At 40.7% G+C, this 54,473-nt stretch overlaps 1 protein-coding gene and 1 pseudogene across 3 annotated transcripts; both read left to right on the top strand.

Moving 5' to 3' along the window:
• Positions 1-589: 589 nt before the first annotated feature.
• On the top strand, positions 590-1,536 carry LOC145528945 (serine/threonine-protein phosphatase PP1-gamma catalytic subunit B-like; annotated as a pseudogene).
• A 12,797-nt stretch (positions 1,537-14,333) lies between these two features.
• On the top strand, positions 14,334-41,652 carry GOLGA5 (golgin A5). 3 transcript variants are annotated; one of them, XM_081548156.1, is made up of 14 exons: positions 14,595-14,820; positions 15,665-15,700; positions 16,677-17,253; positions 22,120-22,347; positions 23,279-23,498; positions 23,938-24,061; positions 25,508-25,711; positions 29,462-29,632; positions 32,045-32,173; positions 34,602-34,700; positions 35,447-35,672; positions 37,660-37,765; positions 39,810-39,873; positions 41,180-41,652. In XM_081548156.1, the coding sequence occupies exons 1-14, from the start codon at positions 14,728-14,730 to the stop codon at positions 41,258-41,260; spliced, it is 2,358 nt and encodes a 785-aa protein (XP_081404282.1). In that variant the 5' UTR covers positions 14,595-14,727; the 3' UTR covers positions 41,261-41,652. The 3 variants fall into 3 exon arrangements, with proteins under 3 accessions (XP_081404284.1, XP_081404283.1, XP_081404282.1); XM_081548158.1 differs by lacking the exons at positions 14,595-14,820; positions 15,665-15,700 and adding an exon at positions 14,334-14,581 and having other exon boundaries at positions 22,123-22,347; XM_081548157.1 differs by lacking the exons at positions 14,595-14,820; positions 15,665-15,700 and adding an exon at positions 14,334-14,581.
• The last annotated feature ends 12,821 nt before the right edge of the window (positions 41,653-54,473 follow it).

Here is a 54,473-nt window from a genome sequence, read left to right as displayed (position 1 = left end):
TGAGCCTTATTTCCTTCTCCAGACTACAAGCCCTGACTATAAAATTTCTCACTAACCCCTCCAGGGCAGGCACAGTACTGGAACCACTAGCCTGCTGTGTTGCCTCTTTGCCTGGCAAAGAAATAAAGCTATGCCTTCTCTTTCCTCCAAACCTCTGTCTCCATATTTCTAATTGGCATGGGTGCATAGAGAGCCGAGATTTTCAGCAACACCTTGTGGGCCAGAGTAGGGAGGCTGGATTTCATTATACACACTGTTATTTGATGTGTTGATTTTAAAAGTACATAGATTATTGAATCACACGATTTAAAAATATTTTGACAGCTGTGTTTCAATTATTTCCAATCTAGTTTCTTTTCTCATCCTGTGCATATTATTTTATGCATCGAAAAACACAATTCTGCCTCAGGATTCCAGTGGGAAAAGAAAGAGGATGCAGGGAATGAGGCCACAGGAGGGGACCCACTATGGCCTCTGTTATCACCTCCACCACCACAACCACCACCTCTGTGCTCCTGGCCTTGGGAAAGGAGGTGTAAATCCCCAGGTGTGAGCCCACGCCTACTGGAGGGTCAACTGTGAGTAGGTGATGGCAGATACAGATAAACTCAACATCAACAGCCTCAACCAATGACTGCTGCAAATGAGAGGGTCCAAGCCGCGCAAGGATGTCTGGCTATAGGAGAAAGAAAAAAGGGAACTGTGCTTAAAGTTCCGCCAAATCTTTCTCAGTCAGCCCATCCTACTAGAACTTGAAGCATTTCTCAAAATAGTGATGATACCCACAGGCAATACTTGGATTTGCTTCAACTTTTGGAGTATGGTGGTTTCCCACTAGAAAGCAAATTATAGTGGGGAACATGGACTTTGGAGACTATCTGCCTTTTATTGGCTAAAGAAAAAAGTCGATTATCCAGAGACTTTTTTTCTTCTCAGAAGCAACCACAAATGTGCCAGTATCAATAGAATGTATGGATTTTGTGATGAATGTAAAAGATACAATGTTACACTATGGAAAACGTGTTTCACAGACTGCTTTAACTGTTTACCAGTAGCAGCCTTCGTGGACAAGAAAATACTCTGCAGTTCTGGAGGTTTGTCACCATATCTTCAATCTATGGAGCAGATTTGGAAAACTATGTGACCCTCTGATGTACCAGACAAAGTCTTCTTTGTGACCTTTTGTGGTGTGACCTGGGTAAAGTTGTCTTAGGCTGGGATAAAAATGACAGAGGAGTGTCCTTCACACTTGGTGCAGAAGTGGTTGTCAAATTTCTCCGTAAGTATGATTTGGATCTTATATGTAGAGCGTATAATAAGGTGGTAGAAGATGGGTATGAATTTTTTGCCAAGAAGCATTTGATCACTTTGTTGTCTGCACCCGATTATTGTGGAGAGTTTGACAATGGAGATACCATGCTAAGTGCAGACAAAGTCTTTTTCAGATTTCAAAACTTGCAGAGAAAAAGAAGCTGAATGCCAGGAGATCCATTAACATCTCCAAGGGGTGTGATCACAAGGCAAGCAAGGAAATAGGTGTCATTTTGACACTGCTTAATTGGTACTTGTGATATAGAGTATATGACCTTCATTTTGTAAATTATATGGATTGTTGCTTGCTCAAATAGTGTTGGTGAGCCTGCTCCTTCCATTTTTGACTTAATGAATGATATTTGCTTGTTATAACAGCAAATAAAAAACTCTCCACACCCATGAAAAAAATGTTGTTTTTTTTTAAGTTTTGTTTTGCTTTTTACTTCTCTGTTCCTTTTGCAAACAACTTTAATGATGGTATTAAAGCTAAAAGCCTCGGGACAGTTTATCCTGTCTAGGAGGTAAGTGTACAACTGATCTGTTTTAAATTCACTACAACCCATGAATAATATGAATGTTCGTTTTCTTTAGGATATAAAGAGAGCCCTAGAGTGCTCAATCTGTACAAGTTATCATCATAAAATGCATACTGTTGATACAAACTGCTGTGCACAAAATATTTTTAAAACTTTGTTTCAAAAGGATTGCTTTTTTATCTTACTGTCTTGTCATGTACACACATTTTTATAGCTGTCCAAGTTGGGAGTAACTTTCAACCTTGCCAGCATCACTGGTATGATATGTATGTAATTAAAGCACACTTAAAGTGTCTGCCTACAATGTGGGAGACCTGGGTTCGATCCCTGGGTTGGGAAGATCCTCTGGAGAAGGAAATGGCAACCCACTCCAGTACTCTTGCCTAGAAAATCCCGTGGACAGAGGAGCCTGGTAGGCTACAGTCCATGGGGTCACAAAGAGTCGGACACGACTGAGCGACTAAACTTTCTTTTCAAACTTTTCCCTTTGTTGTTGTTGATTAGTTGCTAAGTCACATCCAGCTCTTTTGCAACCCCATGAACTGGAGCTCACCAGGTTCCTCTGTCCATGGGATTTGCCAGGCAAGAATACTGAAGTGGGTTGCCATTTCCTTCTCCAGGGAATCTTCCCAACCCAGGGATCAAACCCGCATATCCTACATTAGCAGGTGGATTCTTTACCACTGAGCTACCAGGGAAGCCCTATCATATACTTAAAATGACGATTAAAGTCATTATTTTAAATGTTTCTGTCTTCCCTAAAGCCAAAGTTTTTGTTGAACGTTGAGTGTCTACATATTGACACTCCTCTGAGTATAAGGTGGCTTAATTGTGTACACATGCTGCTTCCTAAGGATTCAAAAACAGGTTTTTGAATTTGAATAGCAGTTAGTAACATAGTGCTCCTTAAGCTATTAATGATTAAAGTTAATAACCTTTTGTACAATTTCGATATAACCTATTCATTAAGTAATCCTGTAGAGTTACATCAGGTCTGAACCTGTCCATTTAGAAATCTTCAAATTACAGAAATAATCCTGTTCTAAACAAGTGACCAGTTATGCTTTCTTTGCTTTACTTTCTTTATTCTATAGTGAAGTTGAGGCTTATAAATCAAAATAAAGGAACCAACTTACTATCCACTAGTTTATACAGAACTTAAAATATCTATGACTTTTTAAAACTGTGATCTGTTAAAGAGAATTGTTTCAGCAGATGACTGTCTATAATATCATGTGATGAAAATGAATTCAGACTTATTAAATGATAAACTTGTTAAAAATAAAACAATGATGACTTCCCTTGTGGTCCAGTGGTTGAGAATCCTCCTGCCAATGCAGGGGACACAGGTTCAATCCCTGGTCTGGGAAGATTCCACATGCCGCAGGGCAACTAAACCCGTGTGCCACAACTTCTGAATCCCACGGGCCCCAGATTCTGTGCCCCGCAACAAGAGATGCCACCACAAGAAGCCTGCGCATTGCAACTAGGGAGTAGCCCCACTCGCCACTAGAGAAAGCCCTCTTGTGTGCAGCAACAAAGACTCAGCACAGCCATTGCTGTTGTCCAGTCGCTAAGTCGTGTATGACTCTTTGCAACCCCATGGACTGCAGCTCACCAGGCTTCCCTGTCCTTCACCATCTCCCAGAGTTTCCTCAAACTCACGTCCATTGAGTCAGTGAGGCTATCCAACCATCTCATCCTCTGTCGCCCTCTTCTCCTCCTGCCCTCAATTATAAATAATAAAAATTTTAAAATAGAAAAAATTATTAAAAAAAAAAAGATAGCCACATAATTCTGTGAAAGGGTTCATGACACAAAGAAGATAAGATGTAGGTCTCTTCCCTGCACCCAAGCAGGACTGGTCTTCCCCAGAACCCCAGAACCTCAAAGTGAGGCTCTTAAAGAACACCCAGGGAACCCCTTAGTGGTCCACTGGAGACTGGACACTCTCACTGCCAGGTCGGGTTCAATCCCTGGTCAGGGAACTAAGATCCCACAAGCCTTACAGCATGGTCAAAAAAAAAAACCCCAAACAAAAAACACCCACTACAGGTGCAAAGACATTTTGAACTACCTAGGAGCTACATCAGGAGCTTCTTGGTGGGGCATGGGGAAACACTGGAAGGGGATCTGCATACCCTCTTCCCCATCTTTACCCTCTTCATCTGAAGTCTTTAATCAGGAGTGCTTCATTTGTATGTACTTTATGTATCAGGCATAGACATAAGATTTTCTTTAAAGAAAGAACACCATGGTATAAAAATCACTCACATACACCTTCAAAACCACTAATCTCCCATTTTACAGATGAGGAAATTGAGGCCCTTAGAAAGAGAGTTGTTGTGACACCAAAGCAAGACACAGCATGCTGTTTGTTGACTCTCAGGCATGTGTTATTTCCAGGAAAATTCAAAGCCTCTTCTCCACCCAGCCCTGCTGCCCACATGGGGTCAAATGGGGGTGGGAGGCCTCTGAGCAGAAGCAATGACACGCAGAGAGTGCGGAGTAAATAGGGGCCTAGGAGGTTTCATCAGGGGTGTCATGGCAGAGGGATGCATCTCCAGGAGCATCTTAGCATTCCAGATGACATGGAAATCACCAGAAATGGCCTGTAAAGCTGGAGAACCTCCCAAACAGGTACAGGAATTCGAAATTCCTGGGTGTAATCTAGGGCAGATTCATGGAAATATCACATTCTCTGCTTTTTAAACAAAACAGTCCAGCAATCCTCATTTTACCTGTTAATCCAAATATAATACGCATGTACATATTTGTAAGTATAAAGTGCCTCCTGCTGCTGGAAGATAGAAATGCAGAAAGAGGTTCACAATTTCATCCTTCAGGGCTGCTTAACAAGGAGTAGAATCATAAAAACCCAGAGTTGAAGGAATATAGGAACCTTCTAATGAGGGTCACAATATCTCTAGAGAAAGCCTGCAGGGCTGGGCAGCAGACATAAACGAAGGGTGTCCGGTGGTACTGAGAGGCAGGGTTAGGAAGACATGGGGAGTGCATTAGGCCCCCAAGGATGCTCAAAGTTAAGAATTCTTTTAATATTAAAAACTTAAAAAAATAGATTCTTATGGCACAGCGTTCAAAGGGTGCATGACAAAGAGGATTCACTGAAGAAAAAAACACCCTCTCCCGTGTGTTGCCCAGCCAAGTTTTCCAAGGAGGCAAAGAAATAGACAGATTTTCTCATAAAAGATATTTGTACACAAATGATGGCATATAAACACCATTTTTTTAACTTCTGTTTATTTTTTTAAACATCATGTGTTGTTAAGATCCTGGAGCTCTTTCTATATCCTTCAGTTCAGTTCAGTTCAGTGGCTCAGTCATGTCCAACTCTTTGTGACCCCTGCAGCATGCCAGGCCTCCCTGTCCATCACCAACTCCCGGAGTTTACTCAAACTCATGTCCATTCAGTCAGTGATGCCATCCAACTATCTCATCCTTTGTTGATCCCTTCTCCTCCTGCCTTCAATCTTTCCCAGCATCAGGGTCTTTTCCAATGAGTCAGTTCTTCGCATCAGGTGGCCAAAGTATTGGAGTTTCAGCTTCAGCATTAGTCCTTCCAATGAATGTTCAGGACTGATTTCCTTTAAGATGGACTGGTTGGATCTCCTTGCAGTCCAAGGGACTCTCAACAGTCTTCTCCAACACCACAGTTCAAAAGCATCAATTCTTCGGTGCTCAGCTTTATAGTCCAACTCTCACATCCATACATGACCACAGGAAAAACCATAGCTTTGACTAGACGGACCTCTGTTGGCAAAGTAATGTCTCTGCTTTTTAATGTGCTGTTTAGGTTGGTCATAACTTTCCTTCCAAGGAGCAAGCGTCTTTTAATTTCATGGCTGCAGTCACCATCGGCAGTGATTTTGGAGCCCAAATAAATAAAGTCTGTCACTGTTTCCACGGTTACCCCATCTATTTGCCATGAAGTGATGGGACCAGATGCCATGATCTTAGTTTTCTGAACGTTGAGTTTTAAGCCAACTTTTTCACTCTCCTCTTTCACTTTCATTAAGAGACTGTTTAGTTCTTCATTTTCTGCCATAAGGGTGGTGTCTTCTGCATATCTGAGGTTATTGATATTTCTCCTGGCAATCTTGACTCCAGCTTGTGCTTCATCCAGCCCAGTGTTTCTCATGCATGATGTTTCTGCATATAAGTTAAATAAGCAGGGTGATAATATACAGCCTTAACATACTGCTTTCCCTATTTGGAACCAGTCTGTTGTTCCATGTCCAGTTCTAACTGTTGCTTCCTGACCTGCATACAGGTTTCTCAAGAGGCAGGTCAGGTGGTCTGGCATTCCCATCTCTTTCAGAATTTTCCACAGTTTGTTGTGATCCACACAGTCAAAGGGTTTGGCATAGTCAATAAAGCAGAAGTGGATGTTTTGCTAAAACTCTCTTGCTTTTTCGATGATCCAATGGATGTTGGCAATTTGATCTCTGGTTCCTCTGCCTTTTCTAAAACCAGCTTGAACATCTGGAAGTTCACGGTTCACGTACTGTTAAAGCCTGGCTTGGAGAATTTTGAGCATTACTCTACTAGCATGTGAGATGAGTACAATTGTACGGTAGTTTGAGCATTCTTTGGCATTGCCTCTCTTTGGGATTGGAATGAAAACTGACCTTTTCCAGTCCTGTGGCCACTGCTGAGTTTTCCAAATTTGCTGGCATATTGAGTACAGCACTTCACAGCATCATCTTTTAGGATTTGAAATAGCTCAACTGGAATTCCATCACCTCCACTAGCTTTGTTCGTAGTGATGCTTCCTAAGGCCCACCTGACTTTATATTCCAGGATGTCTGGCTCTAGGTGAGTGATCACACCATCTTGGTTATCTGGGTCGTGAAGATCTTTTTTGTATAGTTCTTCTGTGTATTCTTGCCACCTCTTCTTAATATCTTCTGCTTCTGTTAGGTCCATACCATTTCTGTCCTTTATTGAGCCCATCTTTGTATGAAATGTCCCCTTTGGTAGCTCTAATTTTCTTGAAGAGATCTCTAGTCTTTCCCATTCTATTGTTTTCCTCTATTTCTTTGCATTGATCACTGAAGAAGGCTTTCTTATCTCTCCTTGCTAGTCTTTGGAACTCTGCCTTCAGATGGGAATATCTTTCCTTTTCTCCTTTGTTTTTTGCTTCTCTTCTTTTCACAGCTATTTGTAAGGCCTCCTCAGACAGCATTTTGCTTTTGAATTTCTTTTTCTTGGGGACGGTCTTGATTCCTGTCTCCTGTACAATGTCACAAACCTCCGTCCATAGTTCTTCAGGCACTCTGTCTATCAGATCTAGTCCCTTGAATATATTTTCACTTCTACTGTATAATCGTAAGGGATTTGATTTAGGTCATGCCTGAATGAATGGTCTAGCAGTTTTCCCTACTTTCTTCAATTTAAGTCTGAATTTGGCAATAAGGAGTTCATGATCTGAGCCACAGTCATCCCCTGGTCTTGTTTTTGCTGACTGTATAGAGCTTCTCCATCTTTGGCTGCAAAGAATATAATCAATCTGATTTTGGTATTGACCGTCTGGTGATGACCATGTGTAGAGTCTTCTCTTGTGTTTGTTGGAAAAGGGTGTTTGCTATGACCAGTGCATTCTCTTGGCAAATGTCTGTTAGCCTTTTCCCCGCTTCATTCTGTACTCCAAGGCCAAATCTGCCTGTTACGCCTGGTGTTTCTTGATTTCCTACTTTTGCATTCCAGTCCCCTATGATGAAAAGGACATCTTTTTGGGGTGTTAGTTCTAGAAGGTCTTGTAGGTCTTCATAGAACCATTCAACTTCAGCTTCTTCAGCATTATTGGTCAGAGCATAGACTCTATATCCTTACATAAGAACTTTTGTTTTTCTTTTCTTAAAAAAATACCTGCGTAGTATTCCAGCACATGAATATACCAAGTTTTTTCTTTTTCAAATAAAAAATTTTTTATTTATTTGGCTGCACCAGGCCTTAGATGCGGCACACAGGATCTTAGTTGCAGCATGTGGAATCTAATTCCTTGGGCAGAGATCAAACCTGGGCCCCCTGCATTGGGAGTACAGACTCTTAGCCACTGGACCACCAGGGAAGTCTCCCAAAGATTTTAAATCAATGTACATTTAACTTGTTCCCAATACTGGCTATTATAAGCAATGCTAAAGTTAATAATTTTGCATACGTGTATATACTCACACATATACACAATTATTAAGTAGGATAATTTCCTAAAAGTTGAAATTGAGAAATCACTTTCTCAAAGATTATGTGTATTTTTTAAATTGTTTTAATTGAGGGATAATGTACATGCAATAAAGTTAACAGTTGTTAAGTACAGAGTGTAATAAATTCTTACATACAATGTACATTGTCAGCATCCTAGAAGTCTCCATCTTGACCCCTTTCAGTCAATATCTGGCCCCTCAAAGGTAACTACTATATAACTTCTATAATCATAGATTAACTTCACCTGTTCTTGACCTTCATATTAATAAAATTATACAGTATGTGGTCTTTTGTGACTGTCTTCTTTTAACTTAACACTATTTAACTCAAGTATGTCTGATTCATCCATGTTGTGGTGTGTATAGTTTCTTGTTTTTCATTGTACATGTCTTTTGATGGAACTTGCTCCCATTTGTCTTGAGTGGAACTTCTGATTCATAGGGTGGCTCTATGCCTGGTCAAAGAGAAGGCCTATATTTAAGTTCAACGGATACAGTCCTAGTTTTCCAAAGTGGTTCTATCACTTAGAGATCTGTTGAAAATGCATGAGTGTTTTAGCAGCTCCATAAACTCACCACTACTTGGTAATTTCCATCTTTTTACATTTTAGCACTTATGGTGGATGTGTGAAAGTATTTCTTTATTGCATTGCTCTAATATCATTTACATCTGTTCCCATCCAGGGAAAAAGGAATATAAAGAATCTAGGGAACCAAACACCTGCATGAATGAATCGGTGATTAAATAAATGTTTATTTAATTTACATCTCCAAAAACCTTATTGATTAAATTCAAACACACAGACAGAATTTGGATTTTTGAAGGGATAGTGCTAAACCTTTTTGTTATTAAGACATTATACATCTTTCATAATATTTTGATGTCGAATGTATTATTTTTAAATCTTGTGGAAAGATGGTGGGTATTTTCGATGATTATAAGGATTCCATTTTGGTGAAAAAATATAAGAAAAGTTTATCAGCTATTTTTGTATGTACCTCTGTGTTTGAAGCTTAGTTATTTAAAACATATGTCTGTGAAGTCTATGCTCAGCTAAAAAAACCAGTATTTCTCTCTGATTTTAATTTTGCATTTCTCTGATGACTCATAAATAGTGTTGACCACTTTTTCCTGTGCTTTGACCAATTGGATATTTTCTCTGAAGTACTTATTTAAGATATTGGTCCATTTCAGTTGGGTTGTTTGGTCTTTCTTATTGATTTGTCAGAGAGCTTTATATATTCTGAATACAAATCCTTTGTCAGATATGTGTATTGTAAACATGTTCTACCAATCTTTTACTTGCCTTTCATTCTCTTAAAGTTTTCTTGGTTTTTCTTGTTGTTGCTTTTGCTTTTTTTTGAGGGAAAGAAATTATTAATTTTAACAAAGTCCAAATTTCAGTCTTTTCTTCTGTGGTTAAGTGTTTTTCGCATGTGTCTTGTACAAGGCAAAGTTGTAACCTCTTTCTGTTGGTTGTGCTGTTTCTCTAGCAAACGTAGCCCAGTCCCAGTGACTTCTGGGTGGTAGGTCTGTATATGCTGACTCTTAGGAAGTATGGGTGGGAATTCTTGAAACAGTGGGGTAGCTTGCCCACTGACAATTTTTTCATATAGGAGATCTGACTTGAATTTCATTTGAATCATCCTTATCCCTTCAATGATTAACAATATTGTTTCTGGAGTCACACTGATACAGGTTTGAATCTCAGATGTACTACCAACTCCCTGTGTGACTTCAGGAAAATTACTAAACCTTTCTGAATCTCAGGGTCACCGTCTGTTAAATGGGGTATGTATTCATCAGATTTCATTAGGTAAGGCTGTGTAAAAAACCATTTCAAATCTTTAAAACCAAAGTTTTCTTTTTTTGCCCATGTAACTCATTGAGCTTCACATGTCTTTCCTTCTAGAACCCAGGCTGAGGGAGCAGCTCCATCTGGACAGGGCATACTCATGAGAGAAGAAAAAGATCAAGAGTGCTAGTAGAAATACATGATGGCTCCTAATCCAACTGCTCAGATGTGGTGAAAGATACTTCTAGTCACATTCTACTGGCCAAAGCAAGTCACATGATCACGCCTGACATTAATAAGACTGGAAAGGACATTCTTCCTACAGGATGCATTGCAGCCACATAGCAACAGGTGATGATGTATAATCCTTGTTGATCTGAAACTAGACTACCAGGCATTTCTCCAGCAAAGATGGGTTTATTTGGGATCCATAGAGAATTACAATGTGGGGTCTACAACCATGGTGAGCCACTTGCAAGTCCCCAAGGGAAGGAGAATACTTTTATAGAAAAGGAAAGAAAAGTTGGAGGGCTATAGTAAACAAACACCTTTTCATTGACTGAGTTGTTGTCAGGACAGAAAAGGGCTCTTTCTATTTGCTGCTGGGCTATGCTAGGTCAAGGGTTGGGAGAGCTCCCCCTCTGGTCTCCCAACTCTATTTAATTCAGGTTTCTGTTTCTCTTAATTTTTTACATCTTTAACAGGCTTTTGTTTCTTAATTTTTTACATCCTTAACACTCACTTAAAAGCTGAGAACAACAATGCCACCTCAGTTCAGTCACTCAGTAGTGTTCGACTCTTTGCAACCCCATGGACTGCAGCACTCCAGGTTTCCCTGTCCATCACCAATTCCTGGAGCTTGCTCAAACTCACGTCCATCGAGTCGGTGATGCCATCCAACCATCTCATCCTCTGTCATCCCCTTCTCCTCATTCCTTCAATCTTTTCAGCATCAGGGTCTTCTCCAATGTGCTGGCTCTTTGCATCAGGTAGCTTTGACTAGACGGACCTTTGTCAGTAAAGTAATGTCTCTGTTTTTTAATATGCTAAGTTTGTCATAGCTTTACTTCCAAGGAGCAAGCTTCTTTTAATTTCATGGCTGAAGTCACCTACCACAGAATAATAACAATTCCTTTCTTATGGCAGTTGGGAAATTAAATGAGGTGAAGCATGTCCAATGCTTAACAGCGTATACTGTGTTATAAGGGCACAGTAACTTAATAAGGGCATGCTCAGTCACTCAGTCATGTCCGACTCTTTGCAACCCTATGGACTGTATGTAGCCTGTTAGGTTACTGTGTCCATGGGGCTTTCCCAGCAAGAATACTGGAGCGGGTAAAAATACATTTTTGTTTAGTCACTATGTTTTGTCCAACTCTTTGAGATCCCATGAACTGTAGCCTGCCAGGCTCCTCTTTCCATGGGATTTCCCAGATAAGTATACTGGAGTGGGTTGCCATTTCCTTCTCCAGGGGATCTTGACAACCCAGGGATTGAACCCAAGTACTTTGCCAACAGCCATATAGTCAAACTATGGTTTTGTCAGTCCTCGTGTACAGATGTGAGAGTTGGAGCATAAAGAAGACTGAGCACTGAAAACTGATGCTTTCAAATTGTGGTGCTGGAGAAGACTCTTGAGAGTCCCTTGGACTGCAAGGAGATCAAACCAGTTGGCCCTAAAGGAAATAAACCCTGAATATTCACTGGAAAGACTGATGCTGAAGCTCCACTACTTTGGCCACTTGATGCAAAGTGTGAACTCACTGGAAAAGACCCTGATGCTGGGAAAGACTGAAGGCAAATGGAGAAGGCAGCAGCAGAGTGAGATGGGTAGACAGCATCAACTCAATAGATATGAATCTGAGCAAACTCCAGGAGACAGAGAGGGACAGAGGAGCCAGGGATGCTGCAGTCCATGGGGTTGCAAAGAGTCAGACACAACTTAGTGAATGAACAACAACAAGCTTAATAAGGGCACATTACTATTACAGGCTATTATTATTTCTTGATGCCAAAAATTTTCTGTTTACTGGACTGGGCTAATCCTGACTTGACAAGAAGAAAAGAAGGAGCTATAATTACTCCCAGTATTTAATTTGGAGACAATAAAACATTGAGTCTAAGGGCACAGGCTTTGTAGTAATGTGGGCTCCTTAATATGGGGCACATGATCTTAGACAAGTTATTTAACCTCTAGGGTCCTTTGGACTATGTTATAGACTTGTAATTAGAGCCAAATTAGCCAAATCCTATGTACAAAGTGACTTCCCTGGTGGTTCAGATGGTAAAGCGTCTGCCTACAATGCGGGAGACCAAGGTTCGATCCCTGGGTCGGAAGATCCCCTGGAGAAGGAAATGGCAACCCACTCCTGTATTCTTGCCTGGAAAATCCCATGGACGGAGGAGCCCGATAGGCTACAGTCCACGGGGTGGCAAAGAGTTGGACATGACTGAGTGACTTCACTTTCACTTTCTTTATGTACAAAGTAAGTGCTGAGTATTTGTTGAATTACTAAATGTGGATTTTAGACTTAATTCAAATATTCAGTGAACAGCTTGCATAGTTCAGTTCAGTTCAGTCGTTCAGTCGTGTCCGACTCTTTGCGACCCCATGAACTGCAGCACGCCAGGCCTCTCTGTCCATCACCAACTCCCGGAGTCTACCCAAACCCATGTCCATCGAGTCGGTGATGCCATCCAACCATCTCATCCTCTGTCGTCCCCTTCTCCTCCCGCCCCCAATCCTACCCAGCATTAGGGTCTTTTCCAATGAGTCAACGCTTCGCATGAGGTGGCCAAAGTATTGGAGTTTCAGCTTCAACATGAGTCCTTCCAATGAACACCCAGGACTGATCTCTTTTAGGATGGATTGATTGGATCTCCTTGCAGTCCAAGGGACTCTCAAGAGTCTTCTCCAACACCACAGTTCAAAAGCATCAATTCTGCGGCGCTCAGCTTTCTTCACCGTCCAACTCTCACATCCATACATGACCACTGGAAAAACCATAGTCTTGACTAGACAGACTTTTGTTGGCAAAGTAATGTCTCTGCTTTTAAATATGCTATCTAGGTTGGCCATAACCTTCCTTCCAAGGAGTAAGCGTCTTTTAATTTCATGGCTGCAGTCACCATCAGCAGTGATTCTGGAGCCCAAAAAAATAAAGTCTGACACTGTTTCCACTGTTTCCCCATCTATTTCCCATGGAGTGATGGGACCAGATGCCATGATCTTAGTTTTCTGAATGTTGAGCCCTAAGCCAACTTTTTCAGTCTCCTCCTTCACCTTCATCAAGAGGCTCTTTAGTTCTTCTTCACTCTCTGCCATAAGGGTGGTGTCATCCGCATATCTGAGGTTATTGATATTTCTTCCAGCAATCTTGATTCCAGCTTGTGTTTCTTCCAGCCCAGCGTTTCTCATGATGTACTCTGCATATAAGTTAAATAAGCAGGGTGACAATATACAGCCTTGACAGACTCCTTTTCCTATTTGGAACCAGTCTGTTGTTCCATGTCCAGTTCTAACTGTTGCTTCCTGACCTGCATACAGGTTTCTCAAGAGACAGGTCAGATGGTCTGGTATTCCCATCTCTTTCAGAATTTTCAGAAAGGCAATGCCAAAGAATGCTCAAACTACCGCACAATTGCACTCATCTCACATGCTAGTAAAGTAATGCTCAAAATTCTCCAAGCCAGGCTTCAGCAATACGTGAACCGTGAACTTCCAGATGTTCAAGCTGGTTTTAGAAAAGGCAGAGGAACCAGAGATCAAATTGCCAATATCCGCTGGATCATCGAAAAAGCAAGAGAGTTCCAGAAAAACATCTATTTCTGCTTTATTGACTATGCCAAAGCCTTTGACTGTGTGGATCACAGCTTGCATAAGATAAGTACAATACACCTGTATGAAAAGTCCTTTACTGGCTATTTCTACCTTTTGAGTCTCAGCTCAAATGTTTCCTCCTCAGAGAAAGACCGTCCCTGACCACATCATTTGAAGTGATTCTCCCACCTCCAGTCACTTCTCATCATCTTGTCTTTATAGCTCTGGTAAAGCTCTGAAACTGTCTTATCCATTGGCTGGTTTACTTAATAAGTCTCTGCCACTAGAAAGTAAGCCGCATAAAAACAGAGATCTTATTTTCTTTACTCCCACCTCCTGCTGCGGGTCTCAACACTCTCTTTTTCGTAAATCTAGGCGGGCGGAGGAAGAACCGGTAAAGTAAACGGCAACAGAGACACCAGCGTTTCAATTCTCTTTAACTCCTTCCAGACGGAGGACCGCCCCTGCCATCAAAGAGGCCCGCAGAGGGGGCCGCCCCTTTGTGGGCGTGGCCTCCAATGTTGTGTCGGCCGCGTGCGGGCCGTGGTCCCAGGGAGGCGAGCAACGTCACACGCACGCAGGCCCTGCCCCTTTCCTTTCTCGCCACAGGCGGAAAAAGGGCGTGGCCAGGCGCGAGGACCCCGCAGCCGGCGGCGCTGCCGCCTGAGTCGCCTCCAGGTGGCTGCTCTAGGTTCCTGGCCGCTCAGGCAGCTCGGAAGGCACTCTGTTTTGGGGTCCTCGCTGCTCTTCCACGTCTCCCGGAAGAGTAGCTGGGCCGTGGCAGGTCGGGGACCGGGTCTACTCAACCTGAGCCCTCTCCTGGCACGCTGCTGAGGAGGGGCGGCCTGGGAGGGTGATCAGGCCGCGGTGCAGCCGCTGCAGAGCCCTCAGGTGAGGCGGCCGCGGGGGCCCTACGGCCCGATGGGTTCCTTTGGGGCGTTAACGGCCTTAGTGGCAGGGGCAGCAGCCTCTTGGCGGAGACCCTGGTCTCTCCACCCTGCTAGGGGCTCAAGAAGAAGGCAGGGGAGCCCCCCTGGATGTCCGCGGACGTTGCTTGGTGCCCTCCCCTTTCCTGCCTCCGCGACCTCAGCCTGGTTTGGCCCGTCTTCCCCCTCCGGAGGCTCAACGAAGTGGGTGGGAAGCAAAGCTGGGGGTCTGGGCTCGCCTACCTGAGATCCCGACAACAGCGGACCGACGAGCTGACCCCCAGCCTCCCTTCCTCTGTGTTGACAGCTGGCCGGCGAGCAGGCCCTGCCCCCGCCGTCGGCCGACCCATCCCCGTCCCACGCCCTCTCTCCCTGTGTCTTCACCTCGGTGTGTGCCATTTATTTACTGGGCAGAATGACTTCAGAATTCCACCTCGGAAGTCTGCTAGAGTTTTTCTCTTGTCCATGGAGGAAGTGCCCGGGGCCCATCTTAACATTCAATTGGGTACTCAGTCCTAAGGCACAGGCTTTTGTTTGAAAGTCCTTTAAAACTTCAAAATGGGAGGCAAGATGTAAGAAATTATTAAGTATGTTTTGATTGCCTTATTAGGAGAGATAATTTGCCCCCTAATTACCACCAGTGTTTACTTGGGAATAATACATACTTTATAGGGAGTTTTATATGTTCGGGAGCATGTCACTTCCGTTTTCATTTGATGTACATAAACTGTGAAATACACAGGCATGTAATCATCCCGTTTTGTAAGGAACAGGTTTAGGGGGTGAGTTTCTCCTTGAGGTTATTCGGGTACTGGGAAGCTAGATTGAGATGGCAGGAGTTAAAAGTGGGTTTGGCTGACAGATTTTGCCTGTCTGAGCTGCTGTCTAAACTCTGGAATCTTTCTAAACCTCCCCTTCCCCCCATCTTTTTTTTGTGGGAAAAAAAGGGGGGGTTATTGCTACTTAACACAGAATGTGGTTGTGAAAATTATGTGTGTTAAAGATAACGTTTGCAGGGCATCTAACAAAAATTAATTCCATTCAGCAGTATTTATGGTGCCTACGGTATGCTGAGAATTCACTGGTGAGCAAAACAGACCCGGCCTTTATCTACCCTCTCCTTCCCCAAGAGGGAGAGATAGGGGGAAAAATACATATAAAACATGAAGGGCAGTCAGGGAAGAGAATGGTGTGTGTACAGACAATGATAGAACCTAATTTAGATGGGAAGAAAGAGCTGGTTTTGAAGCAGATGACGTTTGAGTGAAGACCAAGAATGAAAGAGTTAATTGTGAAAGAATGCCAGTACCGCAGGTGAAAGAAACAGTGTGCACATTCAAGAAATGGTTGTTGACTTTTTTATATACTACTCTCCCATACCATGGAAACTAGTTATTTCATTATTTTGATTCATTGCGGCACTGGATAAGTACCCAAGTGTATGTATCAAAATGAATGGCTATGCGATCATCTTGTTTTATTTGGAACTTAGCCTAATGTGCATACGGTAGGTACAGAGAATCCAGATTATTGAAGGTGTGTTTTAAACGTGTATATGCACACCTAAATTACCTATGATAGTGCTGGAGTTAACGTTGAAGTAGCTTTTGTATTAATCAGAAGTTTCTTCAAGTTTTAGCACTTTACAACAAACTTCAGAAAATTATTTTTATTTGGTTGTCCTGGAATTTTGCCATATTATTTGACATTCTATGGCTTTTTTACATTAAGATTTACACATTGTTGAAATAGGAATGATGGTAGTAGTGGTAGTTATGATTATGGTAACAACAACTACCTAAATGAGCGCCTACTATGTGCTCGGCATTTTCAAAATGTTTTTTAGTGTATTGTTTCATCTGAAAACCATCCAATAGTATAAGTACACTTATTTTCCTCGTTTTCTAGGTGAAGTGTTTTGGTTAAAGAGTTTGCTCAAAGTTATATAGTAAGAAACAGGTTAGGCTTTCCAACCCAGGACTGTCTTGACTCCAGAGGCTGGTCTTAACCACTGTGCTCTGCTGTTCAGCCACACTGATCCTTTTACGTCCTTTTTACAGGTTCACCAACAGGATTATTCTGCTCCCATCATGTCCTGGTTTGCTGATCTAGCTGGAAAGGCAGAAGATCTTTTAAACCGAGTTGATCAAGGGGCTGCAACAGCTCTCAGTAGAAAAGAGAACACCAGCAACATCATTTATAGCAAAAATACTGACTATTCTGAACTTCACCAGCAAAATACGGACTTGACTTACCAGACGGGATCCAAAACTACTTACATTTCCTCAGCAGCTGATAACATTAGAAATCAAAAAGCCACCATCTTAGCTGGGACTGCAAATGTGAAAGTAGGATCTAGGACTTTGGGGGAGACCTCCCATCCTGTTGAAAATGCATCTGCTCCTAGGCCTTCATCCCAGTTTGTTCGAAGAAAAAAGTCAGAACCTGATGATGAGCTGCTGTTTGATTTTCTTAATAGTTCCCAGAAGGAGCCTACCGGGAAAGTAGAAATCAAAAGAGAAAGGGCCAAAACCCCTGTCTTGCAGAGTTCTCGGACATCCAGCATCAGTTCTGTGAACACCAGTGTAACTACCGTCAAAACCGTTGAAGAAAATCCTTCTGGGAGCCAAAGCCACGGTAGTTAATTAGGCCTCTGTTTGTTTTAAAGTTAACCAAACTGGATGTGTTATCATAGCCTAAAATGTTCTGGTGGCATTTGTCATCATCTGAGAGGATGACAGGGGAGGCACTTGTTACCTCCCTGTTGGTAGAAGGGCAGGCTCTCTGAAATGTGTGGTATGAGCAAGGGAGACAGTGTGGAACACTGTTAGTCAATATACAGTTTTAGTAGGGACTTTTGAATGTTGTCTGTGGGTAACTTACCCAGAAAATTTTGAAATCGGGAAGAAAACATATAATTTTGGGTTTAGAAATGTCTCCAACTCATTTCTCTTTGTCATTTGTATTATAAAAAGGGCAGGAGGCTGTACTTCACTTACATTCTGGATTGTGAGTTTTTTGGTGTGTTTTTCCCCCTGCCTTCCCTGAAAGTAAAGCATAAGAAACTGAACTTTGATCCAAGTGGAAGAGTTGAAGGCATTGACCTAGTAGTGAACTAAAAACTTAGAATTCTGGTTTTCAGTTGTTTCATTTGCTATGAAATTATCTCAAAATGTATACCTTCTCACCTGCAAAAATGATATTTACATGATGATTTGGCTAATTTGTATACCTAGGAGACATTTTAAAACAACAATGAACGTGATAAGTTCTTGCAGGGATTCTTTATAGAGCTGGTAGTTCATGGTAGCTTCTTGTGTTCTTAAATGATAAAGCCTCTTACACAGTCTTGGGCTTCCCTTGTAGCTCAGTTGGTAAAGAATGTGCCTGCAATGCAGGAAATCTGGGTTTGATTCCTGGGTCAGGAAGATCCCTTGGAGAAGGAAATAGCAACCCAGTCCAGTATTCTTGCCTGGAGAATCCCATGGACAGAGGAGCCTGGCAGTCTAGAGTCCATGGGGTCGCAAGAGTTGGATACAACTTAGTGACTAAACCACCACCACATAGTCTTGGCTCTTAGTGAACAAAATCTTTCTTGTATTTCAAGACCAAAAAGTGGTAAAGAGATGGGTTTTGGGCTTTCAAGACAGACACATGCAGTGGCAGTTGATTTAAGTACAAGCAGTCCTAAATTTCTTCTCAACTATTTTTTTATTAATTTTACAAATGCTTACTGAGACCCTAATGGGCCAGGATACAGAATTGAATGGGTTATAGTTTATTGGATGATTTACACATGTATATAGATAATCTACATGTAGTGTAGTAAATGCAGCAGTTGAGATATGGTCAGAGTATTGTGGAAGCATTGTCTTTTTTCTTATTGCTTCATAGATACTCTTTATATATGAAGGTATATGACAGTTCTTTCTTCTCCAGTTTTATCGTATGTTTTTCCTCTTTCTATGTCTCAGTGAATAGAAGTTCTTGATATAGGTATTGTTGGAACTTTTGTACTTCCATATGCATCTTAGAACTTGCCAAGTTCCACAAAAATTCTGTGGTCTTTTTATTGAGAGTCCATTGCTTCTATATAGATAGTTTGGTGAGAATCAGCATTTTTACAATGTAGACTCTTCTAACTTATTACCATGGTATAATTATTTTTTAGATGTCTTTGATTAAGGTTTTGTTTCTTCCATAAAGGTCTTGCATGCTTTTTGTTAGTTTTCTTCCTGAGTAGTTTATATTTTTAAAAACTCTTATAAATAGTATGCTTTGAAATTTTTTACTTTCTATTGGTTGCTATATATCAGTTTATGTAAATATGCACACATGCATGCACACATACACAGCAACCTAGACACCTCTTAGGCTTCATATTTTTCTGTACATTCATTTAAATTTTCAGCAACACAATAATATCATCTGTGGATAATGACTGTTTTCTGCTTAAATGTTTTTATCTTTTTAAAAAATCTTTTTCTTGCCTTATTACATTGGTGAGTACTTGAAAACCAATTGTGTGTCTTGTTCCTTGTCTTAAAAAGAATGCTTTGACTGTTGCAGTTTGTGTTAGGTTTTTCCTAGGTACTTTTTATCAGGTTAAGGATGTCTCTCTTTATTTCTAGTTTGAGTTTTTATGTTGAATTTTAGCAGTTTTTCCTAAAAGTATTGAGATATCATGATCTTTCTCCTTAATAGTGATATGGTATACAAATCAGCTGATTTATTTTATTTAAACCTAAAACCAAACTTAACTTTCAGTATATGTTTGCTGAAACTCACTAGTGAAACCATTAGGGTCTGGGTGTTCTTAGAGAAAGAGTGAAACCATTAGGGTCTGGGTGTTCTTAGAGAAAGAGTGAAACCGTTAGGGTCTGGGGTGTTCTTAGTGAAAGATTTAATTATTGATTCAAGTGATTTTCCATTTCTTTTTAAATCTGTTTTTGGTAAGTTACATTTTTTTCCTAAGAATTTGTCTATTTCATATAATTTGGGGAGGATTGTATTTATTTAATTTTAGGAAAATAATGTGGTCACAGCTGAAATTTTAACACAGACACTAATCATTTATAGTAACCTTGCAGAAATCAAAGCTTGATCACAAATACTACCTGAGGAATACCAATATCTGGCACTGTGCTAAATGCTTATTTTTTTTAAACAGTACTAATGAAGTATAACTGATATACAATAAATTACACAGTTTTAAAGTGTACAGTTTGATGGGTTTCAGCATCATGTACATTTAAAAATTTATTGACAGTGTAGTTTATAGTGTTTCTCTCAGAAAATCGTTTTTGATCGTGTCAAGCCTCTCTAGTGTGTTTCTTTCCTATTTTGTTAATTTCTGGTCTTTATTATTATTTCTGCTTTCTTTAGGTTTATTTTGCTGTTTAATTCTTACGATGGGTGGATTCTTTCATTTTTAATGTAAATATTTAAGGCTATAAATGTCCTTCTAAATACTGCTTTAGATATATCTTATAGGCTTGGATATATACTTTATTTCTTTTTAAAATCTTATAAAATTGAAAGTGATTTTTAAAACTCTCTCATTTTGTATTCATTAAAAATATCTTTATTCTGGAGATTTCAAATATATCAAAGTAGAGATTGATCATTCCCCTCCACCCCCATACAACGGTTTATCCAGCGATGATAATCAATAGCTTATAGCCATTCTGGTTTAATTTATACCCTCTCATTTTCAATCTTTCTTTACCTCTACCCACCACAAAATTATTTTGAAGTAAATCACAGATCTCATATTATTTCTTCTATAAATATTTTATTAACTCTAAAAATACAAGTTTTAAAAACATTCACACCATCATCACCATAAAAGTGTAATAATTCCTTGTATGTGTGTTAGTCGCTCAGTCGTGTCTGACTCTTTGCAACCCCATGAACTGTAGCCCACCAGGCTCCTCTGTCCATGGGATTATCCTGGCAAGAATACTGGAGTGGGTAGCCATTCTCTTCTCCAGGGGATCTTCCTGACCCAGGGATAGAACCTGGGTCTCCTGCATTGCAGGTGGATTCTTGGTAAAGAATCTTAGCTACTAGGGAAGCCTCAATAATTCCTTAGTATAATCTAATATCTAGTCAGTATTCAAGTTTCCTTTGTCTCATCATTTTTACATATACTGAAATGTGCAAATCTTAGTTGTATTAATACAAATGGCTATACCTATGGAACTCACACCTTTATTGTGATAAAGAACATTTCCTTTGCCGCAGAGAGTGCCTCATGTCCTTTTCTAGTTAATCTCCCCACCCATCCCGCAAGCACCCACTGTTACCATTTCTTTCACCTTAGATTACTTCTTGCCTGTTCTGAAACTTCATATGTTTGCCAGCAAAAAGTGAGATCATACAGTGTGAATACTTTCTTACCTGACTTCTTTTTTTGAACATTTTAGTGAGATTCACTCATGTTATTGAGTATATTAGTATATTTTTTTATTGTGTGGTATTTTACTATAGTATGGATATACCACAATTTATGCACTCTTTTTTGGATATTGTGGTAGTTTCCAGTTTTTGGTTTTTGTGAATAAAGGTGGCTGTGAACATTTTTGTACTTCTCTTTGTGGGAAAATGTTTTCATTTCTCTTCAATAAATACTCAAGAGTGGAATTACTGGGTCAGGTGGTAGGTACATGTTTAATAAGAAGCTGTGAAAACTCTTCCCATTTTCCCCAGTCTATCACTTATACTGCCATCAACAGTCAGTCTATGAGTTCCAGTTGGTCCATATCTTCACCAGCATTTCGTGTTGTCTTTTTAATTTTAGCCATCTAGCAGGTGTGTATTGGTTCTTGTTGTGGTTTTAATTTGCATGTCCTTGATCACTAAAGATATTGAGAAAATTTTTCATTTAGATATGGTTCATTTTTTAGCACATACTTAATTTTGGGGGAGCAAGTGAAAAGTGTATTTGCATCATATTTAGTAACAAATTAGAAACAAGATAAATCCAAAGCAGTGAGTATCTGAATTAACAAGTATATCTTTGGGTAAGGCAATATAGATTCCTGTTTGGTGTATAACAGTTTGTCCTGACTTGTTATTACTCACTGCCTGGAAACCCACAGCTCTTCTTTTATGCCTTTCCATTATTTTTCAGTGTTGAAACTTCAACCTTGTTTTCAAAAATGATTCATAGACAAAAAGGAGACCAAAACCGTTTTTATCTAAACCCTAGTACATAAATTATCTCTGCTTTTCCCTTTCCCAGAACTATATTCTTCTGTCTGTTCTTTATCACTATTCATTCATTGTATCCAGACTTTGAGGGTCCTTAGAAATCTAGAAGACTGTATGTGTGAGAATGAAATTTCATCAGAGAGAAGTCTCATACAAATTTAAGTTAATTTTTTATGGTGCTTTAGTGTAGCAGTTAACGTGAACCAGAAGACATTCTACCACAGTAAGCTATGAATGCATATATAAGGAGTGTTCCAATGTTACAAAGATGTATTTGCTTTCTTACAGCAGCCTCTCATGATTCAGATTCTGGCCATGAAGCCCACGAAGATTCTTCAAAGGAAAATGTATTATCAAATGCTGCCTGTACTGATCCCAACCCAGTGCCTAATGATGATGGCAAATCACATGAACTGTCTAACCTTCGCCTGGAGAACCAGTTATTGAGGAATGAAGTTCAGAATTTAAATCAAGAAATGGCCTCATTACTTCAAAGGTCCAAGGAAACTCAAGAAGGTAGAGCTTTATCTAAATTATCCAGGGTTAGGAATGTAGCATTTCAAAAAATATACTAAAAACTTGATTGCATTTAAACTCTTAGAAATATTCTGGATGAGACTTGTAGAATAGTATTTTCATGGAAATAGAGAGCCAGATTTGGAAATGCTACATATTATCCACCTGAAACAGAACACTGGTTTATTTGGTCATCCTTTAGAAACCGTGAATTGGAAGATGTATTAAGACTTGTTAAACTGACTTCAGAAGCTTCACTCTTTCCCAGACTAATTTAGACATAGAACTATTTCCCAGAGACCCTATTTCCCCGAGACCCTATACAGTTTGCTTCTGTATTTAAAACAAAGTGGGTTTTGCTGTCAGGCTTACAGTTACAGATGGTGTGTAAGGGATGGAGATCTGTATTGCATTGCTCTTTCTGCACCACCAATTTTCTAGGTTCAAAGCACATTTTTTCTTTGGCCACAGTAATGGAAAGAAACAGATTCCTTTCCAGTGTTTATCTTCAGATTTTTTGTTTCTTTTGATCCTACTGGGGTATACATTGTCCACCCTTGATTTGGATTTGCATTCTTTCATATCTATAGCAGAACTCCCAAAATCCACTGACCGTTTTAGTCTTGTGAGCTCTCTGCTGTCTACTGTTTTGGCTCCCAAATGCTTTATGAAAAAAACGTTTGTAGAAAAGCTGCTAACTTCATGCCCCTTTCCAACCAACTAACTGTAATATAAGATATGAGTATTGGCCTTGAAAAATGGAGATCCCTCTTGTAGCAAAAAATTCAAATGTATTTGTAAGCTCCTAATTTTGGCAGTAGGTACTAAAGGGATTTAAAGGAGAACCTTTGTGTGCTCTGAGAAAGACGTGTTTACTTATATGGTGACATTTCCTTCTTTCTTTTCGTTTCTTTGTTTTTTTTTTAAATAGAATTAAACAAAGCAAGAGCAAGAGTCGAGAAGTGGAATGTTGACCATTCAAAGACTGATCGAATAACTCGAGAACTTCGAGCCCAAGTCGATGACCTGACTGAAGCGGTGGCTGCGAAGGATTCCCAGCTGGCTGTATTGAAAGTGAGACTCCAGGAAGCTGACCAGCTGCTGAATACTCGCACAGAAGCACTGGAAGCCTTACAGAGTGAAAAATCACGGTAGCTAATTCTATTAATAATGAGAAAATGAGCTGGAATATTTATCCGTGTGCATAATGATAAACATGGTAGTCATACCATCTTGTGAAATTTTCACTTCGGAAAATGTAGCTTTTGGCTATTGCTGGAAATGTGTGTGATTAAAAATGGATATATTATTTGAATTGAGATGCACTGTTAGCAAATTCTGAATTTAAAAATATTTGAGGAGCAGTGTCATTAATCTTTTGACATACAATAACATGCGGCATGTGCTTGTATTTGGATGCCTAAAAATATAGATTACAGTCCATTAAAAGGGAAAAAGACTTCTCAAAGACTGTTTTTGTCAAAACCATCTTTTTATGTGCACTAATTTGCTGATGCTCTAAAAATTATTCTACCTTTTCGCTTGTATACTGTGGAAATAAGTTATTTCAAGTGATATATTTTCCTTTAGAATAATACAGGATCACAGTGAGGGTAGTAGCCTGCAGAATCAAGCTTTGCAAACTCTTCAGGAGCGACTGCATGAAGCGGATGCCACTCTGAAGAGAGAGCAGGAGAGCTACAAACAAATGCAGGTTAGATTGGGGGCAGTGGGGCTCTGTTTTCTTTTTTAATATTTGTTTTTATTTGCTTATTTATTTGGCTGCACTGGGTCTTAGTTGTGACATGTGAGATCTTTAGATGTGGCATGTGGGATCTAGTTCCATGACTGGGGATCGAACCTGAGCCCCCTGTATTGGGAGTGTCGAGTCTTAGCTGATGGACCACCAGGGAAGTCCCATGGCTTTTTTATCATTTGAATGAGGAGGAATCAGTTTATACTATTCATAGCACATGTACTATAATAAAATTCTGCAGTGTATTTCAGAAAATTTTGTTTCTGTGACAAAAACTAAGTATTTGGATATTTATCTTGATCCTTGCTAAATGTATTTACTTTTATATATTGAAAATTTAAAACACTTAGTAATCATTAGATGCATACATCATTTCATTTAATTTGATTGTGCAACAAGCATTACCATTATTTGATTAAAAGCTAATTTGAGGCATCTCATTTATTCTTTTTATTTAAGCTTTTTCTGATTCCAAGTTAATCTGGTTCTGTTATTGTAAGAGAAAATTGTACATCATATTTATTTAGAATTATACTCTTAAGTGAATTTTTGCATCTAGTTTAGTGATTTTTCAGCTCTGACTCAGACAGTAAAGAATTTGCCTGCAATGCCAGGAGACCGTTTGATCCGTATGTTGGGAAGATCCCCTGGAGAAGGAAATGGCAACCCACTCCAGTATTCTTGCCTGGAGAATCCCATGGACAGAGGAACCTGGCGGGCTACAGACCATGGGGTTACAAAGAGTCAGACACAACTGAGCAACTGACACACACACAGCCTTTGAAAATAAGGATAAAATATAAATAATTCTCAGAACTAAATTTAGGCTAGTAAGGGACAGACCTTGTGTTCTTTAGAGTGTGCTTTTAAAGTTTCTTATGCCAAAAAAATTACATTGAATAGTTCAGTAGACAGTTTGAAATAAAGGAAAAACATTAGCCATGATATTAGAGAAGATGTAGCTGTGTACCTGTGTCTTCCATTTGTTTTCTAATAGACTTTCTAGTTTCCTGTAGACCTTTATTCATTGATCAGTTAGTATCAGATCAGACCTGGTATTCAAGTGATCAGATTCACCTGGGAAACTGATTAAAAAACAGATTTCTAAGCCCAGTCTTAGAAATTTCAATTCAGTTGAGCCCAGGGAAGGCCTTGGTTGGCTGTTTTGTTTGTTTTTTTGGCTGTATTTTTAACAGACTTCCTCATTGGTTTTGATGTGTTGCCATGTTTGGGAACCACAGCCTTAGAGTTCCAGTGCTGCACTTCCTAGCAAATGAAGAATTTTTTTTTTTACCTCCCTGTTTCATGGGCTGAGCTAATAAATCCCATAAGATATCTAAATGGATGGTTGTAAATGCTCTGAAAGCAAAATGATAATAAGTATGATATAAAAATTTACCACAGAGTGAGTTTGCTGCACGCCTTAATAAAATGGAAGTGGAACGTCAGAATTTGGCAGAAGCAGTTACGCTGGCAGAAAGAAAACACTCAGATGAGAAGAAGAGAGTGGATGAGCTGCAGCAGCAAGTCAAAGTGCTGAAGTCCAACTTGGACTCCTCTAAGCAAGAATTAGCTGACTATAAGCAAAAAGCTACTCGAATACTCCAGGTAAGCCTGAGATGCACGTGTGTGAATGTTAAGGCAGGCCAGTTGACTGAGAGACACTCTGAAGCTCTTTGTAGATCTGTGAGGTGCTTCGTTCCTTTTGACTGGGTTGGCTTACTTCAGATGTCTTGTTCTTCTTAGAAATATTATAAAAAAGATGAAATGTTTCCTGTTCCCACCACTTTTTTCCTTTTAAGAAAAAAAATTCATCCTTCCACTGTCTAGTTCAGGTCTTCACCTGTCACCTTAACCAGTGTCATGATATCAGTGTGTGTCTTTAACAGTTGTTCTATTCTCCCTTGTTGATCCTCTTGTGAATTTTTCAGACCGACTGGCCTAGGCCTCCTCCCGCTCTCAGATCTCCTCTCCCACCTTTCCACCTTCCCTTTAATTAATTCAAGACTGTAGTCACCTAATGTGGTTTTCAGCTTCTCTTTCCTTTGCCTTTCATATTAGAGGGAAGACATGTCCTTTCATTTTTTACCCTCCTTGGATAACTTTTCTGCCTGTACGTTGATTCCTTCCGCCTCATTTAAGCCCATTCTCCATTAAGTCTGTCCTGTGTCTTCCTCTGTGTCTTTCTCTCTGCTGCCTTCTGGCTCAGCTCGCTCAAGAGCACATGGTTACTTAGTCGAAAGAACAAAGACCAGATCTTGAAACCCTTACCTATGGTGGAAGAAACATTGCTTTTGGCCCCTTCGATCACTTTGATCCATTTCTCTGTCCTCCTTTCTTTTAATGCCACACTTGTCAGAATTAGGGCTTCCCTGATGCTCAGCTGGTAAAGAATCCGCCTACAATGCAGGAGACCCCAGTTTGATTCCTGAGTCGGAAAGATCTGCTGGAGAAGGGATAGGCTACCCACTCCAGTATTCCTGGGCTTCCCTGGTGGCTCAGCTGGTAAAGAATCCGCCTGCAATGTGGGAGACCTGGGTTCAATCCCTGGGTTGGGAAGATCCCCTGGAGAAGGGAACGGCTACGCATTCCAATATTCTGGCCTGGAGAATTCCGTGGGCTGTATTTGTATAGTCCATGGGGTTACAAAAAGTCGGACAAGATTGAGTGACTTTCACTTTGTCAGGATTAGTGTTCTGTCTCCTCCATTTTAGAACTGTTAACTTTAACTCTTTCATGTAATTTCTGTCCTCACTACATTTCTGAAATTGTCTTCTCAAAAGTCTTTAATGACCTAGATACTTTCTGTCCTCTTATTTTCCATCCACTTTGATTTCGGTAGAATGTTTTGACCCTGTGAACCCTCCTACCTTCTTGAAAGTTGCCTTGTAATTTTACTTGTACGGCCTCCGCTCTGTCTTCTTTTTACTGCTGTTTCTCTTGGGTGCTCTTCTTCTGTCCTCTCTTGTTATTCTTTCTTTCTTTGCTTTGTCATATACTCTTGCTTCTATCACTTGATGTGACTTCAGCATGGCTCCAACCCTAACTTTCTACCTGGGTTCTAAATGCCTGCTGTGCTTCTCTACTTGGGATATGGTATTGCAAACCCCACATCAGCTTCCCCCTCATCCTCCTGTTTTGGTAAATAATATTGCTGTCTTCCTAGAAAATGAAGCTTGAAACCATAGTGTCATTTCGACTTTAGCCCCTGCCTGCTATTGACTAGGAACAGCTTTTTTTTCTACCTCTATGAAATATATCTGTCTCCTTCAAACTCTTCTATATAATTATTTGTGTTACATAAAAATAATTTGTTAATTTATTTAAAAGGTCCTTAACTGAGCACCTAACTCTTCACTTGCACTATAATAAGTGCTAAGGATAGTGAGCTCAAAAGATGTGTCCTCTTTCTTAAGGGAGCATTCGAGTTAGTGGGGCGACACTGAGGCAATTGATATAATGAAATTATTGATGCAGCACTGTGGGAGCTTGAAGGAAGAAGCCCTTAACACCTGCCTGGAGATGTCAGGCATCATTGGAGATCTCTATGAAGAGGAACTTGAAGGACGAGTAGGAGGACTCAGGATCGGGCAGAGATTTCAGATAGAACAGCCTGTGCCAGAGTAAAGGGGGCCCAGGGGAACATAGAGTATTTAAGGGACTCCACCTAGTTCTCTGTTGCTAGAGCAACAGGTATTAGAGATCAAGAGATGGGAGGGAAGACTCAAAAACAGCCAATGTCAGATGGTGGAAACCCTTGCATACCAAGCAGAGGAATTTTGAGTTTATCCTGTAGGTGATGGTAGGGGGTGAGAGGTGTTAGAGAATTTGAGCAGCATGATCAGATTTGGGTGTAAGAACTGTGGCAGCCATGAAAAGGTGAGGGGAGAGTTGACATCTAAGATGGCATCTAGGATGATTCCAGGTTTCTGGTTTGAGTGTTTCCCTGTACTACCAAAGGGAACACAGGAAAGACAGCAGGTTAGGGTGGAAGATTATGATAAATTATGGTGAGTTTGCAAAGCTGATGTGACATTGAGGTGACAGTATCAAGAACGCCATCAGAAACACAGGTCTGAAGCTCAGTAAAGAGGTCTGCTTGTTAGCCACATGGAGGTAGGGAGATACAGATCTAATCCTGTTTATTATAGAAAATTTGAAAAATGCAGAAAAGCTTGCAGACATCACCTGTAATTTTACCACATAAAAAGGAGAAACTTTCTGATGGAGGAGAGTTAATATTTAAGGTGAAGGAACCAATGGTCCTTGCTGTTACTGGCCTTGGATTACAGCACTCTTTCAACTAGTCTTCCCACCTCAAATCTCTTCTTCCAACTCATCCTTATACTGGGGATCAACAGACTTTTTCTGTAAAGGGTGAAATAGTACATATTGTAGATTTTGAGGGCTGAATGGTTTCTGTCACATGTTCTTTGTCTTTAGTTTTTTATAACCCTTTGAAAATATAAAAACCATTCTTAGTTTAGTGGGCTGTACAAAAAAAGGCCACAGGCCAGACCTGGTCCATCAACCATAGTTTGTGAACTGCTGCGTTAAACCACTGCCAGATGTACCCTCCTCAAACGCATCTCCGGTCATAGCACTCCCTTCTCCACTTTCTGGCAATTGGTTTTAGACTGCCATATAAAATTCAAACATTTTAGCCTGTTATCTGAAGGCCCCCCAAAATTGGTCCTAACATTCTATCTGACCACATCTCAGAATACATTCAGGCTCTCATGCTTTTGGATTTTTATGCTTTGTCCTGTGTTTTCTGTACACCTTTTAAAATCTTAGCCTTTTTAACCAGGACCAGTATAGGAGCTATCTTTTAAGTAAAGCCTTTTCTTCCCCAGAAGTGGTTTTTCCTGCTCAGAACTCTGCAAGTAATCTTCCTCCATCCAGCCTTCTCTCAGCTTGTGTTTACTGCCTTCTGTTGGATATTTGCCACTTCTCTTTTATTGTTAAGGCAGAGGGTACTATCTGGCGTGAGAGACATTTTTTTATTACACAGGACACTTAGCATAGTGCCAAACCCACTGTAGGTGCTCCATAAATATTTGTTGAGTGGAAGATGATGGGAGGGAAAAAGCATAAGAAAGAATGAAGAGAAAGTTTGAGAATACTCTTGTTAATATGTTTTCAACAGTGACATGGTCCTGAGGACTACAGTCCAAGAACACTATACAGCAAGGCTCTGTTTCATTTTTATCCCTATGGATTTAACATTCTGTGGACTTTCTCTGATGGAGAATCTAATTGAAATATTCCCATTGTGGTTTAATTGGTGTGTGGTAGATGATATTCAGTGTACAAGCTAATCTCTGCTTTGCTTCTTCTTTTTTTTTTTTATGACAGTCTAAAGAAAAACTGATTAACAGCTTAAAGGAAGGATCTGGTTTTGACGGCCTAGATAGCAGTACTGCTAACAGCGTGGAACTAGAGGAACTTCGGCACGAGAAGGAGACGCAGAGGGAGGAAATACAGAAACTGATGGGTCAGATACATCAGCTGAGATTGGAGTTACAGGTAAGAGTCATCACAGTGCAGCTTCACAGACAGCCGTTTCCCCCCAGGTATTAGTAGTTTGAGAGGTGACAGATTCTGTATTTGGGGGGAAGGGTATTAGTAATGTGTGAAACTGTGGGGATATTAGTTACCAGATAGAAGTGAATCTAAAGCAGCAGGCTTCTCGTCCACTGATCGATTTACAGTTACAGGAATAAGAAGCATAGGTAACCTGACTCATTCGTTCAACAAACACCAAGTATTCGCCGTGCGCCATGCATCTTCTAGGCTTAGAGTTACACAGGGAGCCAGACAGAATGTTTACTTTATGGATCTAACATCCTAGTGGTTAAAAACAAATTAGATTTAGGTTTACTTCTAAAACAAGGATGCTTTCTAATATTAGAATGGGCTTAGGGATGATCTTTTATAGTTTCATGCATTTTCTTATAATTTATTGTTTATGTGTAATTAATATATTTAATCTGAAGGTAAAATTGGGCCACTTATTTATCTTAAACAAGGGTCTTTGACGTAGGAGGGGCCTCTGAGGATGAGAAAGATAAAGTGTGGGATAATGAGCCTTCTGTTTTTAAAAAAAAAGAAAAAACTGTCTGCCAAGAGTGTTTATCCATGCATCAACTTAGGAAATTATTGATTTTTTAAGATGTACATGAACAACAGTGAAAAGTGTGGATGTGGTAAGAATGGGCTGGCTTGTCTAGGGTATAAGCTTTACTGTCCAATCTAGACTTAGATCCTGTATCCCGGCTTTGGCACTTAATAGATCTGTTACCTGGCAGCACTACCACCTCTCACTGAGCCGTAGTTTTCTCCTCTGTGAATTGAGAACAAGGTTCTATTGGGAACCTATGTGTAAAGGGCCTCGCATTGTTCCTGACACATAACAGGCTCAGTAAATAGTAGCTGCTGTTATTTCTGAGTTTTTTTCTTATTATCCTTTAAACTGTAGGATTTTTTTCGATAAATAATTTTGAATTCCAAAGACTTTGGTCCCATGAATTTGAAATTGAATAAACACTAAACTTTTTGATATTTTTATATATATTTTTCATATATTCTATGTCTTTTTGGTGAGATGGAAAATATGATTTGTTTTAATATCTCATCCCTACCCCAGCATCACTGATGACATTGACACATCTCTACCCTTTCTCAAGAAGTTTATGAAACTGATAACAAGGGCCATAGTATTAGGTCTGGCAAAATGGAAGAATTGTTAGTAATTGTAGTAGCTGTCATTTGCTGAGCACTTAATGTGCCAAGCACTGCACTAAGCACTTGACATATATCCTTTCATTTCTTCCTTCTTTTAACCCCTTGAAGGAGATAATGGATTCTCATTCTACAGTCTGAAGAAATCTAGGTGTGGAGAAGGAAAGTAACTTGCTGTGACTCGTAAAGTGGCAGAGCTAGGATTAGAACCCTGGTCTGTCTCATGCCAGACTCTGTACCCTTAACCACACTGCCCACCTCTTGAGAATTCGTCTGATTTAGTCAAATTGATAACAAAAATTAGTCTACTTTCTACTAACCCCGAAAATGGTAAGGAAAAATAATTTAACTTATTGCTGTTTCCTGCTACGTCCACACAGTTGTGTGAAAGGGTATTTTACCTTGATTATCTGGGAGTATCATTAATCTATAAGTTCTTTTCAAATGATATGTGAAGTGCAGAGTTTGTGGAGATGAGCATATATACACAGTGTACCAAAAGATGAAAAGCAAAATTGAGATGCCAGTTTTTGTCTTATGTAGTACTATGTGAGTGGACTTAGGCTTACCCCATAGAGGGAAAATACGGGGTTCTTTGCCGCTAGTGGTTTTCGCAGATAGTCTAAAAGATGGTTTTGTAATTTGAAGAAGTGAGAATAGTGACACCAAAGGAAGAAGTTAGAAAGAGAAATATGGGAAGATGTGAAAACAGAGAATAGTAATAGAGCTAAAAAAAAAAGAAAATAATATGCTCATCTCAGGTGATATGAGAAAAAGAGTTATATTTTTACTGTATGTTGATTTCCGATACCCACACATGTACAAAAACTAATTATAATCTACAGTTTTAGTGAACTAAGGCAGTGAAGTTCTTCTTGATGTTATATTTCTATTTTTCTTGAAATTGTTAGCTTTTGAACAGAAAGAGAAATCTCCCAGTGAGCCGCGGTCTGCTCATGCCCATTAAACCAACTGGTTTCTGCCGCGGCATCCTGTTCATTTTTCTCACCGTTTGCCGTGTTACATGATGAAGGGTCAGTTTATATGCTCCTTCTAGGCTGTGTCTGTCTCATTCATCTTTATCCCTCCAGCGCCTGCTGAGCCCCGTTCACGACACATAATGACCACTCAGTAAATACTGAGCCGAACAGTTCATTATTGCTTTCACGCTTTCACATGTAAGGTTCATCTTTTTAGGATATTGAGGCTCAGCAGGTGAGTGAAGCAGAATCAGCAAGAGAACAGTTACAGGATCTGCAAGACCAAATAGCTGGGCAGAGAGCAGCTAAACAAGAACTAGAGGCAGAATTGGACCGACAGAAGCAGGTACGGATTTTTGATTTAAGGATTCCCAAGGAAGACTGTTCCCCAGCAGTCACATGAGGTGATTTCTAGTAAAGCAGCTTACTGAAATTCTTAGAGCTTGAGCTCAGAGGTCCCTCCGACCTTATTACTACCCCACCCTCCTCACTGTTTGTTTTAACAGATGAAGCTTAGAGACATAGAATGACTTTGATACTTGCCTAATATCATACAGCTAATTAGAAAATAGAATCCAGGATTCCTGTCCCAGAGTCCAAAATTCTTTCTATTGCTCTGTCTATATTTATTGTGTCTCCTTGTCAGAGTATGTATGTTAGAACACTTAACAACATCAGTTGATTTTCTTATTTTATCACATTTTTACTTTCTAGAAACAATAATAAATTGTATTTACTAGAAATAGAAATACAACATTAGTGCCATTATAGACTGCTCTTTCTGTTTGAGAAAAAAATGCTTGTCATAGGCTCTTTTTACAAATCATGCTTAAAATTATATTTCATTATTCAATTAGCAGTTGTCTGCTCTCCAAGCCAAATTATATTACTTTAATGTACTTATATGATAGTTTCAGTATTAGCAGAGTTAAACATGTTTATAGCCACATTTTCACAATAAGAATCTATATTTAATATTCGTGACATTTATAATTTACTGAGTAACACCAGTACTCTTGCCTGAAAAATCCCATGGACAGAGGAGCCTCGTAGGCTATAGTCCCCGGGGTCGCTAAGAGTCAGACACGACTGAGCGACTTCACTTTCACTTTTCCCTTTCATGCACTGGAGAAGGAAATGGCAACCCACTCCAATATTCTTGCCTGGAGAATCCCAGGGACGGCAGAGCCTGGTGGGCTGCCGTCTATAGGGTCGCACAGAGTTGGACACGACTGAAGCGACTTAGCAGCAACATCATTATTATAGGTACTTAGTATACATTATCTTATTTCATCTTCACAATGAAATCACTATGCTTTTCATTTTACAAAAGAGAAAGCTGTTTGTATATTTCTCAGTGCATCACTTATAACATTTCCAGCTTTGCCTATTTATATTCTTTTTAAGAATTTTTTCATTAGGATTTATCATTTCTGAAACTGGTTCTATTCTTAAAGATGTGTTTGTTTTTCTTATGAAAGTGATTGTTTCCTGAGTAGTAAGAGAAAAATTCACTGAGTAACAATCTGTAGGGTACATCATGGACTGGCTTAGATAATTTAGTTATAAGATTAGCTGTCCTTCCAGAAATTGCATTTTAATTTACTTAAGTCTATATTAAAAGGCAAGAATTTGATGTTCTTGATGGTTAGTGAGATAACTTTCATTTTATTATGACCGATGGTTTTACCACTCCACTTCTAGTGCCCTTTTCTATGATGAGGGAGTTAAGTAGAGGAAAGTGGAACTGAATGTAGCTCTAGGCTGTTTATTTAGTAATCGGATGTTCTGGATGGAAAGTGCTTAATCTTGGGATCAAATAGTCCTTAAAGTAATTTAAGTACTTTCAGCCTTAAATTTTGTGCTAGCCTAGAGCTTAAAAGAAACCAGCAAACCTTCTTGTAAATTGCGATTCCCCTACCTAAATACCTTCCTCATTTTTTCTTCTCAATTATCTCAGTTTTTTCAACCTGTGCAATGAGCAGGTTGAGTCCATATCACGTGTGCTTCTTCATTCAGCCCCCTTTGCTTTGTCTGCAGTTAAGTAATGCTTCTGAAGATGCCTAGTTAATGATTTACTCTTTCTTCCCTATCATCGCTTTACTCTTTAATTCTGACCTGACTCTTACTGATTGTGTTCATTGTACAAACTAGTTTGGTGCAGTTGTTAGTGAATTTGGAGGTATTTCTTATTTTCCCTCTCTCGTTGTTTCATCAATGATGGAACAAAACAGTTGCAGGATACTGCCTAATAAAAATAAGCCCGTGAAAAGCCGCTCAAAATCATCAGGGAAATGCAGATTGAAACCACAATGAGATTGCACTACACGCCCTCATAATAGCCACCCTTATAGAGACTGGCAGTACCTAATGTTGAAAAAGATGTGGGAGAACTGGAACTCTCATCATCCTGTGGGAATGCAAAATGGTACAGGTATTTTGAAAACCATTCAGAAAATAGTTCAGCAGGTTTTCTTCCGATGTGTTAGGCATTCACTTAATCATATGATCAAGCAGCTCTGTCTCTAAATAATCTACCCAAGAAAAAAGGAAACATATGACTAATAAAAACCTGTGCTTAGATAGTCCATCATATACAGATGGATACATCATGCTGAAGGGTTAACTTCTCATCATATCTCTTGAAGTCTGTTCAGTATATAGGCAGCACATATTGATGAAGTGCTTACTTTGTGTCGGGCACTGTTCTAGTTACTGGAGATGATATGGGGAGCACTGGTTTAGCTTTTGTTCATTTGTGCCTCACTGTGTAGGAATTCCACTACATAGAAGAAGATCTGTATCGAACAAAGAACACGTTGCAGAGCAGGATTAAAGATAGAGAAGATGAAATTCAAAAACTCAGGAATCAGGTATGAAACAGTATTCACACTTGGGAAAAGGTGTCATTGTAAAACCTATATTTTTTTAAGGATAGATTAAGACTTTTTCCCCCTACATTTTCACCTGAGTCCTATTTTTGGAATAATGATGTGTTATTTTCAACCTGATACAGAATTTTCATCTAATGCCATTTGACTCTGCATTTGCTCTATTCTTCGGCTTGCTTCTTACACAAGTATATTGTAACCAGTCTTCCGAGGAGCAGTTAGTTACTCTAGAGTTTCATATCTTCTAACCTCATCAGTGGTTTTGCTGACTGCCAGTATTATAATTGTGGTTTCCTAAGAAAAATCCAATGATAAGTCTTCTTACTAATAGGTCTTTCATTAGAGTTACTGACTTTTTTTTTAGCTGAAAATACAAAACATAAAAAATAACATGTGCCTCCCACTCACACGCACTTATACATATAAAACCAAAACAGAAGTTTCACAAAATAATAGCCTATGTGCTGTGCCCTCTATGTACTACCCCGTTCTATTGTTGTTTTTGTAAGTGGCAGCTGTGACCCACCAAAGTGATTTCCTGACCCCCTGAATAACAGTTAGAAAATTGCTTCTATAGATGGTGAAAGAATTGTAGAGTTTTGAGAATTCTGAGTGTTTTGAGAACACTGAGTGCCACGGATTCCCTGCAGGAATGTAGTAATGTGGTCTCTGTGGTGTTTTGTGCCTTTTGTTTGCTACAATAATCTTATGAACACCTTGCCTTTCAGCTTACCAATAAAACGTTAAGCAACAGCAGTCAGTCTGAGTTAGAAAACCGACTCCATCAGCTGACTGAGACTCTCATCCAGAAGCAGACCATGCTGGAGAGTCTCAGCACAGAGAAGAACTCTCTGGTCTTCCAGCTGGAGCGCCTCGAGCAGCAGATGAACTCTGCTGCCGGAAGCAGTAGTAACGGGTCTTCTATTAACATGGCTGGAGTTGACAGTGGAGAAGGTAAAAAAAAAAGGAGGCAGAGGGTGGGGAATCTCCAAGGAATATTTCATTGCTTTAATTTCCAACCTTGCTGATTCAAACATGATCTGAAAAGTGACAGAAAGACATTTTTGTTTAAAAAGAAGTTTTATCCAGCAGAGCACCCGCTTTTCTCCTGATGTGAGGCTTGGTCTGTACGCTGTTTGATATGATTATTAGAGAACTGACAGCGGGCTGATTAATATCTCTCACTGGTTTGGAACCTGGAGAAGGAGGTCCAAGGACACTTCACAGGCTGTCGAGGACAAATAATTCACCTGAGAGGGGCTTTCAGGACTCTTAAAGTAAAAATTGCTTTAAAAACCATAACTGTGAATATTAAAGTTAATATATAGTCAGTCACATGGGTATATCCATGCTCTGTAATTTAAGTAGAGAAGTGTATAGATTCTCAAAATACATGATCAAGAAGAATGTTGAAGATTTTGGTATAGATTTCAGTCGAAGTGCCTACTCAATATCAGGTGCTGTTGCAGAAATATAGTCATCAGCAAAAGAGGCCAAAATCTCTGTCCTGTAGATCTTACATTCTGGTGTCATGGGGGCCTACAGGGGAGGCGACATACAGTAAACAAGTTATGTGAGATGGTGATGCATGCTAAGACAGAAGTTAAACAGGAAAGATGTACAGGGTGCCAGGTGTAAGGATGAAGTAATAATTCAAATAGGGCGATAAAGGAAGACCTCATTGAAAAGGTGGCATTTTATTGAAGTCTCAAAGGAAGTAAGGTGGTAGACTATGAAGAGATCTGCAAAAAAAAAAGTATTCCGGGCAGAAGAAGAGCAGGTGCAAAGGCCCTGAGGCAGCAGTATGACTGGCACAGTGCAGGGGCAGGGCAGCTGCAGTAGACTGAGGGAGCGGGGCAGACCTTGGGAGGAGGCTGTTGAGGGCTGTGCCAAGACTTTCGCTCCGAATGAAATAGGAAGCCATAGAAGGGCCTGGAGATGGGTGGCTGAGCTGGCCTGTCTATTTTAACAAGATGTCTCTGGCTGCTGTGCCAAGAATAGACTGCAGAGAACTAAGCACTGAGGCAGGGAGACCAGGGAGGGGCCCTGGTGTTAACCCATGTGAGAGATGTTGGTGACTCAGACCAGAGTGGAGAAGGTAGGCATGGGTTCAGGATTCATCTGAAGGGAAGCAGGTAGAATTGCTGGCAGATCAGATGTGGAGTTTGAGAGAAAGGAGTCAAAGCGTTTGGAAAGATGGAGTATTTATGTACTTAGACGGGGGAAACTGCAGGAAGAGAAGGTTGGCAGCAGGGCGAGAAGTCAGGATGATAGTTTGGGGCACACTAGGTTGAGGTGTCCGCCAGACACCCACGTGGAGATGGAACGGGTGCTTGGACGAGTCTGGAGTTTGGGGTGGCCTGGGCTGGAGATACAGATTTGGGAGTTACCAGCTTTGTAGAAAGAGTGTGCAGCCTCGTTTTTGCTGGCCCAGGAAGAAGGTGCCCATTAGTGCTACCTCTTGCCAACGCTTGGTAAACTCTAATTTTTGATAATTTCTTGGGAAAATAATTTTCTTAGTTTTTAAGTTTTGACTTTTGTCGGTATGGAAGTTTAAATATTTTAACTTTTTAAAAAATGTTTTCATCTTTGGTTATATCGCTTAAAAGTTGGCCTTAAGAACTTCTTCCAATGTAATATAATATATGAAAGGGAAAGTATTCGTCGCTCAGGCATATCTGACTCTTTGTGACCCCATGGACTGTAGCCCACCAGGCTCCTCTGTCCATGGGATTTCCCAGGCAAGAATACTGGAGTGGGTTGCCATTGCCTTCTCCAGGGGATCTTCCTGACCAGAGACTGAACCCAGGTCTCTTGCATTGCAGGCAGATTCTTGGCCATCTGAACCATGAGGGAAACCCAATATAATGTATGTTCAACTATAATTTTGTTAGAAAATTGATTTGGTGTCTGTACATTAATTATTTTCTTATTTAAATAGGCACGCGTCTGCGAAATGTTCCTGTTCTTTTTAATGACACAGAAACTAATCTGGCAGGAATGTATGGGAAAGTCCGCAAAGCTGCTAGTTCAATTGACCAATTTAGGTAAGCCATGCCAGTATCAATGAGCAATGGACTGTATTTTTATAACATTTTCCAGTGTTTTCATAGTGAGTCCTGTCCAGCAGAGCTGATATAGTTATTCATTTATTTACCTACTTACTTAAATTACTTCCACGCCACTTGGCTTGTGGGATTAGTTCCCATGCCAGGGAACCCACACCTCCTGCAGTGGAAGCGTGGAGTCCTAACCACTGAGCTACTGGGGAATTCCCAAGCTGATGATTAAAGTGATGATTACCTTACTCCTTTCATGATATTTCAGCGTCATGAAATTTCTTTAAGAAGTCTGCCAGTGCCTGTACTTTATTGAAGGTGATTAACCCAGGCCATTTCTCTCCTTTCTATAGTAAACTCTATTTCAAAATTCATTAAATTTCATTGAGAAAGCCTCTGTCATGTGAATATATCCATTTGAACATTTTATCTCCTTTATCAAATGATTAGAGTAAAAGATACTATATATACAAATGAATAGTACTGATTTTACTATATACTATATAAATAGCATAATTTATATATATGTTTTGTGTATTTATAAAAAAAAATTTGTATACTAGCAGTCATCCACCTTATAAAGAAAATGTTCTGCCAGTGTATGTATATCACTTTGAGAAAGTTCATGTCTAAATAACCTGCTAAACTCTCTGGCCTTTTAGTTTTTGTAATTAAACATAGTTTAAATGAATTGTTGCACAATAAAGCAATCTTTTCTTACCTTTTTGTGTCAGAATGGAGCTATGGTGTTAAAAATAAGGAGGACGATTTACTAATTTGAGTTCCTGAAGCTATGGGCTTTGGATGCCATAGTTACTATCTCCAAATTATTGAGCACATCTATTTCAACTATTGAGTAATTCAACATACATATTAATTTTTAGAGAATATATGTGCAAGGCATTGTGCTAAGGATAATGAAAGAAGCAGAAGGTCTTGGAAGAAAGGTGTATTTGCACATGTATTTGTCTTAGGGAAAAAATGTTGCAAAAAGGCATGAGTAGTAAGATCTGAATGTCATAATGCTTCCGACTCTTACTTGAAGTGTTTACCTGGGTTTCTGTAATTTTGAACCTTTTAGAAGTCTGTGTCCATGCAAAAGCTCCCAGATCAGCTATATAGAGGTTAATTGCAACTAGACTCTTTTTTCCTGTTCATGTGTTAACACTTGCCTTTGGTTCCTAAGAGAAAAATGATTGCTAAAGGGACAAAGTTTGCTTTCTACAGTTGTAGCTGAAGAGAAGTAATAAACAAAATAGATCTAGCATTTCCCTGGTGGCACAGTGCATAGCAATCCATCTGCCAATGCAGAGGACAAGGGTTCGATCCCTGGTCCAGAAAGATTCCACATACGGCAGAGCAGCTAAGCCTGTGCGCCTCAAGTACTGAGCCCACATGGTGCAACTGAAGCCCGTGTGCTTACAGCCTGTGCTCCGCAGCAAGAGAAGCCACTGCAATGAGAAGCCCTCGCAATGCCACAAACAGTAGACCCCACTCGCCACCACTAGAGAAACCTCACGCGAGGCAACAAAGGCCCAGCACAGCCAAATAAATAATTAATTTAAAAATAATTTTTAAATGTTTTATTTAAAATAAATAGATCTAGAATATTAATATCGAAAAAAGAATTAAGAGAAGTAGCTTGTGCTAAAAGTTTAGCAATCGCCAAATAACGATAAAAGTTATTTGTTCACTACTATGATATTTTATAGGAGAAGGCGATGGCACCCCACTCCAGTACTCTTGCCTGGAGAATCCCAGGGACAGCGGAGCCTGGTGGGCTGCCATCTATGGGGTCGCACAGAGTCGGACATGACTGAAGCGACTTAGCAGTAGCAGCATGATATTTTATATGGTTATTACAAGTAATCATTTAACAGTCTGCTATAAAACAAAATTAATCTTTCTCTTATGGTGGCCACACAGTTTAAATGAGTAAAGTTTTAAAAACAAAAAACATGAGACATTATCACAGAAACATATGTTTTGAGTGTAACTCTCTCCTCTCTCTCCACCCCCACCCCTTGCACAGCATCCGTCTGGGAATTTTTCTCCGAAGATATCCCATCGCACGAGTTTTTGTGATTATATATATGGTAAGTAAAGTTTTTTGAGGAAACAGTGCTGCATTTGATTTTTAACTAGTTTTTTTCAGCTGCTCATCTTTTTAACTGAATGTTTAGCAGTCAGTTTTGAAAGAGGATAGAATTCATCTCTGATAACTTTTTTTTCTTAGAGTATGCAAGTAAAGTCAATAATTCATTATGTCTAAAAAATAAATTGCTCAAAGGCTTTTCCTATAATAAAACTGTAGTGCAGTTTAATAGTTAACCTTTATTTCTAAGCCCCTCGAATGATAAAAATACAGTGCAAAACAATTGACTTCATTTTTATCTTGAAATAAAGTTTATTTCCATACATTTTGCTTTATTTCCTAAAGGGATCTCAAAGTTAATGTATATTCTTTTAGATTTCTTATCTCTAATAAAATGCTTACCATAGTTTGGATTGCTTTGTCTTATCTTCTGTGAACCTACTAACTGTTCTGAGTGGGAATTTCTAATAGTAGTTGAACTGAACTAAGACGGGCAGTTTTCTTGAGAAGAAATAAAAGCTTACCTAGAAATTTCCTTGTGATCCACTAGAGGGAAGAGTTACTCCTTTAAATAAAAAGTTTTTAATATGAGAGGGATGGGTAGTAGAGCAAAAGGAAAAAAACCTGAGTAACATCAGAAAGGATTCAGGATATGCCCACATCTGGGTCGGGAGATTATGAGGATCACAGGCACCCTCTATGAGCATGAGATGCGTTGTTGCACATCTGGTGTGCGAGGTGCTTTGTCATGGAACCTCCTCACGTCAGCACCACCGTGAGGCAGTTAGTGAAAACTGATCAGCAGGTCCTATGCTGGACCCTAAGTCAGCCTCTGAAACCTGACACATTATTCCCATCTCTTCTTCACAGATCATGGCTAAACTCCCTCTCAAAATATCAGCCATAACTCTGTTACAACAGAGGCCCTTTCCAACCAACATCATGTATATCTAGCACTTTTAATCAGGCCATCTCCTCTGTATTTTAATCCCCTGATCGGTTAGTTATGTGTAGATGTGTGTGTTATGAGTGTGTTCACGACTTTGCTCCTCTCAGCTGAGAATGCTGTAGGTATCGTAGCTCTTTATCACCCTTCATTGCACTTATTAGCTCACTTGAATGTACGTTTGTTTCTTCCTTGTTTCTCCAGTAAACATGTACTGCGTGCCTGCAGGGTCGCAGACACAGCAAGGGCAGGAATACAGAGACACGTGAGACACGGCTCCTGCGCTCAGCGCACTGCACAGCGGGCCTTCAGGGAGGGTTTGTTCATTGGCTAACCCGTAGGTGGTTTTTTCTTTCTTTAGGCTTTGCTTCACCTCTGGGTCATGATTGTTCTGTTGACTTACACGCCAGAAATGCACCATGACCAACCACGTGGCAAATGAACTGAGCCTGGTTGATTCAGTGATCGGTCATCTTTCTCCAGACTTGGGGTCTGCGGAAGGATCACTTGCCTAAAATTCCTGAGAGGGGTGTGCAAGATTATTTTATCACTACAAGTACTGAACTTTTTAAGTTATTATACAAGTACTCTGCTACCCAAATTTTCCTCTGATTTCCTTCGAATGGTAAGAGTTTCTGAAACAAAAATAATTTAACAAGCTCAGCTCTGCTTTTTCTGATGTCATCAGCACGATGTATATATGTACACACAGAGATGCTGGGGTTGGACACCTCTGTACAGGCTTCCTGTATTTTAGGTGACACTCATTATGGGTTATAATCAGGGAAACTAATTGTATTTAGTGATATAAATAAAATGTTTTCTTTTTGATAATTCAGTCTGCCTTGTATTTTCATATATTTAACTTTGCAAATGTAGATTTACTTTTTACATGTTAAAGACCTGATTGGTATAAATCTTTTTATAAATATGTGAATAAAATTGACTGTGCATTTTTCTTTTTCAAAACAATAGTTTTTCATCCCCATTAAACAAGACCTTTCCAGATGGGTGTTCATAAGTAGAGCCAGAAATCAGAGCCAGTGTCACTTGGAATTGCATTAGTGGTTCATACACTCTTTCCTCCCCGTCCCCACCCCACATGCTGTCTTCCTTTTATTTTTCTTTTTAAACTATTTTTTTTTTTTTTTTTTGCCAGTCAACAGTGTGGTAACAGTTTCAGGGGACAACAAAGGGACCCATCCATACATATACATGTGTCCATTCTTCCCCAAACTCCCCTCCCATCCAGGCTGTCACAGCACAAAGCGGAGCTCCCTGTGCTGTGCAGTAGGACCTTGTTGGTTATCCTTTTTAAATACAGTGGTATGTACACGTCGATCCCAAACCCCCTAACTATCCCTCCCCCCTAGTCCGGCCCTCTGCCCCCTCCAGCAACCAGAAGTTCATTCTCAGGCTGTCTTCCTTTGATTCTTACTCACTCATCCATTGTCTTCCTCCACCCCTTTTCCTTTTCTCCATTCTATACCTTGGTTTAGCTTGGGACATCCATCAAATTTGTTTTAACACCATTGCATTTTTAAAATACTCCAGATATCAAATTATTCTTTAAAAAGGGACATTCTCTTCGCCTGAAGCCCAGTATAATGTCTGTTTTGGCTTTCCTTTCTATGTACATGTCTGAGTTCTCATTTTGTCCACGCTAGGTACTGGTGGTCTCTCTTTGTACGTAAGTAGCATATGGAGATCCTGAGCTGGGCGCAGGTATAGTGCTTCCTATCAGGAATGTTATTGCCTTTGCAGTAACCTGCCAGTGCCTAACCGAAAACCTGACCAGTTCTGTTCTTAATGATATTGATACTATGACTTTAATTGTCCTATAAATTCTTCAAAGGTTTTGGTATACTAACTGCGTATGTTTCTTATTTTTCATTAGAAAATGAAGTTTTAAAGGTCATGTTAGGTGTGTTTAAGCTTTTTTTCCCAACCATGAATAAAAAAGAATTCCATGCCCATCTAAAAGTGGATATGAGATTTTGGAGGGTGGGGTAGAGATGTGTTATTAAATCTATATGTCCTGGTTCTTATTCAGGTGTCATAGCCCATCAGTCTGAGCTGGAAAGTCAAGTCTGATGTCAGAGTACAGTTTAGACTTATTAATATCTTTTAAAGGTTTTTTTTTTTTTCCTCTTGTAATTTGGAAACATTTCTGGAAAAAGATTAAAACCAGGTTACATACTTGAAATGGAAAACGGCACATGCTTCATCATCATGCATGGCCAGACTTCCCGTCTCCGCGTGTCCTCCTGGCTTTTGTTGGGGCAGCTCTAAATCTTTTGTTGAGTTTTTACACATTCTTGGCTTTGGAAATAGTTTGACAAAGTGTTTCCGAGATTATTTTTCTGCAGTTACTTAAATCTTTAATTGAGTTTCAGTTTCAGTATTCTTGACCACTAACACACGAGGGGATTTTTATAAGTCTTCCATTCACTTATCCTCAGATAACACAAAACCTTCTTGACCTACTTAAAAGGATTGTGTGCGAGCTGAATTCTTTTGCCTTCTCAATGTACTGCTTTGTATTTATGGCTGTCAGTTGGAAAATAAGATTATTTTCTTATTATAAGGAAATTTCCCTTTCTCTAGACTTTGTGCTTGCTAAACCCTACCATTTCTCTTGCTGCAGAGCAAAAAATTCAAAGGAAAAGTATTGGTTTCATTAAAGTGTGGAACTAGGTCTACCCTGGCTAGTTTCATAGTCCCAATAAGGGAATAAAGTCTGGGCCTGTACAGTCTAGCCTTCATTTAGAAAGACTTAAAGTACAGTCAAAGCTGTGATTTTTCCAGTACAAATGTGAAAGTTAGACCATAAAAAAAGCTGAGCGTTGAAGAATTGATGCTTTCAAATTGTGCTGGAGAAGACTCTTGAGAGTCCCTTGGACTGCAAGAGACCAAACCAGTCCATCCTAAAGGAAATCAACCCTGAATATTCATTGGAAGGACTGACGCTGAAGCAGAAGCTCCAGTACTTTGGCCACCTGATGCAAAGAGCCGGCTCATTGGAAGGCCTGACGCTGAAGCAGAAGCTCCAGTACTTTGGCCACCTGATGCAAAGAGCCGGCTCATTGGAGAATACCCTGATTCTGGGAAAGACTGAAGGCAGAAGGAGAAGGGGGCAGCAGAGGATGAGATGTTTGGATGTCATCACCGACTTAATGGAATGAGTTTGAGCAAACTCTGGGAGACAATGGAGGACAGGGATTTCTGGTATGCTACAGTCCATGGGGTCACAAAGGGTCGCAAAGAGTCGGAATGACTTAGCAACTGAACAACAACATACAACTCAGCCTGGAGGGGAAAATCCAACCTACGTAAGTATGCCTCGCTAGGCTCCAACTCTCTACTGCAGGAGGACAGCTGTATTGGAAAAGGCCCATGTGGGCATCTGGGTCTGGATGGAAGTAGAAGGACAAAACGGGTATAGCCAAAGGAACTGATGGCCTGAAGCACTTCAGTTTGTGATTGGTCAGAAGAAAGAAATGACAGAGGAGTGTCTTAGTGGTTATTCTGAACACGATAAGGCTCGTCTTCCTAGGGACTCTTTCCTGAGTGAGAAGACTGTGGATTGAATGGTTCTGAACTTCCACAGTTCTAACGTCGGGTCTGTCTTCAGACACAGACGCCAACACAAACACCTCAAAGTAAATGAAATGTTCTTTTTTGAACGAACACTTGTTTGTCAAGTGTGTTACATACAGAAAAAAAGTGGTGGTAAAATAATTTTAAGCCATCAGAAGATAGGTCAGATTACGTGCCCTTGGGCTGGCCCCTTCTAGGAGCTGGGAATAGGGTGGTGAACCAAAGTCCCCGCCCTCGTGGAGCTTACCTCTGAGTGAGGGGTGGGAAGACCACAAACGTGTGCATAACTTGTCACTCAGAGTTAAATGCTGTGATCAAAAATAAGATGAGACAAAGGTATAGAGGGAGATGGGGAGGGGGGAGGGAAGTCCTCCCTACAGGGGTGACACTGGTGAAGAGCTTGAAGAAGGTTACAGGCCATGCAAAGTGGAGCGGTTTAAGTGCAAAGCCCCTCCAAGAGGAATGTGCTTGGGGCAAGCAAGGAACAGAAGGGTCAGGAGGCCAGAGTGGCTGGAACACAGTGAGGGGATGTGGTGGGGGGGGCCAGTGTGGGATAGAGACCTGTAGACCAATGTAAGGACTTTGAATTTGAAATCCCATTTAGTTTCTCCTCAGTAGTCCCCCCTGCCCCTGAAGTACCACCTTATTTAAAAGGGAAAAGCTTTAAAAATCTTCTGTTTTAGAAATCTGCAGACTTACAGGGACTTCCCTGGCGGTCCAGAGGCTAGGACTCCATGCTCCCAATGCAGGGGGTTGGGTTCCATCCCTGGTCAGGGAGCTAGATCCTACATGCCGCAACTAAGAGTTCGCATGCCACAACTATTGATCCCACATGCCGCAGCTAAGACCCAGTGCAGCCAAATAAATAAATATATTAAAAAAAGAAATCTGCACATCACAGTTGCTACACATACAGATGTTAAATTTGCTGAGGTGAGGACAGGCTGAACAGGAAGGGGTGATTTTCCTCAGCAGTTACAGAGAATACCAGATCAAAGAATTGGTACTTTCCAACATAATTCCTTGGTCTCCACTTTCATAATTGATGCCTCATCTTAGTTCAAGGACAAAGAGAAAAGTGAACTCCAAGAGCAGAGCCCCTCATGTCTGAAGGCAAATGTCTCCCATCGTTTGGTCAACCAGCCTTAGCACAACTCACTGTCTGGCATTCCATGCTCATGCCATCAGAGCTCATAAAATGACATTTCTGATCCTGTGAGGACAAAGATGTTATTATTTTGACCCCACCACATGTCTTGTGGGATCTTAGCTCTCCAACCACAGACTGAACCCATGCGCTTGGTGGTGAAAGCACAGAGTCCTAACCACTGGACCACCAGGGAAGTCCCAAAGATATTATCTTTTTTATCCACTATTATATCCTTAATGCCTAGAGCAGTGCCTGACATAGAGTCGGCCTTCAGTTGCTCACTGAACTTCACTGACATTTAGACAAAACACTAACATATGACTCCTTTAGAGCTCCACGGGCCTTCACTATCATCTGCCCTGTTCATGCTGCGTCTCTAGTTTCCAGAACTGGAGCAAAGAACAGAAACTAACGAGCCAGGTACGTTGATAGAAGTGAGGATTTAGACTGGGCAGCTTGTCAGGGCTTTCACAAAGAAAGAAAAGCCATACGAGTTTAAAATACAAAAGCCAAAGGTGACCTGCGGATACTGCTAATCCTAGATTTTCGTAGTCAAGACCTTTAATCATCAGGGAAAATTCAGTCATGCCTAATGACTCTTCCCCAAAAAACAGGCAAGGCTGCTTACAGTGGAGGAGACTTCTGACAGCAATAAGATATTTAGATTCAATTTTTGAAAGTTCTGCCAAGCAACACGTAGATACCTTTAGGTTCTTTCCAAATGTCAAATTTCCTCTCTACTCCGTTGGACCTTTCCTCTTTAGCCGATGAGCTTCTTGCTTGGTGGCGCTAGTTCAACGAGTTCACACAAAGTAATAAGACTGATGCATATAGACCTATCAACTACTAGCAATTTGCTTTAATTCACAAATGTAGCTTAAGTCAATTGAAATCAAGATTTAATTAAAACCTGGACTTCCCTGGTGGTACAGTGGGTGAGAATCCACCTGCCAATGCAGGGGACACAGGTTCGATTCCTGGTTCGGGAAGATCTCACTTGCTTTGAGCAACTAAGCCCATGCGCCACAACTACTGAAGTCCATGCACCTAGAGCCTGTTCCCAGGAGAAGTCCACCCACCGCTACTAGAGAGTAGGTTCTGCTTGCTGCAGCTAAAGTTCACGCAGTAATGAAGACACCGAACAGCCAAATATTAATGATAATAATGCTTTTGAACTGTGGTGTTGGAGAAGACTCTTGAGAGTCCCTTGGACTGCAAGGAGATCCAACCAGTCCATCCTAAAGGAGATCAGTCCTGGGTGTTCATTGGAAGGACTGATGTTGAAGCTGAAACTCCAATACTTTGGCCACCTGATGCGAAGAGCTGACTTATTGGAAAAGACCCTGATGCTGGGAAAGATTGAGGGCAGGAGGAGAAGGGGACGACAGGATGAGATGGCTGGATGGCATCACCAACTCGATGGACGTGGGTTTGGGTGGACTCAGGGAGTTGTTGATGGACAGGGAGGCCTGACGTGCTGCGGTTCATGGGGTCACAAAGAGTCAAACACAACTGAGCAACTGAACTGAACTGAACTGAAAACATTAAATGTAACTGAGGCTAGAATATGCATTCTCAACATGGATTGATATCACCTCCAAGGGGGTTAAAATTGATTTTTAGATGGGGAAAAATATTGTATTATTTATATATATAAAGCTCAGATATACATGCAGTTTTTTTTTTAATCTTAGTTCACTGATTCCTAAAATGTTGATGTTCACTCTTGCCATCTCCTGCTTGACCACGTCCAGTTTATCTTGATTCATGGACCTAATATTCCATGTTCCCATGCAATATTGCTCTTTATAGCGTCAGACTTTACTTTAACCCCAAAGACACAACCACAACTGAGCATCATTTCTGCTTTGGCCCATCCTCTGCATTCTTTCTGTAGCTGTTTCTCCACTCTTCCCCAGTAGCATACTGTACACCTACCAACCTGGGGGGCTCTTCTTCCAGTGTCATATCTTTTTGCCTCTTCTACCGGGGACCTTGTCCCCTGCATTCATGGGGTCCTCAAGGCAAGAATACTGGAGCAGTTTGCTATTCCCTTCTCCAGGGGGCAACAAAGGATGATATGGTTGGATGGCATCACTGATTCAATGCACATGAGTTCGAGCAAACTCCAGGAGATAGTGAAGGACGGGGAAGTTTGGCATGCTGCAGTCCATGGGGTCGCAAAGAGTCAGACACAACTTAGAGACTGAACAACATACATGCAGTATGTAACAGTGTATCTGTGACATTAAGATTTTATTGGGGTGCAGAGTAATAATGGGAAAAAAAAGGTTGAGAAATTCTGGACTAGAAAGATAAAGCAACCTAGGTCCTGCCCTCGTGAAGCCTACATTCTAACTAAGGAAACTGTAATTTGAAGTCATGCATGATCTGCCTTCACTACCTCATGAACTGCAAGTCACCCCCCACATCTTCTATGACCCTCCAGTCTTGTACTGTTTTAGTCTATTACTGTTCCAATTATTCACTGCCTTTTCCTATGGGAAGGTTTAATTTCCTGTCCCGCTAATGTCAGCCTTGGCCACATAACCTGACTTGCTTTGGTTGGTGAAATGTGAGTGGAAGGGATGTGAGCCATTCCCAAGCTTTAAGTATCATCTTGTAGTTTTGCCTCCCAACTTGTTCCTCCACCATGCTGCTGCTGATGCTAAATCACTTCAGTCGTGTCCGACTCTGTGCGACCCCATAGACGGCAGCCCACTAGGCTCCCCCGTCCCTGGGATTCTCCAGGCAAGAACGCCGGAGTGGGTTGCCATTTCCTTCTCCAATGCATGAAAGTGAAAAGTGAAAGTGAAGTCGCTCAGTTGTGTCCGACTCTTCGCGACCCCATGGGCTGCAGCCTACCAGGCTCCTCCATCCATGGGATTTTCCAGGCAAGAGTACTGGAGTGGGTTGCCATTGTCTTCTCCACCTCCACCATGAGCCCAACACATTCTAGGCAGGGGCTGCTTCTTCAGTCAAGGTCCTAGAAGGAAGAGGACATAGAGCAGAGCCAAAACATGGCACGTGTCCACAATGGACACAGAGCTTGAACAAAAAGTACAACTTGGCTTTTGTGAGCCCCTGAGATTTTGGAGGTTGGTTGTTAACCTCATCATAACACAGCAATTGATGACTAATGGACCTACCAATGTATCCTGCTTTCTCTTCCCCTCCAGACCTCCCCTATGCTTAGGACACTTCCCTTCTTGGTTCCTGGCCTCTCCAGCTGTCAGCTTAGATGCCTCTTTCTCTATTAAGTCAGAATTCCTCCCTTCCCCTCCCCACCAAAAAAATATCAGGCTGGGTGTCTCTAATAGGCAGAATAATGGCCCCCCTAAAAGTAGGTCCATGTCTCAATTCCTGAAACATATAAATATGTTATGGCAAAAGGAACATGCAGATGTGATTAAGGATTGTAACAAAAGAAGATTATCTTAAATTAACCAGCTGTGCCCAGGTGTAAACATAAGGGTCCTTAAAAGATGGAAGAAGAAAGCAGTAGAGTCAGAGATGTCATGTCAGAAGCAGAAGTCAGAATGACTGAATTGCAGGCTTTGAAGATGGAGAAAGGGGCCAGGAGTCAAGGAATGTAGGCAGTCTAGAAGCTAGAAAAAGTGAGGAAACAGATTCTTCCCTAGAGTCTCCACTAAGGAAGAAATCCCTGCCAAGACCTTGATTTTGACCCAATGAGACACACTTCAAACTTCTGACCTCCAAGACTATAAGAGAGTAAATTTGCGTTGCTTTTAGGCACTAAGTTTCTAGTAATTTGTTATAGCAGCAATAGACTCCTAAGACAGTGTCCTTCCCTGGTTATGAACTCCGATAGCACAGTAGTTCCCTAAGCATAATACTGATGTTGACATGAACTGTCTCTTCACTTTCCATCATTCCATCATTCTGGAATGAACAAACAACCAGGACTAATGAGGAACAGTGATAGGGGGCAAAGAAGTGTAAACCCAAGGCTGGACTCTCCTACTTTCTGGCCTGCTGAAATCAGCTGTACTGGACAAGGCGCTAAACTTTTATGATCCTCAGTGTCCTCATCTTTAAGAATGGAGAAGCTGAAGAGAAACACAAAGAATTTCCCCCAGGTAGAAGAGCATTTTCTAAGTTGAAAGTGTATACAAATGTTCGTTTTTTTTTTTTTAATCAGATGCTGTTGATTTTAAAGATGGATGGGACTGAAAAAATGTAAAACAGCCCTACTGACAACCAGTCAGCCATGTTCCCAGCCAAACACGAACAATGCTCAGAACAAGACATTGGCAAAGTCACTCTTGTCAGCCTCCAAATTTCTAAACACCCCAACACACTCTCTGACATGCATTCCTCCTTTCTGAGCAATTGCTGTTGTTTCACCAATAACAACTCAAGCCCCATTAAATCTCCTTTTAGATGACAATCACTTGAGTACTCAGTCACCCAGTTGCCCCTGCTTCTTGACAGCACTCAACAAAGGGTGACCCATGCCAGTGTTCTGGCCTGGAAAACTTCATGGACAGGGGAGGCTGGCAGGCCACAGCCCATGGGATTGCAAACAGTAGGGCACAACTAAGTGCGCGCACACATGCACACACACACACACAAACCCAGAGGAGGCCCCTGACCTTTAACATACCTCTGAATCATCCAACACGAACCCTAGAAGAAGCCCCTCTCATCTCCCCTGCTGGGACACTCCTGACAACACCTTCTCTTTGGCTATAGCAAGCTTGGTAAACCTAACTTTGGGAGTTTGTGTTTTATTTATATGTTTTGACTTCAGGTGTGGTCTTTGGTCCATTGGAAGCTCTTCATAATTAATTTTAAATTCACAGACAAGCAAACAGATTAGGAGACCCATCAAGGTCCTCCAATTACCTACAAAAATGAGATCAAACTTGTCCTGTGTTTGTTTTCATATAACCATGGACTTGGGCTATTTGATTACCGAACATGTCAACTCACCAGATCTGTCTGGCTCCCAGGCTCCTATTTCTCATTGTGGCTAGAACCTTCCAGTAGCTTTTAGTCGCTGGAGAAAACCTGCTATATTTTTTCAGATAGCGCTTAGTCCTGGGGCAAAGCCAGATATTCTAATGAGAGTTAATTGTTCTTTATCAGCGTGAGAGGAAGCAGGTGTGTGTTCCCCGTTGCCTTCTGATTTCTTCCGCTGAGATCTAGAAGCAGACACTCCATCAGCCACCCCAGCAGGAAATTACCCTTCTGCAGAAGGTAAACAAGAGGGTTTGCTTTATTTTTAGCCAGAATATTGGACCTAAAAATCATTTCCAATCACTTGTTTTTTTAAAATCTGATTATTATAGTAATATTCCTGTTGTGAAAAATACAGGAAAGTGTAAAGAAGAGAGTATCATTTATCCATACACCCACCACTCTAACCAAGTGAATCTTCACATTTGGGCCTGTTTCCTTCCAGTCTTTTTTTTTTCATTGTGTATGTGTATGTACATGGAGTGGTCCAGAAGTGGAGGAAAAACAGCTTATAATGGAATTCACACCCTATACGCAATTTCCAATCTTAATCATATTTCTAAAATATGTACTACATGCTCATTATAAAAATTATAAGCAATACCGTGTGTGTGTGTGTGTGTGTGTGTGTGTGTGTGTGTGTGTTGCTTAGTCATGTCAAACTCTTTGCAACCCCATAGACTGTAGCCCGCCAAACAACTCTGTCTATGAAATTTCTCAAGCAAGAATAGTGGAGTGGGTGGCCATTCTCTTCTCCAGGGGATCTTCCAGACTCAGGGACTGAACCCAGGTCTCCTGCATTACAGGCAGATTCTTTACCATCTGAGCCACCAGGGAAGCCCAAAGCAATACCATATGCAGAGCAAAAAGCTCTCGTGCATTTTTAGCACTTTGCCATCCAGCCACTTCCCAAGGATAACTCCTCTTAAATTAGGAAGGAATGATCTCTACTGCTCAATTGTAAATACTCAGTAAATGAGGATTTAGTGGTGGGTAAGGGTAGGTGTGGCACTTTTATTTATTTAATTTTATTTTGGCCACACCATGTGGCATGTAGAATCTTCAGTTTCTCCGTGAGGGATCGAACCCAAGCCCCCTGTGAGGGAAGCACAAAGTCTCAACCACCGGACTGCCAGGGAAGTCCCAGTGTGTCAGTTTCAGAATGGATTCTTCTCATTCCTTCTGTGGCAGACAGACCGTAAGTTGACCAATGATTTCCTGCCTCCTGGTGCCCATGCCTTTGTGTAACTCCCTCCTCACGAGTACAGATGGGATCCATGGCCTGCTTCTAATAAATAGAATATGGCAAGTGTAATAGGATGTCCATCCCTTGATTTGGTTACATGATAAGGCAAAGATGGTCAGATGTGTCAGCCTCATGATTACATTACATTATATAAGATTCCATCTTAGCAGACTGGATTCTCCTTGTTGGCTTGATGAGGTGAGTGTCTGTATTGAGGAAGCCCATATGTTAACAGACAGTGTGTAACACATGTAAACTTCAGGACCTGATGGCAGCCTCCCAGCTGACAGCCAGCAAAAAGCCAGGTCCTTGGTAATACAACTGCAAGGAAATGAATCCTGCTCACAGCTTGCACAGACTTGGAGGAAGATTCTTCCCTAGTCAAGCCTCCCAATTAGCCTGGCCAACATCCTGATTATAGCCTTATAAGACCCAGAACAGAGCCCAGCTAACTGTACCCAGACTCCTGACCCACAGACATTTGGGGATAATAAATGCGTGGTGTCTGAAGGTGCTAGAATTGTGGTAATTTGTTACACAGTGATAGGAAAGAAATATACCTCATCTATGCATTTCCAGAATGTAGGGCTAGGACTCCTTGGTTGCAAGCAACAGGTGCCAGTTCAAACTGGTAAAAGGAAAATCTAAAGGTTCACCCACTTGATGCCAAGAGCCGACTCCCTGGAAAAGACCATGATGCTGGGAAAGACTGAAGGCAAAAGGAGAATTGAGCAGCAGAGGATAAGATGACCTGACGGCATCACCGACACAATGGACATGAATTTGAGCAAACTCTAGGAGATAGTGAAGGACAGAGGAGCCTGGCATACTGCAGTCCATGGGGTCCCAAAGAGTCAGACGTGACTAAGTGACTACACAACCACCACCATTAACACAGCCAATAAATTTAGCATTGTGCAAGGATATTATTTAATATCCAGTCCATATACACATAGTTATAATAGTCTGAAATATGTTCTTTGTAAGCTGTTTAAAATTTTTTCCTGATTCAGGATCCAAGATCCAATCCAACATTGCACAGAATTACCCCAGCCCCCCAATCCCTTTAATCTAGAACAGCCCCCCTGCCTTGCCCTTTCCTTTGGTCCTTCTTGCATTGATATCTTGAAGAGTGTGGCATGGTTTTCTTGTCGAAGGACCTACAACATAGATGTGTGTTTCTTCCCAGTTGGACTCAGGTTTAACATTTCAGGGAGGAATTCTTAAGCGGATGATGTCAGGTCAATATATCAGTTCAGGAGGCACCAAATGTCAGTGATGCTAAGTTTGATCACTTAGTTAAAACGTTTCCTGACAGATCTCTCCATCATAAAAGCATATTTTCCTTTTTTTGTTGTTAATAGGTATTTGGTGGAGTGATACGTTAGACCATGCAAATATCTTATTCCCCAACAAACTTTCAGCAGTTATAGAATGCACTGGCGAAAAGAAAAAACAAAACAAAGCAAAAAAAGAATGCACTGGCAATCCTTACCTGAATTATTATATTATTGGTTACAAAATGGTGACTTTTATTAATATGTGTTGGTGTGCTGACCTTTTGCTTTCCCACACTTTTTTAAAAATACTATTACTGTATACTTATAAATCCCTTTTTCTAAAAAAGTGTTAAAATCCAATGTTGTCATTCTTGTTGATATTTAAACTGCCCCAGGTTTTGCCAGTGGGAGCCCCTTCAAGCCAATTCCCATGTTTTTTCCACCTGTCCCCTTCATCTTGGAGCACATCTTTGCTTTCCAGCATGCCAAGATGTTCCAGTCTAACCTGGAACATTCCCTGCCCTTGACCTGGAATCAGTCATTTTTGCAAAAAGCGTTCCTTTTCAAGGAGAATGATAGAAACCAAGATCTCAACATTAAGACCTCCCAGACAATTTTTCAAGTTGCTAACCCTAATGGCAGGAAGCAAAGAGGAACAAAAGAGCCTCTTGATGAGGGTGAAAAAGCTGGCTTAAACTTCAACATTCAAAAAGCTAAGATCATGGCATCTGGTCCCATCACTTTATGGCAAATAGGTGGGGAAAAAATGAAAGAGTGACAAACTTTATTTTCTTGGGCTCCAAAGTCACTGCGGACAGTGACTACAGCCATGAAATTAAAAGATGTTTGCTCCTTGGAAGAACAGCTATGACAAACCTAGACAGCATATTAAAAAGCAGAGACCTTACTTTACTGACAAAGCTCCATATAGTCAAAGCTATGGTTTCTCCGATAGTCATATATGGATGTGAGAGTTGGACCATAAAGAAGGCTGAGCACCAATTCAGTGCTTTCGAATTGCGGTGCTGGAGAAGGCTCTTGAAAGTCCCTCGGACTGCAAGAAGATTAAACTAGTCAATCCTAAAGGAAATCCATTCTGAATATTCATTGGAAGAACTGATGCTAAAGCTGAAGCTCCAATGCTTCGGCCACCTGATGTGAAGAGCTGACTCGTTGGAAAAGACTCTGATGCTGGAAAAGATGGAAAACAGGAGGAGAAGGGGATGGCAGAGGATGAGATGGTTGGATGGCAGCACCAACTCAATGGACATGAGTTTGAGCAAGCTCTGGGAAATGGTGAAGGACAGGGAAGCCTGGATACTGCAGTCCATGGGGTTGCAAAGACTCAGACATAACTTAGTGACTGAACAACAACAACCACATAATATTTCCAGTA

This window comes from Giraffa tippelskirchi, chromosome 12 (assembly GCF_054371585.1).
Source record: "Giraffa tippelskirchi isolate mGirTip1 chromosome 12, T2T-mGirTip1v1.2.pri, whole genome shotgun sequence".
Lineage (NCBI taxonomy): Eukaryota > Metazoa > Chordata > Mammalia > Artiodactyla > Giraffidae > Giraffa > Giraffa tippelskirchi.
The sequence above is the reverse complement of the archived record's forward strand: the minus strand, read 5'-3'. Positions and strand labels throughout refer to the sequence as shown.

Excerpts from the sequence above, each read along its gene's own strand:
- GOLGA5 (XM_081548156.1), top strand. The coding sequence starts at position 14,728 with ATGTCCGCGGACGTTGCTTGGTGCCCTCCCCTTTCCTGCCTCCGCGAC. Across the intron at positions 17,254-22,119 it reads TTCTGGGAGCCAAAGCCACG|CAGCCTCTCATGATTCAGAT; the intron begins GTAGTTAATTAG and ends GCTTTCTTACAG. Across the intron at positions 23,499-23,937 it reads TTACAGAGTGAAAAATCACG|AATAATACAGGATCACAGTG; the intron begins GTAGCTAATTCT and ends ATTTTCCTTTAG.